The following is a 72,089-nucleotide window of genomic DNA, read 5'->3' as shown; positions in this document are numbered from 1 at the left end:
ATTTATTCCATTAAAAAAATTGAGGATTTCTTCTTCAGTAGAGCCGGTACGTGTTAGCAGCTTTGCATACTATGATAACACTGTCCGACCACACTCAGATGCTCAAAGGCAGTCGTAGGGCTACGTTTGGACATGTGCTACAGGGAAAGGAAGATAATTAAAGTGTTTATTGACGGCGGCTTCCACGGTCGGGTTTTTTGCACGTACGTACACACACATAAAAGTTTAAAACCTTCTAAGTTGTTATATATCTAATTTTATCCCAGAAAAATACATACCGAATCTTCAAGAGAATTTAACCCTATGCATCTATTCAATCGTAGATTTTATAAGTATCCTGATTCAAAATGATGTAAAACTCTTACGTGCGTGTACGTACGGGCAAACAGTAGCGTAGCCAGCCTGATGATTTGTCCCACTATGCTAATATTTCAGTGTTCACTGACTGTGAAAACAATAAATTTCAGTAAAGAAATGAATTATTATAATAACTCGAAATTTACATAGCGGGACAAAATAGTCAGGCTGCCAGTATACGCCACTGCGAGCAAAAGACCCGATAGTGGAAAACAGCCTTATATTGCCTCATACGGAATTTCCAGCCTAGATATCTCTTAGATTCCAGCCCAATACCATTCCAGCACGCACTTGTATGGTATCCGACGAATCTGGAATCGCGGTATGAACATCAACCGTTTTTCCTTTCGTACACACGAGCACCTGACGGATGCGCAAGAGACCCCCTAGTTAATAGGATACGGTGTGAACCGCAATTTATGATACCCATAGTTAACAGGACGGATTCAGTGTAAACACTCAAATAAGGGACCAGAATTTAGGTGATCCTCGTGTTCATATTTCAGATATATACCTTTTCTCTATACGAAACAAGTCGTATTTTTTTTATTATGTTTAGTTATAAGAACCATAGCTCCGACATAAATTTGAATCTGAAATAAAGTATATTTCAAGAGATATTTTAATTGTTTCAACCGAGAAACGGATTTTGTCAGTTGACAAATAGTCCTGGTCTTTTCCCGCCATTTCAGATCACATGCATGACTGCATGAGCTGGCAGAAAATACAAATCTTCGCCGATGGTGGATCCCCCCCGGCCTCTTGTTAACCGTTTCTCGTGAAACTAAACTTTTACTGAGTAATGAACTTCGATCAATCAACAAACTTTTCAAAATTATTCGCTTCGCCTTAGTTTCATCTATTTTAAGCTTTGGGTCATTAGGTTATATACCTCTATCTAGCATGCAAATGCAAAATTACTGTAAATTCCACATTTTATTTCACAGATAGTTTTGCTATAGGATAAAACGAAAATAAGGTACCTACGGTAATTTCAAATGTTTTTTCAAAATCTGGGTCAAATATTCATTCTGGTAAATTCAGTAAATTTGCATAATATGGCAGATTGTACAAATACGCGGCGATTGCCACTTTGGCAATGGTTGAAAATTAGGCGATTGTCAGATTTCTCCTCAGTTTTGCAAATCAATGCTAAACCTGATTTTTCTTCAAGATCTATATATAGAGTATATGGTAGTCATTCGGTCAGCCAGTGACGATATTTTTGTGATGTTAAATATTTTGTTCGCAGTTCGACGAAAGTGAAAGTGAAAAAATATTGTTTCCATGGGACATTGAAATGAAAGGTGTAAAAGCATTGTTTTAGTTGATCTAGACTTTCACTAACTGATATGATCACTTAGATCTCAGTATAATCTTTGCTGTAACTTAGGCCTACATTAAACGTCGCATTTTGAACGCGTCGAAAGCAATTTAAGCCATAGATAATGAGATCAGATCTCATAATCTATTGTTTAAATAGATAATTCGACGAATCGACGCGAAAAAAACAGGCGACGTATAACAAAGGCCTCAGCTGAAACCTTTTAGATATCTGTACGCAATTTTGCATGCAGGAGACCCTATATCGTTGTTTGTACAGTTGCTTGGTCGCAAAAGACCTTTTTAAAGATCCTTTGTACTCGTATATATTAAATTTTTCAAAGCTTATCTATCTTAAAACTTTATTTGACGTGCAGTTTAATGTTTCGGGAAGTCGGATGTCAACCGGTTTCCTTCTGTGAGTATAAACGCCGTTACCAAGCAACAAGAATGAGCGAAGTGGCTACCAATGAATGATTTGAAACTATAACGACTATCCAAGGGCACTCGGTTACTGTACTTAAAAAACAACAAACGCTGGATTTCATAGCAACATCATACAGTGCTCTTCCTTAATGCTTTAAGCAATCGCTATGGTTACATACGTATTACTTTATTTCTAACTAAACTTGTAAGTTTTGCTTGGTCCTACAATGGTTCTCAAGTTTTCGGACGAATAAAGAGCACTTTAACCCGAGTTCAAATCTCGCTTTTCAGCCGACTGTGAGAGTTGTACTGCTTGACTACTGTTGATGACATAATTTGTATTTTATCACTCCAAACTTCATGTTAACACAGCTATAGTGACGGCTTTAATTCTAAATCTATCGTAGTTTTGAAGTACAGTTGAAAACCACTGAGGAGTCGGTAAACTATATATATATATACTCTATATAAATGTTTTTGAATAGAATTGAGCTTTAGATAAAGTGTATTGCCGATAATAATCTTCTGATTCACCCAGTCTTGACACAAATCATTAATGCTCGATATTATAGCTATATGCTAGCTCAGGCTCAACGCACTGGGTCAGGGTTGAAAGTGAAAATTATTCAACATATTATGTCGTGCAGCGTGTAAAAATCAATTATTGGAATCAATGTTTGCTAAGGGTCAAGGCGTTCCCTTCAAAGTTTCAAGACTCTTCCAAAATAAACGATATATATTTAGCTTGTGGGGTTGTTCCTGTATCAGAGTGTGCAATCTAATCTCATAATGTCGTGCACAACTATTGTGACATTGTCATGGGAGGCATGAATGCCTTCTCGAGTGAATCAAACACATTTGCATTGCCTCGAGGAAAGGGGCGTTTCAGCCACCTCGCCCAATCTTCATTACAATGATATTATGAAGGATTATAGTGCCTCAATTATCCACTTGACAGTGATAGCTTTGGTACCAGGAACTCGAGGACAAAGAAGAAAGATTCCTTTTGTTAATTGCCCAGCGCGATTTCGGTGCAAAGTCTTTCAAGAGCATAATCGATACAAGGGTACGTCTTCTTCCCCTCTGCATGAAGCGCGCTTAAAAACACAGGAAAATTGGTTATTCATTCAAACCGCAGTACGGAAAACTTCATATATCGCTGTTTTCCGTTGACTCTTTTGTTTCGTCTTTATTTAGTCGATTCGTCATTGCGACGCTATGCGCTGTACGTACACGTAGAACTCTGTGAGTTTAACACTTTATTACAAATGGTTTCATTTGTAAGATTGATACACGTCAAAATCAGTCACCATTGAAATAACTCGGTGATGTGAAATATAGCGAGCTCAACTATGGATTAGGTTCACTTTGGTTGTAAGAAGATCACAACGGCCACTGAAGTTTTAATAATCGCTGCATACAGATGTTTACATTTCTCTTTGAATGTATATATTTCGGTGACACCCTGGCTTAAGTTAACTAACTTTATTGTTTTAAGGATTCGTATAAATATTTCTGCGGATGAATTGCCAAAATGTTGGGATATACATTATGGATCGATTATTGATAGATTGTTTGAATGCCATTTACGTGTCTTTAAGCTGTCGGGCTAGTGAAGTATAGGCATAGATAGCGGCCATGTTGAAGTATAAACTTGAATTTCGTATATACAGGGGAAATATTGACACTTTTATGGTCGGTTTATCTCAGAGTAAGTGATTTATATATAATAAAGAAGAGCGGAAAGTGTTTACGGGGTCAACATATAAAACTGCGATAATCTTGTTACTTGTACATGTTCTAGTCGGAGCTACCAGCCTGTGCGCAGTCCTATATCAACAATGTAAGGCACTGAATGTTCCTATGAGACTATAGTGCTGCACTGATAAAAATATAGCACAATTAAATGAAGTATGATGCATAGTCAGTATTGCAAGTTTGCAGCTTTCATAGAAATTTGCCTTATTTGGTCTAGGACACGATATGAAGCTGTGAATCCGTAAAATTTCCCCGTACTTGTTTCAATGACTGCATACCACATGAACTTAGGTGACCTTATAAGTATTACGGCCAAATTATCTCACGGTATTCAGACATATGCCAAGGATCTCGTTTCCTTACATACTGAAATTCACAACCTAAGCAGTATTTAAAGTGAAATTTTCTTCCTAATATGAATAAAAGCATAAAATTTGGCAGCGTTTATCACTTCATGCGGTTAAAATACCCGGTGTAGTTTTGTAATAAGATTCCTGTGAACCTGTCTGTGAGGTTTCTTATTAGGAGCGGAAGGTATTGTTAAGCGACAAAGATTGAACAGGAACAGGTCATGAAAATCCCACCGCTAAGATTAGTCCCTACTGAGTTTACTGTTACCAAAATGTGAAGTACAGTAGCTATATGTTTGTATATTGATGCACGAACAACTTTTGAAGAGGCTTGCTTATGTCTCTTTGTATATAATACCGCACCTGCATCCGGCATCACTTAGAACTGATACTTAATGTCCACAGGGGGTTTCCATTATCAATTGAGGGTGAGGTTTGAAAGCTTATCTATTCCGCGCGAAATTTAATTGTGCACCTTGCAAAAAAAAGCCCATACGATGCTTTTGAAGATAAGACACAATACGGCAGTTAAAATTTCCGCACAGCACCAGGAAGGTTGAACAAGGCCAAGGGCAGCATGTGTCCCTTGTTAAAAAAGTCTTATTTCCTCTTTCGAATGTAGATGATTAGTTTATATTTGAAAGAAAAAATCAAGGCTGTATACAGTATTTTTCCTGTTTTAAACATTTTTCACACTCTCCAGACCTCAAAGACTCAAATCATGGCATAAAATGTAAAATATTTTTTTTTTGTGCTGGCTGTGACTATCGCTCATATTCCTTTCACTTTAACCTTTCACACACAGGACGCGATCCGCCAACGCGATGCGCCGATTTTTACGAATTTTTCAGTTTTCAAAAGCACCTAAATTTTTTATCATGTTGTAATATTCTTGATAAATACTCAAAGGATAGGACATTTTGACATCTCTAGCACCCATAGCTCTCAAAATTTCTTTCCAGAATTTAATTTATTGGCTTTAAAAAATTGAACTGAATTCGCGTCGCGTTGGCCATTCGCGTCCAGTGTGTCTGGGCCTTATTAAAGACAAGTTAAGATTCGCTGACTGCATTTTTATGCCAGCTCAGATCAAAACGCGTTGTAGTTGAGGGTCTTACAAGGTTTTTCATGTCTTTGCTTAGAAATTAAAGGTAATAAGAGCAATTCAAGGCAATAAAATATTCATTAACGTTACCGGCATGATATAAGCATTTTAGAGTATTCCAACACAAAAATATGTATTCAGTTTTAATTTTATATAAGTCTGTAATCAAAGAGGGACGAGTCTGGATCAAGATCAGGAATATCGTATCATCAGCTTCATGGTTATTTTTAACTTTGACTGGGTTCTAAGTCCAAGTATTCATGAGAGTTAGTTGGCGTATTGCGGTTTCATATTCGACCGAGGACGATTTTGTATGTTGCGAAATTCTTACGCAATTCAAATGTGAAGCCATAATTGGTACATTTTGTGGGGAAAAATGCATTTCTGAGATCCCAAGGACAATTTGCAATGATTATAAGACGTTCAATTATAGTTACATGCATATGAATTAAATTTTTGGAGTCGGGAAATGCGGACATTTTTGCGGCGATGCCGGATCATATTGTACAATTTGGCCAAGCCACAGCTCTCTCGGATGTGATAAAGGCTCTTTAACTTCATCACAAAAACATAGTACGAAAAACAACATGTTCTGAACCCAAAAATTTAATATTTACAACAAGACTACAAGTTTACGATGTTCATAATATTTCGACTGTGTTTTAAAGTGTCCTCAAAGAGGCGTACGTTGATGGTCAAGCGATGAAGCACCGCAAAGACTTATATTTAGAACACACGTCAAACACCGCTTTCATTTCTGTTGTCTGTGATAGAGTCAAGCATTTTATCGTGGTAGAAACCCCTTTTAATGGCACGTCGTTTTGCAAGTGTTCACTTTCCGTATTGCTAACCGCACCCGGGATCGTCATGGCGACACGGAAAAAAACAATTCACGATTGGCCGCTTCGAAAATGATTATAGAACTGATTATATGTTGCAACATGATGAAATACACACAAGCCACTCAGATGCTTCCGCTATCGAGAGTTGCACTTTCAATTTGGATAATTTACGCGGATAGCGCGTTGTAACCTATAAGACTAAAGAAAATGAAATCTCCGTAAAATTATATATTGAAGTTAAAACTAATTATTCAAGTTAGCAAATATTTAAGCTGTCAGGAAAAGTGATTCGTAATTTTGTGTCGGTGAACTGAGTGTTGTACAGAGTAACTGGCTTTAATTAAAAATTTAAAATTTAAAATCTTGGCGCGTGTCTGTCGGTCATGCATTTCGTCACATTCCACGCCATTGCCATTCTAAGCATTCTTTCGTAGTGGTTGTCATATTTTCGAATTAGACATTCGTCATGATATTTTTTCCGCACCGTTTCCATGTCATTCCAGAGGTTCCCGAAGCTCTCCCAAGAAATATTGCAATTTAGACAAGCAGGAAACCTGAGCATGGATAGATCTGACGTTCACTTGAACTTCGTTAGACTAGCGAATTCGATTGTTCCTCGATTGTTTAAAAAATTCTTCAAAACAGATTGAAAATCATTGTATCTTGCAAAATTAAACATACAATTCTCATATAGTATCTATATTCTTGGCTTTATACCATTTGTAAAGCCGAATTAGGGCTGTATTATCCCTTGTCTAATGTCTCGTGATAGTGTCTGAAGTATAATTATATTCTTGTTGTGACTGGAATATTCATTCTGACGTCAAACGCACGTTTTAATAATTCAGTAAATATTTCCTTCTCAAGAACTGCATATTCTGGTGCATTTAAACCACGCGATGGCAATGCGTGGTTCACGGTATTTTATCGAGCTTCGGCGGTAAATAATAGTGCAATTTAATGCAAGTACAACAAACATGGCGTAGTTTCAAAAATAACACGTTAGCATAGTTCAAAGCATGAATGTTGTAATATATGCAGATATGATATATTGGCCATCATAATCTGCCAAGTAAAACAGGCTTTGTCTGGTTTTACGAAGAAACAAGATACCTTAGTCTTTGCTTAATACAAAGTACCTGTCTGTTAAGGGCTCTTTAGACAAATAAATTAATACATGGGGTTGGGTTGGGTTGGGTGAGCTATTTGAAATGAAAATACCTGTAAAATTTACTGTCAACAGTCACTTATAACTGCTAGTGTTAAATTAAAGCCTATTTTTTGAAATCGGGCAAAGCGGATTACGACTGTAGTGCAGGAAACACAACATTATAAACAAGCCTAATTTCTTGGACCTTAAGGTCAAATAAACTTTAAAAACAGCTGGTAAAGGTTCGCATACATTTTAAGGCTAACTTGATGCACGATGTACGAATATAATATGATATGTTCCACATGTTTTAAATTTACAACATATATTTGGGCTGTTCAAATGTGTTGCAGTCGGAAGATGTGAAGAAAACAGATAAAACACTCATTGATAAATTGATGAAGAATTTATTTACAACTTATTTACAAACGACTGTTATAGCCAACTTTATCTCGTATATTACATAAATATATTGTCATTGATTTAATGTTCTTGATATTAATTTTAATGCACAAACAAAACTGGGTGTTCAAATTTTGAGCGTATTCTCGCGAACATACTGTTCGACTTGTGTTTTGAGTCACTTTTGTTCTTAGACAGTTTATCTGCTTGTACAGTTAACGAGTCTCTGTGCTCAAAACTACAAGAACTAGCAAAGAGTTGTCTTTTAATGTCATCAATTGTCCTCGAGCTGGGATGATGCAGGACATCATTGATATCTGGTTCGGATTTGCGTTTCCTCGAGCGGTTCGTGGGAGCGTTTTCACCCTCGGGTCGAATTGGGTTTGTGGATGGAATCGCGCTTGAGATGTCGTATGCCAACACCGCAGTCTTTGTAACATGATTGAAAGCAAGCGAATCTAATGATTTTGATCTTCGAATGCTTCCTCTGTCTCCTTTTCTACGCTTACGTCGCAAAGTTTGTCCATAACTCTCGTTGCTCACCGTTCGCCCGAGCTTTTCCTTCGTCACGAAGTCGTTGTCGGCGCTTGCTTTGTCTTCTTCGATCGTACTTGTTGTTTTACAGAAGACAGGCTTCTCGAGAAGCGACTCTGAGAAAGATTTCATCATAATCATCATCCAATCGTCCCTGTCTTCCTTACGGCTGAAACCCAGCGTGAAACTCGGAGTTGTTTTGCTCGTCAGTTGTAAACAACTGAGTTTGCAATTGTCCAATTCGATGTGGTCGAGTTTAATCGAAGACAACTGCTCGTAGGGTAGAAAGCATAAAGGATTTGTGTCGCACCGAGGTTTGCTTTCAAACGAAATCAAACCGTTCGCTGTCAGGACAAAATATTGCATCTTTGGTGCTTTTAGGAGCCCACGATGAAAGTTGATCAAATAGCCTTGCTTCAAGGCGTATTGTTTCCACGAGAATTCATCATCTTCGAAATCAACTTCATCAATTAGAATGATTTCAAACGATTTCTCAATATGAGCCATAGAATGTATTTTGTTGCTCAAAAACTTTGGTATCTTCCTTGCTTATTTGCGATGTTCACTGTCTCGATTCGAGTGTCAATGTTAATGAAATATGGTTTAAACGCGCTCTTATATATCATAATATGTGGAATGTGTGGGTGGGGAAAAATGCTTTCGAGAATGGCCGTGAAGTGGTCGCTGAACTTTCGCACGCTCCTCGGAGTATTAGCGTTGAGTAGGAATACAATATCAAGGAACTAATCAATGCGGATATTGCTTTGACGATTTCAGGTTGAAAATTGTTCCAAAAACATTCAGTGGACTTCCCTTACTTTTAGAAATTTCACAATTTTGCATTTTAGAATGGAAGCAACAATGTACTTAGATTGCAAGAGTGTTTTAACTATAGTCATTTATAGATATTCATAAAGAAATAACACAGTAAAATCGTATAGTTTCACACCAAAGAGAAAATATAAAACACTAGCTGTCTCGAGGAATGAATTATTAAGCTCGCAATATGCTCATCAGAGAATTTTGCACCTTGCGTAATCTTACCACCTGAAGAAGAAAGTTCAAGAGACGGAAAATTCGTTGAAATAAATACATAAACAAATAATTAAGTTCGGCGAACAATGAGCATGCCATATTATACATAAATAAACTCATACGTCAGTCTAGTGACTTCCATTTAAAAGGAAATATTCAGACATTTGATGTTTCATACAGTAGCGTAGCCACGGCCTGATAATTTAGTGATGCTATGCTAATATTTTGGTGTTCATTGATTGTGAAAACAATTCGGAATTTCTAAAGAATTTAGTAATTATAATGATTTAAATTTTTATAGCAGGACTAAAGGCAAGTTGCGCTGGGCCACGGTAAATTAAAAAGCATCCATGAAAGCATTAGCCAGGTTTTGCAATCTCAATAGCTTCTTTCTCTTTTCTAACTAGCTGCATAAATCTCAACTGTGTCATGCTGATCTGTTGCTGGCCAAATATGGTAGGGAAGGTAACAAGTTCTATTTTAAAACTGACTGAAAATCCTTTAAGAAAATTTTACTAAATTTAAAGCTCTTACCCAACTCCCCCAACAAAGAATGCCCGCGCAAATCTATGCCAAACTATGCGTTACATCGTAACCAGATCATAACAGTGATTCTGCCAGGAATTGGTTGCAAGAACCTGGTTGTTTTCAGCATTTTTCACTATTACAACTACGGAACAGTCCTTAACAGTATGCTTAAAATATCCGTTCCCACAAACCCACTAAAGATCTTAAGATTTACCACTTATAAACAGTATCGTATGGACCCGATTTGCTTTGTAAAGAACAACATTCTGGCGGGGATTTAGGACACACATGAAACAATTTCGCGATAAATGCATTCGGAGCTTGGGTGTCACTTCATCCAAGTGAAGATGATAGACTCACTTTAAGGAACATGAAAGATTTTCGTGACATGTTCACAAGTAGCATTTAAGTTTCCTTGGAAACCCATAGACTTTCACGCATGTTCAAGTGGTAGAGGCTGGAGTACCTCGTTTGTAAGAAAGAAGGGTAGGCCTAGTTCCAAAATCGTTGCATGGGTAGGGAATGCCTGAAGGCTGAGGAGTATATAGTTTTCTACTTCAAGTTTAGTTTTTAAAGGGCCAAATTATAGGCATTTAGGCCTAATGAGTTTGCAATATAATCGTTGCATCATAGAAGAAACTGATTGAAATATTTTAGGTCAATGAAAATTGCAATGGTAGTGTGTAAATCATTTCACTTTACTCACTGCTAAATATTGAAGGCGTCAATCGTATTTTTAGGTTGAAACCTCCATATTTTAAAAGATTTAAAGTCGCGTATTCGTCTGTACGAACTCATTTGTCACTTTGTACAAGCAAGCATATTTGAAATTCTCTCTTCTCACAACACAAAGTCAGTTGGCGTGCATTCAAATTATCGCAATTTCCTATTTCTGGTCAAACCAAGCGGTGAACTCGCTTATAAAATCAAATTGCATTCCAATATCACACTTATCACAATTATCTCCCTTAGTCCTAAAATTAGACCAATCGAGAAACGTTTCGAAAAAGAAGTATTTTAACTGCCGTGACGTAGCCAGTCTGACAATTTAGTCATGTATTAGACATTATGGTGTTCATTGACTGTGATAACAATGAATTTCTAAAGAATTTCATAATTCCAATGACTTGAAATTTGCATAGCATGACCAAATCGCCAGACTGGCTATATGCCGCTGATTTTAAGAAGCAAAGTGTGCCGTCACGAAATCTCGATGCCCGAGCACTATGCCACAATCCGGCAGGGGCATAAGCCGAGTTTCTTGTGTCGAACAAGGCTCTTTATTGATTGATTTATCCTGTCAAAGAATATAATAGACTTTCGGGGAAGATTTTTTTACATTTTCAAATGAAGCATCCAAGCTGCCTTGGAAACTCGTCAATTTCCAGTTGCGTAGCCCGACAATTTAGTCATGCTAGGCTAATATTTTGGTGTTCATTGGATGTGAAAACAATGGATTTCTAAAGAAATGAATAATGATAATAACATAAAATTTGCATAGCATGACTAAATCGTTTCGAAATTATGATATATTCCACGTGTTTTAAAACATATATTTGGGCTTTCAAATGTGTTGCAGTCGGAGATGTGCATGATTGTGAAGAGTGGAAAAAACACTCATTGATAAATTGATGAAGAGTTTATTTACGAACGACTACAATGATTATCGCCAACTATTTCTCGTATATTACATAATAAATACATTGATTCAATGTTCTTAATATTGATACACAAACAAAACTGGGCGCTCCAGCTTCGAGCAAATTCTCGCGAACATACTGTCTTAAGTCTTTTCTGTGCTTAGACAGTTTATCTCGGTTTGTACGGTTAACGAGTCTCTGTACTCAAAACTACAAGAAGAGAAATTCTCTCTTTTCACAAACAAGTCAATTTGCGTACTTGCATTCAAATCAGTATCGCAATTGCCTATTTCTGGACAAAACAACTTGCTGTGAACTTATACTTGCCAAATCAAATATCCCAATATTAATCACACTTAAGCTTAAAATTTTAGATTCGAGAAAAGTATTTTAAGAAGCAAAGTTTGCCATCTCGAAAACTCGATGCCTGGCGACACTCCTATGCCACAATACCGTTTTAACCTAACATATATGAATACGTTACAAATGTGCATTACGGTTGAAAAAATGAGTTTAACATGCACAAGATATTTCGTAAAATTCTATCGCCTTGAAGCTGGATGCTTTTAAGTGAATGTTCTGAAGATGCATGAATCTGAAAAAAAAATGTATATTCGCCCCCGATGCATTCCCTACGAAGGCAATAGAACTTTCAGAACTTTCCAGTCAGTTTCTGGTGTGTAAGGTGATCATTTAGAGTAAAACTCGCTGAAGGCAAAGTCGTTATTGAATTTTGCATTGGACGTGAAGTTATCCCCGAGATCGGTCTTTTCGTTAAAAAGAAACAAAAAGAGAGGCTCGCTTTTTGAAAACAGTCTTTGATGATGTGCTTGAAATATACGTTCCCATGCACAGCCCTATCTTAGTATCTTAAGATAGATTGTCTTAGTGTCATAACAGCCAGTATCATAGGGTGAGTTGCATGCTTGTGTCGAAGAAGGCCGTCTTTATTGATTAATTCTATATTCATCTTATCAAAGAATATATAATAGAGTTTTGGGGAAGACTTTTTTGCATTTTCAAACGAAGCATCTAAGCTTCCTTAGGGACTGAAACATCTCGTCTGAAAGGAAAAACGTTCCCCATATATAAATTCTTTATCATGATAACTTTACGCAAACATATATTTCAAATTCCCTCTTTTGAAAATTATGTGAGGCAGTTGGCGTACACTCAAATTGCTACAATTGTTTATTTTTAGACAAATTGTGAAATCACTAATTATGTAGTCAAATTATCTCAGTCAGTCACGTTCAAGCTTCAAAATTAGACCACAAGACTAAAGTATAGCTTCATTAAAAAAAAGCCTTTGGAAAGTGACCCATCTCATTTACTTAATGTTTTGATGATAAGCACTATGCCTCAATCCATGGCCACGGGTAATATAAACGCCAATATTTGATTGAATTTTATGCATGAGAAGTTGTGTAGAAGCTTCGATTCCAGAGCGTTTAAAACCTCGTGACTGAATTAACAAATACAAACACCTTTGTTAACAAACACCTTTGTTGTTGTTATTCGAGAAAACAACAGCAATCTGCCGCTCTTTAGCTTTCCTCCCGTCAAATATATCGCATGGTTTTCCGTCTTGGAATGAAGTATTTTGCCACACGCGTGTCTCGCAGTACCACACGCGTGTTTGGAGGTAGCTACAACACGCGTGTTTAACTACCCACTTAACAATGGCTTTCGTATTTAGTCGCAAGCTTCGCAATATCAAAAGATTTTACAACCAAATAATAACGGATGATAAAAATATGTAGTCGACGTCTCTTCTCCTGCGTAAAGGTCATCTTCTAAAAACCGACAATCTGAGTGGATATACATAATACATCCGCTTGGATGCTGTTTGTTTAGGGCGATTTTATCTTTACAAAATTTCTGGCACTTTTTGACACAAATTTCAATGCGAGCGTATACAGCTATTCCTGTGAAGATTTTCAATGTTCAGTGCTAGACATGCAAGTGTCGTGGGCAGGGATGATTTTAAGGAAATTTTATCAGTGCACAAAATCTGCAGTTCTGCACAAACTCAGTTATAGCATTGGCCCGATTTATACTAGAGACGGATCATCCGTCTGACGTATCATCCGTCTAAGTATAAACAAGCTTAAGAAACGAACTATCTAGACGAACTATGTCATATTGGATATTTTTGGTGAAATCCGCTGAATGTGAGTAACGAAGTACCGGTTTTTCCGTAGTTCGTTCACATGCCGTATTTATATTCACAGACGGATGATCCGTCCAGACAAACTACGCTTGCAAGTTCGTCTAAATAGACGAACTACGCAGATAATTCGTCTTGACGGATGATCCGTCTGTTTGCCCGCGTTTATACACATGCAGACGAACTAGAAGTCGAACTATCTGTTGCTTGCCCAAGTTCTTCCAGACGGATGATCCGTCTCTTGTATAAATCGGGCCAATGCATTTAAGAAGCATCCCTGTTTGTTAGCTCGTGGCAGTATGTTTAGCAAAACTGGCGATGCAATTGAGGTTATGGAAATAATTTACACTTGCATGCTATTTATTAAATGGCACAAAAATATTCCCACGAGGCTGCTGATATGCTAAACTTATTCAAAACTATGGCCATTCTGACACCGCGGAAATTGGTATGGTCGTTCCGACACCGCAATTCTCAGTACTTATGCTTTAAACGTAGTGAGAAAAAAATATTTATATTTATATTTTTCCTTGCCGTCTGAATTCATATTTTAGCATTTTCTGCAATCTGATTGGCTACGCGAGCGGTCCGTATAGGGCCGTACGGACCGCGCGAGATTTAAAAGCACAGAGCCAACGCTAGGATATGAATTCGGACCGCAAGAAAAAAATAAATCTATTATTTACCAGTTTAGTCGGTCCGTATAGGGAAATATTTTCCTCGGTGTCAAAGACGTCTGTTTTTGAGATCTTCAGAAATAGTTAATTCCCTATACGGACCTCCGATCTGGCAAATAACCTATATATATACTGTACTTGACAAAATATGTCTTGCTCAGAAGATTTAAACCTCTTTTATACTTTAATTCTCAAAAGGGTCATTTTAAACATGTCAGATGTGTATGATGAACTGTGAAAAGATTGCAGAATGCGTATTTGGAAAATATTGCACTTTTTAAAGTTATTCAATAGTCTTCTCTTTGATAGCGATGCAGAATTGCACAATTGTGAACCAGTGATTAGCTTTTCGGATTGAAACTTCATGAACACCGATTTTTGCGGTGTTTCTCGCTCCCATCATTTACAGCCCTGAAAACTCTTCATACCGTGGAGCTCGCATACCTAACTCTATACCAATAGATATCCAGTTACCTGCTGAACTCTTGTGGTTCAATATATTGTGTTTTTTTCTTATTTTGGTACTTAAACGCGTTTCAGCCCTTCTTAGCCTTGTTGACTCTAAAAATAAACTGTTCCTATTCTTGGGTATTCACTTGGGATTGCATACGCAACTCCGGCAAGTCACACCTCCTAATGTCGAGTTTCTAAACAAACATTTGTTTTTTGGACTGAATTTCAAAAGGGAAATAACACAATATACGTACTTAAGATATCGACTTTTAATTAAAATTTGCACATTTTGTTTATAGTAATTTGATACATGGATTTGATATATGGATTTCAAAAGGACCTCACTAAAGACAAATAAATATCGTTTTTTACCGGCCAAAACTGGTAAACACCGTTCTAAAGCTCATATGGGCATTTACTGAGCAAATTGTTCACATCAACCAGCTAGACTGATTGATTGATGATGTCAAAAGGAAATAAATTAAGTGTTTGCATAAATTATTTCAGGGGACTTAGGTTTGAGTTTCCCAAAGCAATAATATCACAATGGTCATATATATCACAATTTCAAATATCATATTTCAAGTATCACAATTTTTCACAAAGTCTTCCCAAGGTCTAGGTCATCAACTTATTGTGCATTGAAGTTGGTTTGATAACTGTCCTTGATGTTTTCGGCTTCCAAATTATGTATTATCTCTTGCTTATAGTGTGCATTCGAACTTAATATTGTGGTAAACGTGTTAGAATGCTGGCAATCAACGCGACACCTCTCAGTATGATGACTTCAAAATATTTTGACCTTTTTCTATGTTTTATTTCGTAAATAACTCAATCGCCCTTAATCGTTTTTCCGGTGCGTTTTTTTGAATCATAAACAATGATTTCACTAGCTCATGCACAACACAGCTAAAATAATATTTGTAATGCTTGGTGAAAATAAATAGAAAACCAATATTTTGTACGTTTCTCGACTTATAAATTTCCTTGTTAGAGCTGCAGTACTAGTTTAGCATACCGAACTCTTCTTGGACGCAAAAAAATGTTGTGGGTGTAAAATTTTCCCACAACCCTGCTCTCAGACCTGTTCAACACAAAATGTTTCCAAAAGAAAGATTAGCTTGTGTAAAATGCTTTTATGTGCGTCAAACGTCAATTTGTATAGAATTTCATTTAGTTGAAGACTCTTCGTATATCGCTGAAGTGGTTTGAATATTGGAGGACGTCGTGTCAAAGAGAGAAACCCAGCCCCTATTCAAAAGAATAGTGAGTCTTTCTCCGTATATGCATGAGGTCAAGCTTATTGCGATCGCAATTACACTTGAACACTTCACAAACATGACTATAGTTGGACGCACGAAGATAAGATTCAAAGTAAGGGCTCTCAACGCTCGATCCAACATTGCTATTGGATTGAGAATTCGTGACAGGCTGCACGCTACAGTTGTGAAGGAAATTATGCTATTACATGCTTTAAAATCGGTAATACTGTAGTCCCGTTTACATGCACCTCTCTCAATTTATTAGCACGGCTAAAATGGGTATCCGTGCCCAATTGCACTAGTGTTCAGGCTATACCAAAACAAAGGCCCAGCACGGATGAAATGGGCACGGGTACCCATTTTAGCCGTGCCGTGCCAATAAATCGTGTGTAGTGTAAACGGGGCTTGTGAGGCGCATAATAGTGTTACTTCGCAGGTCAAACGATGTTACAAATCGATCAACCTATACGATTCTTTGCAGGCATCATATCACATAGTCGCGATACTTATCCCTAAAAAGGCTAAAACGCATGTGAAACTTCGAGAGATAGGAGCAGGTACCGGGATATTGTTTTATTGAAAAGAAATATTCTTCAATATAATTTCCGATTGCAATGCACTGTGGTAAATCGATATTCGCCATATTTTTTCCTTATGACTAACATGCAGCCAAGGTTACGTATATTGCCTATACTATAGTGTTTGCATAGTGGTTCATTACTATATTGTACTTCTCTGCGTAAAACTCAAGATTTCAAAACAAACTTATTCTCTTTCACATCAAGTGCAAGTAAACTCTCAAAGAGTAAGTACACGTGCCAGTATTGTTTGAAAGATAAGCCCAATTTCATGCATGATGCAGAAGGGAATTATAATTTTACACTACTGTTGAAATATCTGTTACGGTTAAGAATTTTATAAAAACACACAAAACAAAGGCTGGTTAATTGATAACGAATTTATTTACAAAAATTAATAACGACAATAATTATCGCAAATTATATATATTCTACTAAATGACGTCCAATTCTCTCAATATTAATGCACAAACAAAACTGGGTGTTCAAATTTTGAGCGAATTTTCGCCACGATACTGTTCGACTTGTGTTTCGATTCACTTTTGCTCTTCAGCAGTTTCTCGGCTTGCACGGTTAAGGAGTCTCTGTGTTCAAAACTACAAGGGCTAGTGAAGGGTTTTTCTTTGATGTTATCCGTTGTCCACGCGCTTGGAAAGTGCGAGATAACAACGACATCTGGTTCCGATTTGCGTTTCCTCGACTGATTCATGGGAGCGCTTTCGTCCTCGGGTCGAAGCGGGTCTGCGGATTGGCTCTTGGTTAAGATCTCGAATGGCAGCACTGCAGTTTTTGTCACATTGTTAAAAGCGAACGATTCTAGTGATTTTGATCTTCGAATGCTTCCTCGATTTCCTTTCCTACGCTTACGTCGCAAAGTCTGTCCATAACTTTCGTTGCTGACCGTTCGACCGAGCTTTTCCCTTGGTGCGAAATCGTCTTTGCCGCTTGCTTTGTCTTCTTCGATCATGCTTGTTGATTTACAGAAGACAGGCTTCTCAAGAAGAGATTCTGTGAAAGATTTCATCATAATCATCATCCAATCGTCTCTTTCTTCCTTACGGCTGAAACCTAGCGTAAAACTCGAAGTTGCTTTGCTCGTCAGCTGTAAACAGCTGATTTTGCAACTGTCCAACTCGACGTGGTCGATTTTGATCGAAGACAACTGCTTGTAAGGCAGAACACATAAAGGCTTCGTGTCATCTCGAGGTTTACTTTCAAACGAGATCAAACCGTTCGCTGTCAGGACAAAATATTGCATCTTTGGTGCTTTCAAAAGCCCGCGATGAAAGTTGATCAAATAGCCTTGCTTCAAGGCGAATTGCTCCCACGAGAATTCTTCATCTTCAATTTCTTCACCGATAATTTCAAATATCTTCTTAAAATGATCCATAGAATATATTTTACTGCTCAAAAAATCTTTGTATTTTCCTTGTTTATTTGCGACGTTCACTGTCTCGATTCGAGTGTTGAATGTTAATGAAATTTGGCCCAAGCGAGTTCTTATATATGATGAATGTTAATGTGTAGACGGAAGGCAATGCTTTCGAGATTGCCCGTGACGCAGTCGTTGGATATTCGCCCGCTCCTCGGAATAGAGCGTGCACGACAGAGCAAGCAATATCGGGGAACTAATCGATGCGGATATTGAAATTGTTCTAGAAATATCTATGTCAAATTTTCCTGTTTTATTTTCGCTTTTGTTAAAGCACATTTATTTTAAAATTTCACAATCCCATATTTAGAATGAGAGCAAAATGAACTTAATTTGCAATATTGCAGTCCAGAATGTTCAAATGTAGAATTTTTCATATATGGAGTTTTTCAGGCGTAATCATTCAGTTAATATCGTACTATTGCTGGCTCATATTACAAAAATTAGGAGAAAATTCGTTGCGTCAATTGGAAATGTGAACTGGCTTTTTGCGAGTTTGTGAGTTTTTTTTCCATCTATGGACCTCAACTTGCGTGGTTACGGTGCAAATTATCCCAAATTAGATCCTTCCTGAACACGAAAATTATCCTTCAAACATGCGTCTGCTTTTGCGGTCAAGAAGACTTCATTACCATAAAGACTTGTCATAAGACAAAACCTTATTGTTTTAAATGCGATAGGCGAAGGCTATCGGCCAGATGTTTTAATCAATCTGGTTTATTCTAGTAAGTTCAGCTGATGGAAGCGTAAATTTTAAGACAATTCAGACGTTTCAAGTTTATTTCAAAAGGGAATTTACAGCCAGAATATGACTACCATGCAATAAATTTTCGGTTCACCAACATTTTCACATCTTCAAAAAATGCTGTAATGTAAGAAAGACTTAAAGACGCAATCCACGTATTGTATTGTGCACAATGTTTTCAATGTTTTATAGCCAGTATATCGCCTTCGTCGCTTTAGTATTTTCTGCTTTCTGTCTCGTTTTTGTATGTGCAAGGCTAATCTGAGGCTAACGATATAATTCAAAACACATCAAATGGGATATGTGGTGAGTTTCATTAAGTTTCAAAGCTAAAAATCTTTCCATTAGAGCATGCAGTAAAAATGCACTATAGCCCACATTCTTAATGTGCTTAAAATATAGGTTCCCAAAGACCTGCCTCAAAACCTCATGAGTTGACAGTTGCAACATAATCACATGATGCGAGCTATTTTAATATATAAATATCAAAAACACTCTTCAAGGATTGAATTCATTCATCAAAATATTTTGCAATGTATATAAGTCGCTTAGCCTGGGTGTAAATTCATCCTTAAGATGAGGAAACGTACTTTGTGGAACATAGACGGTTTTCGTGACTTTTTACAAGTAGCAACTAAGTTGCCTTGGGAACTTATCAATTGCACCGGCGCATGTTCGAGTGTTAGTGACTGAAGCCCCTCGTCGTCTGAGAAGGAAACTAAAGCTCACCAGCGTATAATTTTGAAATACGTTAGAAAGGGATTGCAGGGTTTTTTTTAAGAAGTCTTTGGGATTTCATGATTTTTCATTCAAGGGTTTGGAATAGAAGGAAAAGAATTATTTTTAAAAAGCGTTTTTACATGAATTGACTTATATTACTCTTCGGTCGAGAAAATTTGCATTTATACATTTTATATTCATGTAATTTGCAGTCACTACGATACGTTTTTCGCTACGTGAAGGCACCATACCTCCGTCACTATCTCACCACAAGCATATTTCAAATTCACTCCTTTGAAAATGATACGGCTGTTATGCATTCTTTTCATATTTTTAGCCACTTAAACACACAAGGTTTTTACACGCCTCTGTATAATTAAATTATCTCGATTACGCATATCAATAAACTATCATTAAAGACAGACGTTCTTTGGAAAGTAACCTTTGCCATCTTATTTACTAATACAGCTATATATCTAAATGCCTGAGCACTGTGCCTGAATTCACAGGTGATATATTGGATTGAATTCTATGCATCAGGAGTTGGGTAGAAGCTTCTAGGACGGATAAAATTTAATGTTTAACAAACAACAAACACCTTTGTCATTACCATTCGAGAAAACATCAACAATCCGCCACGTATATCATGTGACCGCAGTATTAATTTCCATTTACTATATTTTGCATCACATTCGAGCTCAGAGTTGGTCCAGACATACTTATAGCGTCCTGTGGACAGCGGCTGTCGTAGCGATTCAATGTGGCAAGTGAAGATATTCAAACTTACAAGACTATTTTAAGACATGCTTTACTAGAACGGCTTCCATTTTAAAAACTACAAGATTAAACCCCCCGAACACTGTTTTGGATTTTTTACAGAGATTTAATGGTATATACCGATCTAGCAAGGATCGTCTACATGAGCATTAACTAACATTCCTGGGCGAGTTGTTCAAAAGCCGGTTAGCTTTACCATGCAAGAACAGTTTATATGCCCTAGTTAAAAGACCAGCGGCCATGTTGTATTAAATATACAACTTGTAAAATGGTTAGTAATAAATAATATTTGAATAGATATGCAAATCAGTTACAAACACTAGTGGTTGTTTGTGGTTGTTTTTTCCCGATACAACCACCAGTGTTTGTGACTGATTTGCATAACGTCTATTCAAACTAATTTGTATGGGGTATACATGCAGGACGTGCATGTGACCTAACCCACGAAATTTGGTTGAGTATAAGCCTCAAGTTAAGATGAACAAATTGAGTTGAAAAGGTTGTTTCAGAAATGGTTCCGTCTACTAGAGATTAGCAAAAGGCAAAAACCGAACTGCTATTCCTAAATACTTAAAGAGAAACAACAGATAGAAATTTTAACTCAGAGCTAGCGCTAAACATTCTTTGAACAACCGGCCCTGGTTGACTTAAAAACACACTGTATTTATACGCTTTTCTGACTCTCTTTGAAGTTTGAAGCATGACTCACTTAAGGCCTTGTTACACGGTGCCATTTTTCTTGCAACTTGCAATGCAATTTTACTTCTAAAAGTTTAAATTAGTGAAGAGTATTGTAGAAGAAAAAGGCATGAAGTGTGATTTTCTTGCATTGCAAGTTGCAAGAAAAATTGCACCGTGTAACGGGGACTTTACTTATCTTGGCCATCATACACATTTCAAAACAGAATCTCACAACCAATCCGCGTATGTATAATTTGAATGAAATGATGAGATACTCTGAATGCGGGCCAAAGTTATTCCTCATGGTAAACGTACAAAAAGCTAATCGATATTTCATGTTTTATAAAACGTATATATAAAGTGCCCAGAGTCATAGTCCATGTCTGTATACGATTTTAAACTATCTTGCATATGGTTGCAATTGTGCTAAACTAGTGTGACACCAGCAAGTGTCGTCCACTTCAATTACCCATCTACAATCATGCACCAATTCATTGTGACAACGACGAACCGGATGATCAGAAGGGGGAGGGGGGAGGAATATGTTTTGATAGACACTCTAGTCCTTCCCCGTCCAATGTTTTGCATTGTGGCACGATGGTGGGCTTTGGTTTCATTCTCAACGTCAGGTCGGTGGGAAGAGGGGAGGGGGGATATAATTGAGGATATGTTTGGGTTCACCGTGCTTCTGTGAAGCTATGTCACAATTAGTGTGGAGCTATGTTGCAATTATTCGAGGGTTTATGTGTAGTTGCATTGCATCACGATGTTTCCTATCGCTCCATATTAGTGTATTTTGACTATCATTAACTGTCCAGTCACCCGCTGAACTCTAGTAGCTTTTATATCTATATTTTCTCTTGATCTTTTTTTAAACATTTTCAACGGTCTTGCCAGATTGACTCTAAAAATAAACTGTTCCTATCCTTCTTTCTAATTTTGAAATACCAGTAGGCCACACCTTCTGTGGAACATGTAAACAGAACCTTGTTTGTGCACCCAAATATGAAAAGGAAATAACACAATATAATATACGTATAACGTATACTTAAAAAGGTACCGGCTATTTTTCATTTTTTGACATTTTGTTTAGAATCATTGAATATCATTCAAAAAATTTCGCTAAAGATAAAGATTATGTAGTTTCATATATAGATTAAAACGATTTATCACTGTTCAAACCTCGTGAATTTCTGTATTCTACACATACCATGATAGGTTGGTTATTGCATGATGTCAACAAGAAATGTATTGAGTGTTTGTATAAATTATTTTAGTCGAAGAACGAGGTTCAAAAGGATACACATATATGCTTCAAGGATACAGTGGTGTATGTCACTAATGTTTTTATTCGGGTTTTTTTAACCTTAGTCATCACCTTACCATGCACATTAGGGGACCTTACTATAGTCCTCACAAGATTTCGGCACTGTCATTAGAGTTGCCTTCAAATTGCTTACAACTACGTACGTGTATCCGACGTCAATAATTTAGTAAACGTGCTGGAATGTTGGCAACATTAGCGCATAAATAGTATGCGTTCTGGTGGTCCCTAAGTGCTGTGACATATTATGAAATATAAAATAAGTGCCTACTTTTTTTCTACTTTATTGCGTAAACAACTCGTCGTAAATTGCATCTCACATAATTATGCCGTTTCTGGATAACATGAACTCTGCTTGATTTGCCTTGTGCAATTCGGGACAAAATTCTCTGCAATTTAAGAAGAAATCGCTCATTTTCTGGACCGGGCATTTTAATTTTCTTGTTGAAGTCATCATCTAGTTTTCTAAACTAGATGATGACTGCAGTTCGTCATTATACGCAATCCGAAATGCAAAAGCCGAGGTACAAAAATAACTGCTCAATACTCTACGTGATTTCTTGCCCAGTGCGGTGATTATCTGACGCAAATTTTAGCACAATATATATACTGTCAAAGACTCTTGGCCTTCTTTCTATTGGGAAATTTCTTCGAGGTAAATCTGCTCCAAAATTAGCATTACCATCTCATGTATAAAGACATTTTCCGTAAAAAGCCTCTTGCAACTTATTTCCTGTTCACACGGGCTCTTCAAATAAATATATTTTCAAACGAAAATAGTATACGTCGAACTTCTATTAATTTAAACTTTTCCTTTATTAATTGAAGAGTTATTTTCATTGAAATAATTGAAATATTTAGGGCAAGTTTTTTTGAACAAAAAAAACCCAACCTTATATTTTCAAACCGGAATGATCGCGATGCACGAATCTTTCTACGTCAAACCTCGCATTTAAACACCGGTAAAGTATGACAAGTTGATCTCGCATAGACAAAGTTGAACGCAAAAACTCTCTACTTTAAATCCAACAATGATTTGTGAAAAAGCTATACGACATAGTTTTGAAGAAAGTCAAGCGCACTTCAGAGTTAATAAGTCAGTAATCTCCCGCACAATAATGAAGAATTAATGTCGGGATGTCAATCAAACCCACAATCCATTGCGACCGCAGACGAGGGCGAAACAGCTCGTATGTAGCTGAATAGATAACCGCAAATTTTTTCATACCTGCGATTTGAACCATTATTCTCCTTGATTGAAACAGCGATAAACGCTCGAATGACCTACTAGGACCTTCAGCTGAGCTGCAAACAACTGTTTGCATCTTATTCGTGCAACCGCAATGCATTGCTGCCGCATTTTTTTTACTAAAGTACTAGTATTGCACACCCCATGCAATACGTCAGTACTCCTATATAACTATCTACTTACTAATTTATCAATTCATGCAACTAACAGTATACCAACTATATATATTTACCTCATATTTATTAATCGGACCAATTTTATTTTGGTTATAATAACTGAAAATTTGGTTAAAAAACCGATTTTTATTGTTTTTACCAAATAGAATTGATCAACTTTTGAGACAGCCAATTAGTTGCTCTAACAATTCGTTTTTACAGAAAAGTAATAAACATTGTAAACTTGGAATGAATATCTCGATACGTTAAATGCTAACTTTAACAGGCTTAAGCGGCATAACAGGGAAATAATTTTGCGATTAGCGACGTCTCATTTACGCAATAAAAAACGAAAAGATTACGTTTCAAGGAGATAATTGGCGTATTGCGTATGTCATAGCATTCATTAGATTATACCAGGAATACCAGGAGTTATAATGCATATTATTTATGCGTTGTTGTTGCCAACATTTCATTCAACACGTGCACAGATTTTCAGCGGATAATCGAGTATATACATGCACGTAGTTTGAATGATCATTAGAAATATTGAACTGAAAACTCTTCAAATGCGGTTGAGAACACTTGGGAAACCTTTTATAATCCAAAGTGAGTTGACGACCGTAGTTTAGGTGAACTTACTAAGACACCTTTGTTTCTACTTGAAACTTAAGTCAGCCATTCTCGTAAGTGTTTATCTCCGCCCCCTTCAGATCTTTTGTGATTAAATATATAAGAACGTGTTGGAGCCCTTTTTCATTAACATTATACACACTCCAAACACGGTGAACGTCCCCAAGAAATAAGAAGAGAGTTTTAGCATCCAAATACGTGTGATATGGACTGTGTTAGGAGAATATTTGAAATCGTTAGTGTGGAAATTGAAGATGAAAGATTATCGTGGAAGCAATTCGCCTTGAAGCAAGACTATCTGATCAGCTTTAATCGGGGGCTTTCGAAAGCACCAAAGATGCAGCACTTTATCCTGACAGCAAACGGTCTGATCTCGTTTGAAAGCAAACCTCGCCATGACACAAAGCCACTTTATTTTCTACCCTACGAACAGATATCTTCCATTAAGCTTGACCAGGTCGAATTGAACCATTGCGAGATCAGTTGTTTACAGTTGGCGAGTAAAACGACTCCTGGTTTTACCCTGGGCTTCAACCGTAGAGAAGACAGGGACGATTGGATGGTTTTCATGATGAAAGCTTTCTCAGAGTCGCTTCTTCAAAAGCCTGTCTACTGTAGAACAAGCAGAAAGATCGAGGACGGCAAAGCCAGCGTCGGCAAAGACGACGGTTTCACACGAAAGAAAAAGCTTGCGAGAGCAGTCAGCCACGAAAGTCTCGGGCAAACTATGCGACGAAAACGCAGGAAAGAAAACAAAGTAAGCATTCGAAGATCAATAATTCAACTCGCGAGCTTTTAACCGTATCACATAGTCCAGGCATTATGGCATATACAACAACTCAAGCAAGAGTTCCGATCCATGCCACTCCATAGGACCCGAGGACCCGAGGACCCAAGCGCTCACCTATAGACGATCGAGTCAAGAGGTCCTAAGCTAGTTCAAAACAGATATCGATTTCATCTCCCATTTTCCTAGACGTGGACAGCTGATGACACCACTCTTTGCTAATTCTCACACAGAGACTCAATAGTTCACCACGAAAGCTCAGAACTGACTGACGGGAACAAAATCAGTAACTCAAAAATGCAAAACTCGAGTAATCTGTTCGAAAATAAATTTGTGTGTTAAATTAGCAGTTTAATTTGTGTTAAATTACGCATTTTAATATACACAGTATGCAAGATATAATTATTTTCATTATTAATAAATAAATTTTTAGAAAATGAATTATCAACCGGTGTTATGTGTTTTATCAGCGTCAATTTTAACGTGGCAGAGAACATATTTGACCAATAATCATGTAGTCGATAAGTCGAATGAAATTTCGATTAAAGTTTCCTAAACTTGGCTTGAATTTCGTTATATTATTTTTATTATTATTATTCATTTAAAAATATTTTAGAACGGTAGCTCTTCAGGGCCCTTACGCACCTGATTTTCTAGAGGCCGTTCGTTTACAGGTTAGAAACACACTATACTATACAAATACATACAAATAAGTTACCAACCTCTTAAGTAAGTACAATAGACATCGAAAATTTTTATCATTCTAGAGAATAGTGATCGAGAATTGATCTAAACTTCTTGCTACTCAAGCCTGGGTCTTTAGCCTCTGGGGGTAAATTATTCCAGGCCGAAGCAGCTGCATAGCTTATGCTTTTTTTCATGAAATTTGTATTAGGTTTGTCAAGGCTGAAATCTCGGTTGTTGCTACGGAGGTTATACCTTGAGTTTGTTTTAATATCAAACATATTCGTTGTGGTACTTGGCATTTTGTCATTCCTAATCTTGTGCGTAAAAATTAATTTCTTTCGTTTAAAGCGTTCTTTCAGGAGTTGCCAGTGAAGTTCTTTTAAAACATCTCGTGATCTCGTTTCTTATATCTAAGCCGGTTCACGGGTTGTTACAAAGCTTATATATGTGAAACTGATGTGGTGTAAAGTGAGCTTGCTTTTTAATTTGGGATCTCCCACAAGTAGATTATAATTGCTGCCGCAGCTAGCGAACCAAACAAGCGAGCAAGACAGCAGATAATAATTCGCAATTGGAGGGAAAAATAAAAATTTTGTCTTTAACGCATTGCATGACGATACCAGTGGCAGTGACGATTGAACCTATTTTTTTAGACGGGGGTCTAATTGCATGAGAACATCGTTTTGTCTGACCGCCATTAATTTGCCCTTGAACTTTCTTTGGCGCATTGTATTGAGGTGCCAGTAGATTTTAAACATAAACAAAACATAATACTTTTCATCACAACTGAAAGCTAGAAATCGGGTGAAACCGGCTGGTGATATGGTGTCAGTGTGATTATTTAAATTCGTAAGTTTTGAGCTCGAGAACGTTTTTTAAATCCTTGTTCAAACATTTTCTGTGTTAAAACTATTTTGATTGATTCCATAAGTAAAGCTAAATTTTATGACTGGGTTAATTATGTGCTTTTCTGAATATTTTCGCTGAAAGTCTGTCACTGTAGTGGCCAAATCAGTGAATCACATCAAACAAAGAAAATGTTTGCCTTAAGTACATAACATTTTCTATGGTTATTAAATAGCCTTATCAAAAATGCTGATCTAAATTAGGATTCCATCCAAAGTATCCGAATTTTTTTTATCCGCAAATATTTTGTTGCGGTTACGCTTAGCGTTCACACGTATTTTGCGAAAATTATAGCGAATTTGCAAACTTTTGAAACTTTTATTTTGAGAGTTCATTGATTGAATTTCAGCGCTCAGTCGACTTGTTTATAATGATTCAAATTTTGTTTGCCTTACAAGATTATAATCTGCTTCCAAATGGAAGGTTATCTGTTAGGACAAGCCACAAATGCAGAGTGCATGCAGAGTATTTCTTCGAGTTATGAATGGGAAATGTTTGAAGGTGTTTGAGTGGACAATTCCTTCCATATTTTATGGGAAGAGTTGAAAAAGTGTCGTATAAACATGCAAAATATTTTAAAGTATTTATTCATAAGTAAAGAATTCAACTCATAGCAATTTTGGAATTGTCGGCACTGGTTAAACCCATGCACTCAGTATACAGTTTTCTAAAATAGTTGGCAAGTAAATTACTGTGGCTGCAGGTATTCAATAGTTGGACAACTTAGTTTTAGTAAAATATACTGCATGTCAGCCGACATCCTAAAGAATTCAGCATATTTTCTAAGCTATGACAGACGTTTTGCACTTAGCAATAAAATGTAGTCGCTTTTATTTCGTCTGCAAACAGCAGTTCAAACGAAATTGACTTGGTAAATTTTGGCGGAATCACTTGCTATAGTTTATTTGATGAGAGTGTCTAAAATCGCCTAAATTGACTTGGGAATGTCACGATGGAATTCACAATATCAATTCAAATGAAACATTTTTTCCGAGCGAATATTCTTTGTGTAATTTCTGGCGTGGGATTGAAAGCATAAAAGCTACTGGTTGGTTTTGATATCAGCCAGTTTGAGCTGTAGGACTTCAGGGATACACACCATTTACGCGACAAGCAAGATTGAGCTGAACGTTTAGAAATTGAAGGTGAGTTTCTCAGGATTCTAAACTGAACTGTTAAGACCAGTTTTCCACATGCGGTTTTTATACTGGATGCATGCAGTTTCACAAACATATTTTCCCCATGTTAGTAATAAGCGTTGTAAAATAATTTTTCCCCCTTTTTTACCCTTTTCTTCTTTGCATTAAAGCTTGCAACTCAAGCACAAGATGAGAGTTTTCGTTGGTGTATTTTTGGTGATCATCTTAGCGTTATACGCAGGTATTCTGTAGCTGTCATTTTTTGCATGTAGACTTGCTCTCAACGCAAAAACATAGGGATGAAGAATTGGGTCGCAGTCTTAAACGTGGCGTTATTTGAATTTAAATTTGATTTAAAAAGTTCGCCAATGTCCATGGTCCCAATTGACATCCTACACCTATAAGATATATAACATCGATAGCGCTTGCTTTACATGGGATCAGACAAAGTAGAATTCCATAGGATTGGGCTTAGGATTGGAAACATAAGTTGCTGGAGTTGTCAGTCCGACTGCTATTCTTTTAGACACAATATTGAGTTCGCCATGCATTGAGTTCGGAAATGCGTTCATCTTTCTTACGACCACTCTTTCCTGACGGGTTGCACAGAACAGGGTATTGTCCACAGTGGTGTAGTGGAAAGGAGCTAATTAAGGCCTCAGGTCCGAGCCACATATACTTTTTTAATGCCGATCAGTTTGCAGATAGTTGAAATAGAAACCCACAGTGGCTTGAAATAATTAGTAATTGTCATGGTTTTTGAGCAAGCTCCAGAAACAAGAAGAAAATTTTTTTTCGCTGTAATGGTGCATTCAATACACCCACCACCCAGAATTGAAATGACCCACACCTAAATTGACCGATGTTTCCAAAAACACCCTTTACTCCACGCATCCTGGCCTCTTTGTTAATATTTTAAGACAACATCACTGATTTTGTATTATTTTAAAGCCCATTGCAGTAGTCCTTCTCTTTCCAATGGGCCGAACGAGTTAAAATTTTCTTTGAATAAACCCTTTTCTGCTTGGAATCAAAGTCTGCCGAGGTCAAGATTAATAGTAGAAGGGGTGGTTTAGTAGGCAATTAATTTACATATGTAAATGGATTATATATATTCAAATCTCATGTAATTTTATATCACTTGTCTGAAGATGTCTTAGGTTAAAGACGAAACGTTACAAATATATTTACTTTTAAACTTTAAATTGTTTTGATGGCTTTCTTAAATGTTAAATGTTGGGCTCTCATATTTATAATAAGAATATTTGAGGATTTATATTTCAGTCTTAAGATAATCAATCTATGCGAACAAAGTATATAGCTAACGCTTTTTGTTGTTGTTTTTACTCTTTAGTGCCGGTCTTCGCTAATAACAACGTGTGCTGGAACAATGGTCGAGTAATTTCAGGAACGTACAGAAAATGCAGATGTGCCTCGGGGTACAAAGGATATAACTGCGCACAAAAAAGTAACTAATTGAGTATTTATACCTTGATTTGTTTCTAGAGAATTTGTTCGTGAACCTTTGATATTATAATGCTACGAATAGCACTTCATATTTACTAAATGCAAATAACACTAATTTAAATAGTTTACACTCTCACTCATTGAGTGTGGCATAAAATTTCTCTTATTAATGATCAATGGGATCGTGTTTTTTTTATGAATCAGATTGAAGGTAAAACACTTAAAATCGAGCTTTTATTAGACTGAAAGTGCCATCATGGAATCGTTACGACATGACTAAGTTTCCCCAATCAATGAGTTTGATTATTAGTGACATTTTAGAGTACAGCCTACCAGGTTATTGTTAGTTATCGGTCTTTTGCCTACTACTTTTCAAGTTACAATACATAAATACGTCAACTTTCATATGATTTTTCCTGAATTAGAAATGTGTATAAAGTGTCTGATCTTTAGATAGCAAATTAAATTTAAAATAGCACCACTCAGAATGACCTCTATTTATTCTCCAATTATTCATAGCGGATGCGTATTCCAGTTGGTATATATCAGTCGTTAATAATAAATTTTAATGAATTATGTTCTCTCTTCCCCAGTAACCCCTTGCGAAGTGAGGCCATGTAGAAATGGTGGCAAATGCTTTTTAGCATCCGGAGGAACTTTCACTTGTAGATGTCTTAAAAATTATCGAGGAATCTTGTGTGAGCAAAAAGGTATGGAAAAGGTCGAGTTTTTTCCTCGTAAACACGAGATTTTCCTTTGTTTATTTCTTTCACAACTCAACTATCACATTTTTGTTCCCAGTCTTACCGTGTGACCGCCATCCGTGCAAAAATGGCGGGACGTGTAGGAATGATGGGGAAACATGTTTCAAATGCACATGTCGGGCAGGATTCAAGGGCTCCGATTGTTCAAAGAAGGGTGAGTAGTACCAAGAAATATTTTGAGGAATTTTCAATACTGCACACATTAAACTGGAAGTCATGTCCATTCTGCGCATCGTTTCTGCTCCTAACAATGGTGGGCCCTTTCTATAAAAATTTGCCCAAATTTCGCATGTGTACAATATACGTTCATTTAGAAGCAAAACGAACCTAAGTACATTATTAGATATTAACACAGACATTGTATTTTAAAGTATAGAAGTTCAAAATCTAAAATAACCGTTTGTGTACTTCCAATTTAAAGTATCAAAGTTCTATGATTGAAACATTGAGATTTAGACTCGTGGTGTTTATCTTCACAGGAAATGACTTTCATTTTCAGAAATATGTCCTTTACTAAAATAGCCGAAACAAATACACGTTTTATCTTTTGAGATAAAATTTGGCAAGATGGAGATCGTGTAGTTCCCTCCCTGCCGCGTTGCTAAATATTTTTTATTTAAAACCAAAAAATATCATCTTGACTTCTACTGTATGTTCCAAAAAAATGACACTATAGAAATTATCCTGTTGTTATAATTTTTTAAACCCCAAAATTTCCATGTTTTAGTGTTGCCATGCGAGGCCAATCCTTGCCAAAACAACGGCGTGTGTACAAATGTGAACGGAGGGGGATTCAAGTGTACTTGTAAGGATGGTTTTGGTGGTTTGATCTGTGATAAGAAAGGTGAGATGTGGATATGTTTATTGATTATCTCAAGTACGTTCGAGAGATGAAATAAGTATATGTGTAAGGGGGGGGGGCAATCGGGGATGTATGTGTAATTCAGTAAGCAGGGGGGGGGACCTCGCAGGCGTCATGTGGATTTTATTTATTCATAATAATTTAAGATTTTTATACTTAAAAGTACAGACGCAGAATACGCAATACCTCATTCTTTCAGATGCGCTGCACGCTTCATTGATACTGGACAATCATCCTAACTGGGTCACACTCTTGAAACAATGGCTTCCAGCTAAACATGGCCTTCAGCTGTGTTATCGTGCATCGAAACATGGTTTTGCATCCTCCACCTTCCACTCCCTCTGCGACCACCGTGGTCCCACCGTAACCCTCGTGAGAACTGGATTCTACGTCTTTGGAGGATTCACCGATCAATCATGGGGAGGTAGGTCTGAGCCCGTAACCAGCTCCGGCAAAACTTTTGTCGGGAGAGGGTGACTGGTTGGCAGCGGGGGTGACTGGTCAGCAGGAGAGGGGAGGTCTTTGCAGGCAAAAGGCACGTACACGAGCATTTTTAGCCGCCTCAGGCTAAATTCAGGTCACTGACTAACTTGGGAAAATATTCAAAAATGCGTTTCCGGCAATTTGAGTTATTAGTTCGTGCAAAGCTATCAGTAAGGAGGCCAGAAACTGGTCAAATGAAGACTGTTTTAACAGCAACGAAACAGGTACAATAATGAATGATACGAGATAACTAGGATCACATAGCTACAACATGGAATAACGCACAGCCATAAGTGTACAAGGCAGAGTGGAGAAATCATGAACAAAATAGAATATACAGTGTAGACGACGCGAGGAAGGCGCTCCATTTACATGGGTTTTATTCATTTTAGGATCGGCTCGTTACATACGCTCTACCAACTCCTTCCTTTTCTCATTCCGTAACAAATACAACATTAAGCCATTCAAATTGCCGGTCTACCGAAACCACAACAACGCCATCTACACGAACAACGGCTATGGTCCCACCTTCGGCGGTGGACACGACCTTCACATCAGGACTAACGCAAACGCGAACGCAGGCTCCTACACCAACCTTGGTCACACCTACAAACCACCCTCTGGTTACAATTACGGAGCAAGTAATACCAGAGCCCTCTTGGCCGGGCATTACAACAATTTCCGTGTTAACGAGATTGAAGTGTATTACTACCATCAGTAACTTTGGAAAAATAATGTTGTTCGTATTTCCTAATTTGATTTTAATGTGATTTGAACTTTTGATGTATTACTGGCTAAAATTTTTAGAAATAAAGCGTTTCAAGTAAAAATATAGTTGGTTATATTCTGAGCTTACGGCCGCGGATCCTGGGGGAATGGGGACACGACGAATATTATATTTTAAAATCATCTTCATCGTTTCACTTTGTCATTTAGGTATTCAAAGTTTAATCTAATTTAATAAATATTCAAGCTCACAGTAAAACTATATTTCACATGGATTTAAACTATATTCAACATGGATTAATCATGGATTTAGGCATTGGCGTCAATCGAACGTTAATTGAGGGGGCCATATTCATATATTCCCAAATGCCTTAGAAATTAATGATCATATTTAATGAATGAATCAAAATGCCCCCCCCCCCTAACTTTTTTCATCTACTAAAGAAACGTCAGCTTCACACAAGGTTATTCGCTTGTGCTGTCCAAGAAAATGTCCCGTCATTTCGAGTTCGTTTATTTTCACTTCGATGACGTCACCCACGCTGAATGATTGACTAAAATGAAACAAGAAATGAAGTTAATTGCAAACTACTCAATTTTGAATGACCAGTTTTGCAACTACCATATGTAGCTCAAACTTAGAGCGTCTCTTAGGGACCAGTTTACAATTAGATTGGCTGTTCTCGATATATGAGAAGGAAGTTTAGCAACAAACTTACGCTGAGTTTCAGGATTACTATTGGAGTGGACCCTCGGTTAACGCTCATGTATCAAAAAAGTCGAAACTGATACAATATATAAATTATTTGTAATATATATATGTATATATATATAAAAAGTACAATATATTGACTGCAGTCATGTCCCACAAAGAAACAGGAATGTGAAACCACCTTTTAACTTTACTTGGCGGTATTTTAACAACAGCGTGAAATTTCCAGCCAAAATCGACGTACATATCGTCTTTTACAATGTGGGTAATCTTTCCTTCGACAACCTTACCAGCAGGTCGACCTAGTTTGGCAAATGGCGTCTCCTCAAACATTTCCGCAAAGCTTTTATTGTTCACGTCGTCAACTACGGTACTCGAAGAATTGTAGGACGTGCTAGAAAACGATCTTAAAATGGCATTTCTAGGTAAAAATATATGGCGAAAACATGCCCTAAAACTTTTCGCCATGTTGGAAATCGCTCTGCGGTAAACCGTAATGATGCTGCTGGGAATAGCCGCTGCGGTGTTAACACAGGCTCAATAATTGAATCCAGAAATACTCAGAAAGATTTGTTCCTAATTTCTAACAAAATGATCTAATTTTATCACTTTTCTTCATATGAAAAAGGTTATTCAACCTTTTTTTACTACAGGTTTTGAAATCGATATAGTTCTGATGTATTTCGAGTTTATAGATCTGCCCAGTTTTCATCAATAAAGTCACCATTAATTGCCACTTTAATATCAAAATATTGAAGTAGCTTTGTAGCAAGTTCTGGACATGACTGAGTCAAAACAAGATGTATTGCAGTTCATGACAGTTGTTGGCAAACTGAAAGTAAGTTTATGGGGTTGAAGTCTTGTTGAAATTTCAATGGTTTGGCGTCAGACATTGAAGGGTATGCTGGTTGCCCGAAGTTGGGAGAGGGGTATCTGGGTACCCTGCACAATGAGGGTTATAAAATTTTTGTTGATGTTGAGTTATATCACTGTTAATAGAATATATATGGTTTGGAGACTAAATAAAAGTACAATACAACTCATTAACTATGTTATTGTCCACGTTTATGCAAAAAATGGTTCCTTTCTCGTCACATGTTTATTGTATTTTAGCCAAATGTACCAATGGCATTTGTCTTGCTAAGCTCCTCAACCTTGAGTTGAAAAAAATATGTTAATTAAAAGATCGCTATTAGTTTATCTGTGCAAAATACAATAGACATGTGATGAGAAAGGTACAATTTTTTGGCATAAATCTACCTCAACATGTAGTTTTATGTGGTCTCCAAACCATGTATATTCTATTAACTGTGGTTATATAGATTAGTTATTATTGAAAAGACTAGAAAATACACCTATAGCAAGTGGTATGGCCACAGGATGTAATTGGTGGAAATATTGAATTGCTACAAAGAATGGTGATTTTATTGGCACAATATAAAACATACAAAAATGTTTAAAGTCTTATTTAAATCATGAGAATTGTGATGTATTAGGGATTATAAAGTTGTTTTAATGTTGTGAAATACATGTTTTATGTCCAGAAATACCTAGTTTCTTGTTTCAATGGCTTGTGACAGGGCAGAGTATAAACAGTAAGACCGGGGAAGCATTTATATTATATGTACCAACACTATTTTTCAATCTTTAGTCGCTTAAAAGAACTGGTTGGGTAAGGTCAGGTGTGAATAATCCTGAGCATGTTGCTGATCATATGTACATGATGGCTGTCATGACCTTTTTCATCCAAGATGATCACAATCTCAACAAGGCAAGGTATGTAATTTTGGACATTTTGAGTCGGCCTGTTGAAATAAGATGCTGTGTAACTGAAATTAGAGAGTTTAACTGTTAAGGTCTCTTCATACAATCCACGTTTGCCAGGTCCAATTCACTTCTGACGCATGGAATGTGCGTAGTTTGTTATTGATATAGCAACATTGGATTGGGTACTATTTTAGTGCCCATATTCATTGCAAGTCAACAGACTTTAAAGCATTCATCACAATGGTGTTTCACTGCAGTTATACTTTTAACTCGATTTGGCCATTTGTTACAATGGATTTTGATGTATTATTAATGAAAAATTTCTGTTAACATTCAAAGATGCTTGAAACTTGCACTAGTTCATGACATGGCAGAATGCATTGTTGGGGACATCACACCCTATTGTGGTGTGAACAAGGATGAGAAGCATGCAAAAGAAAAGGTAATGATGTTATAGCACACTATTACAAAGTTTGAAATCCAGTATCTATGTATATGATCCTCAAAGAACTAATTGTCTGTGCTTAATTAGGTGTCATTAACAGTTAACAAATGACTAGACACATACCCTCATTAGCTTTGCATTGAGTACAGATGAGCCCATGATGCACCCATCAACATCTGAGTTATGTTGACACTCAGGCTAACAGAAGTGTTGAGCAATTTGAGTTTGAATATTGTGGTATTAGTGTATGTCATTACTTGCATGCCCAAAATTCAGCATGCTAATCACCTTAATTATCCAATAATGTAAGTACATTCATGATTTGCAGCAATGTTAGGATTGCATTTGATAGTCAAAATCTTGTGTGTCTTTGTACAGACTAATGAGACTATAAACATTGAGGTGTATAACTGCAATGACACACATGGTCAGAAACCGACCCCTATCAAAATAATTTTTTCAAGCCAGCAAACAGCTTATTAACAATTGCAAATTTAACCCTAAAATAATTTTGTCCAAGTGGTGTAGGTATTTGTGTATGGTAATTATGAAAATGTTTATAAGAACTTAAAATTTGATCAAATTCCATTTTAGGAAGCGATGAAACAAATATCTCTGCTTGCTGGGAACAAGGTAAGTGGACTATGTATGAACAAATCTAATTATCTGAACAGTTCTTCACAAATAAACAATTTACTGGCAATATTTTATTGTCAGCTGCACCACTTCAATATTGCTTGTTGTAAGTATTGATAGAAATTTGTTTTTTTAGGTTGGTCAAGAGTTATTCAGTTTGTGGGAGGTATGTAAATCAATTACATTGGAATTTTTTCACTTCATTTGGTAAATAAAGTCAGAGCAGTATAGAAAACAAATTAAAATTGAATTTCCAACACTAGTGTGTGTCGTATTTGGTGCATCTTTAGCTCGCTAATTTGATTCAAGCAAGCTAGCGTTCGACAATATGACCATGCAGGGAGAAGCGTGACAGTGTCTTTGAAAATCTTAGCATCAAATGTGGCATAACAAGTAACAATAACTGCCTATAAGAGACAAAAACGCTTCCTTACTTTTCTACCTAATTAAGGGCTTTTGTGAGGAGAGTTGGTATGATAGAGTCCCTATAATACCATAGGTAGCCCAACAGTCAAGCACTGCAGTATGATGTCATACATGACATACTGGTATGACAATTACAGCACCTAACTGTTAGGCTGCTACAGTATGCTAATACTATAGTTTGCAAAGTCAAGAAATGTTTTTGTCTATTTTAGGTAGTTGTTATTATCATATCATAATACATTCGATGCCAAGCATACGATTGTTTCATATGCCCTGGAATACAATAAATGATTTATGAATTACAGTACAATAAATTATTTAAACTATTTTAATAGAATTCCATTTAACAGAAATTGCTTTAAAAAAAAGTGGCCGGTTTCTTCGGAACCGAAGATGCTCGAGCAAGTTGATATTCGGGACAAATTCAGTCATCCGGGCAGTCTCGGGCAGTCTCGGGCAGTCTCGGGCAGTCTCGGGCAGTCCCGGGCAGTGTTTAGTAGGACCGTATAAAGGAGTAGGACCGTATAATAAAGTCTGTTGTTTATTCGTTATTTTTGTTGGTTTTTAGGAGTATGAAGCCCAGGAAACCGCAGAAGCAAAGTTCGTAAAGAATTTGGATCGCTTCGATATGATCCTACAAGCACATCAGTACGAACAAGGTGAGCGATCGATCATACAATATTTGTTTTTTTTAAGTCGAAATGCGGCCGCCATCTTTTCAACTTTATTTTGGCGCGAAATATTATTCTCAAAGCGTTACTAAAGGTGGCTCCATACAGTTATATTCATTTCACTGCTCCATACAGTTTTATCCAAAGGGTTTATCATAAGAAAACTGGTACCCAATCTTACAATGTGTTTCGTTTTGCAAGAATGCAGCAATTCCGTCCAAGCTCAAGCCGTTAACATTTTTCGCGTTTTTCACGTGTCAAACATCACGTTTAAGAAATTGAATCGCCAGCCAGCATGGAAAATATTTTATTTACGTGTTTAGAGTTAGCAGATCTTAAAGAAATTTTGGTATTTGACAACTTTAAATACCTCAGGAAGAGAAGAATTGAAGTGCAAATTGCAAGAAAAGTTGCATAGTGTAACATTGCATTGATATTTCCGTTTCGATAGATTTGTACCCTGAAATTCACGTACGATACATGTTTTTGTACCGTATTTTTACCGTACCTATGAAAACTAAACAGCCGAAAGTCGTTAAACTAGATATTGTGCTTGACACTTGTAACTTGATTTGTGTCATGTAACTGAAGTCCCAAGTAACCCCACACCTTCGGTCAGAACAATTTTCTTCACTGATTCTACAGCTTTGCGATTCTTTTTATATATGAGTGGATCTAAGTTGTGGATGTTCCTATTAGGGCAGAACCTGAACATTCGAGCATTTATAATTATTCGTGTCTTAAGTATATAAATCGGTTTTATTAAATCGAATATTTCATTCCGAAACACCTTTTATGATTCAATTTAAACCCTGTATATTTCCCGTGTAGAATCTGGGCAGAGTGGTCATCTTCAGGAATTTTTCAACTCGACTGAAGGTAAGTTTGAGTAACTCGTCAATGTGTATATACAAATTCCGCCAAACTATGCGAGTTTGTTTGCAGCAACGTTTTTGTACTACATATGTACACGTATAAGGGGGGGGGGACGTTCATTCATAGCTGCTGCTTTAAAACTGTTAGAATGGAATCATCAATAATTTGTTAATTATCTGTTTTAAATCTCAGAATCTGTTTTTAATCGCATAATCTGTTTCTAAACTGTTCGCGGCTGTAGTTACAGTTCGTAGTTTTGTTCAAAGGAATCCCAATGAAAATACTATTTGAAATAATACAACTTATTCCAGTTGCACTCTGACGTCAGTGGGATTCCTATAGTTTTGTTGTCGTACGTGTATTTGCTGCATTTACAACATGAGCGCCGTCTTTGAATACGATTTACAACAACTAGCTGCATACTGAATGCGAGCCATCCTAAGCTTTTATCTGCAAAGTAGATTTAAATATATTATTATGTACTGCAATTTTGGTGATGTTGAAAATTGTTAGTTGAGCTAGCAAAAATGCCGCAAAAGTGTTTTAAACACGTCTAAAATACGAATTACATAATGGGTTGAAATCATCGTCATTTAATTGTGGCAATAAAGCTGTCAAAAATACGATTTTTTGTTCATGGAAGTACCGTAGGCTTTCAAATTCTCAAACATTGAAAACCAACCAATACATAAGCGATCTTAACTTTGTTATTGATTTAGTGGCAATATTTTTTCTTCATAAAATAGTGAATATTAAATACAATAATTATACAATTTTCATGCAAATTTCACGAGACAAAATGATCTCTTTGTGGAGAAAGTCGTGCATATCCTAAGAACAAAGTCCTAAACATTCAATCAATCATTTTTGAGTGCCCTGCATCAGTAACATGTAGATTATGTTCCCCATGCAGCAACGAGGAAGAACGAGGGAAGAACGAAATAAATTATTTGCTATGCTCGTGCACGGGGCAGAAATAATAGCATGTTACGTACACACAGTAGCAACAATAACTATGCAATCGTTGGTATAGTTATACTCGATTGAAATGCGTGTTTGGCATTTGTATAGGAAAGTTTGATAATCCTATGGTGAAGGATTGGGCTGCGCAGTTAACACAGCATCGCAAGAGTTGCGAAGCTACTCAGAGAACTGCGTCTGACAATGAATGCAACAAAACAGGGGATGATCCTTAGCGTATTCGCTGTATACACGTTAATGTGCATCATCTGATTCAAAATGGATTTTTTCCTACCTGCATGGGACACACCGATTCAGCAAAGGCGTGTCTCTAAAAAATCCCTACAAATAATTGAAATCACCCATTGTTAGAATTTGAATTCTTCTAACAGTCGGGGAGTTAAATATTTTTGCGTTTTTTGATACATCTTAGTACACCAAACATCAAAAGACAATGGAAACCATCTTTCCAAAGGATGAACTATAAACAGCAATTAAAAATCCAACCACAAATACATGTCTTCCTATTTGCCTTGTTTTGTAAGCTCTTGGAATAGTTAAGTCATGTAGGCCTTCAATAGACTGTGTAGAAAGTCTACGCAGTTTCATTCTGCATATTTGGGAAACTCACTGAGCTATAGCATTGGCCAAACAGAGCCATGCTTTTTCCTCAAAGACAAAGGTCTATAAAAAACAATTTTCACCGTCACACTTTCATTATATCTAAAGTTAAGACAAACCCTGCTGAATTTTCTCTGCTTTTTTACGCGAAACAAGCTGTTGTAATACTCTCGGGATTTCAGAAGCAGGCAACTGCTCTTAGCCTTTAGAATGTGTATTAAAAATGATAAATCCGTTTTTCCAAGTCCATTTTTAAGCGAAATTGGGCAATTCGACCCAATCAATTCCAGTACTTAATTTTCGCGCTCTTTCTCCCAAACTCTTTGCGGGTCGCGCGCGTGATTCTCGCGGTGCGTCATTAGAAAATTGCCATTATGACGTCATGTTATTTGCATTATGCCCTGGAATGTCGTCGGCTCGGTCCTGTCGGCGTTCTTGATGTGTTTTCATGGTCTTGGGGTCGCCGTCAGCAGGTGAGTGAATATTTAGAAAATAACTGCCGTTTGCATGATCAGGACATGAAAGTTGAGAAAAAACTCATGTAAACTATCGCTTGCTAACTCTTATGAACTCTCATCCTCGTTTGATCAGGACATAATTGTTGAGAAAACACTCATGTTATGATAATTAAGAAAAAACTCATGTAAACTCTCGCTTGCCAACTCTCATGAACTCTCATCCTCGTTTGACCAGGACATAATTGTTGAGAAAACACTCATGTAAACTCTCGCTTGCTATTTCTCTCGTCCTCGTTTGACCAGGATATGATAGTTGAGAAAACACTCATGTAATGATAATTAAGAAAACACTCATGTAAACTTTCGCTTGCTATCCTCTCATCCCCGTTTGACCAGGATATGATAGTTGCATGAGGACATCCGTTGGTGTCTCAATATGAAACTACGTTGTTTTTGAAATCTTTCCAAGGGCCTTCAACTCGGTAAGAGGAAATGGAAATTCTACTCACAACTACGACACGATCTGTAATGACACCGATAGTCTTGTACCGTCCGATTCAGCTGCCGAACTTGAGGATGCAAACCAACGCAAGACAAACCTCGGTTCAACGTCTGGGCGAAAGAAACTAAGTTTATTTAATCGCCAGAAAGAAGACAAAGCTGACTCGAGAAAGCCCGAGAAACCACCGCGCCCCCCTGACCCAAAAAACATCAGGGATATTTTACGTCGGGCAAAACCTGAGTCTCCTAGCAACGTTGATGCCCGAGGACCGACTGAAGGGCCTCGTTTGGAGCTAGGGGTTATCAATTTGCAGCCAACCAAACCTAATCCACCTTCAAAGGTAAGAATGTTGGTTTATTGTAGTAAGTAGGAGATATCCCTGCAGGTTTGTTTACACTTGGTATGCGATTTTGTTCCTTTGATGGATGTGAACGAGTACACTCAATAAGTTACAGATGCTCTGATGTAAAAGGGGTCTTATTTGAACATTAGTATAACTAATTCACTCGTTCACATCTATCAAAAGAAGAAAATTCGCAGCATAAATTGCAAGTGTAAACAGGCCTTTATTGTAGTATATAAGAGTATTTACAGTATATACGGGTATTTCTCGGTTGAAACAACTTAATATCTCTTGAAATATACTTTATTTCGGTTTTAAGTTTCTGTCTGAGCTATAGTTCTTTTAATTTAATATAATCACAAAAATTTCCAGTCGTTTGATAATGAAAAAGAAAGGATATAATCGATTAGATACTGTGAGAATGGATTTCTATTCCGACAACTCTTCTGAGAGATGTATAGAATCTCTTTCACGTGTTTACAAAGCAAGCTAAGTGAAACATGCATCGTCGATATTGGCTTAACTGATTTAAGGGCTGTTTACATGAGCCTGGTTACCCGAGATTCAACGAAGCGTGAGATGACTTTGAGGTATTAAAATAAGTCTTTATGACACTAAACAAGCACATGCTATTGTTATGGTGATTATACGACTGCCAGGATCATGTTATCTGCTCATTTCAATACCTCAAAATCATCTCACGCTTCGTTGAATCTCGGGTAACCGGGCTCATGTAAACAGCCCCTTAGTTACTCAATGCCACTAAGTGAAAACTATAGGCCATTAGTCCGAAAACACAATCACATATACACTATTTCATGTTTAAACGAATTACATTATAGCACTATTTCATTTCATTCTTAGCTAGCTGAAGAACCTCGATCGGACACTAGGCCTGTCGGACGAAAACTAAGCGATACCCGTCGCAAACAGCTAGGGAATATTATTCGGCCGCCGGCAAGACCCGATCTACCTCCTAGCGTGGGAAACCGACAAGCAAACCGACACGCGTTTGGGAACGATGTAAAAGTAGCGAACCAAACCGATCATGGCCCGAATAATCAATCGGGATCGGCCGTAAAACCTCCAGCAACTATCAAACTTCCAAAGCGTAGATCATCGCTGCAGAAGCATACGCAGGGTAAAAGAACCGCGGTAAAATCTCCGGTATGTGAAAGTGCCGGGATCAAATCTCCGCCCAGCCTTCCCGAGGATGCGGAGGGTAACCGTATAGCTGCTTTAAAACAGCGGTTGTTTGAAATGCAAAATATGCAGAAGAAAGAAAGTAGGAAGATTTCCATTCCGATATCGAGATCAGTTGGAAATGTTGCAAGAAAGACGAGGAGTTTTGAAGATAAGGTAAGAGAAGGGTGGGGGAGCGACGTTATGGGTGGGGGGCTACGTTATAGGTGGGAGAGCGACGTTACGGGTGGGGAAGCGACGTTATGGGTGGGAGAGCGACGTTATGGGTGGGGGGCTACGTTATAGGTGGGGAAGCGACGTTATGGGTGGGGAAGCGACGTTACGGGTGGGGGGAGCGACGAGGTGTACCAGTGGCGAATTGTACGAAGGCTGGATAGCGCTATCCACTGGAAGTGCTGGAAATCCATAATGTTTCAGATTTCGAGCTAACATCTAACTTCTATTTGCTTTGGTTACTGGTTAGAAATTTTTAATCGTTTCACGGCCTCGTTCTTGTCACAATCATGCACAATTCTTTATTTTTCAGCTATTTGGTGGCGAGGGCCTGGCGCCAACGCTTTTTCCTTTATTTAACAAGCCGAAGAAGAACCCAGTCACAATTCAAGGAAAACCCAACCTGGAGCGTTCACTCTCAGTCGGGAGTTGTATGTACAGTTCCGTCAAGTTGGAAGAATTCTTTAACAGTAGAAACGATTAGTTTCCGTTTTAACCATTTATCATGAGTAGCATTCCCTCTTGACACGCTTGTGAATTTTATTCAACTTTCAAAAATAGCGAACGTATACAAAACATGTTGTGCGCCTTTTTTTGGTTTTCGAGACTGTCTTCATTCATTCTGGTTTCGTTTTTGACTCATGGATACTCCGTAGAAGTATCAGGGAGTCATTGCTAAGGGTCTCGCATTCTTTAGTGCCATTAACTAGACCAACCTGCTTTGCGCGCTTAGGATTAAAAACTTGTTTGTCTGGTTAGTCTACTAGCCAACAATTGATCGGCTATTCGTGCATCCGTGAGTCGTCTCATGTCCGTGAGACCTTTGATTGAAAGATATAGTTATTACAATGTTTTATCCAGTGTTTTATCAGATCAGTGTGGAATAAAGGTCACAATGGGTCTCACAACATGCCATCTCAACATAACATGTCATCATAACCGTATCACAGCGAAAACTAGTGCATTCGTTTAAAATTCATGTTTGAATTTGCTTTTATGTTTCCTAATATAAACCAGAGTGAAATCTGGTCTAAATAGGACTATCAGCTCAGTAAGTGGCTTGGAATTATTCCACAACGCTCGTGCGATACTAGAAATAATTCCTCGCCTCATTTAAACGATTGCTGCTATTCTATTCTACAAAGTTATTTCAGGCTGTCGCTATTCATTTTATTTATACCAAGGAAATTAGATTTAGCGGTCTGGGGCGGTTGTATAAAAGCCGGATAGCGCTATTCACCGGATTTTCAATCGCTTTAAAATCACCCGTTGTTTGCTATAACTTTCATTAAATCTTAGTATTCCAAAGTCGAGGATCCCTTTTAAAATTATTGGTTCCAAAGATAAAATTTTATCGCTTTTCAAGAATTTTTAGAACGGTTGAAAATGACTATAAAGAGTTCAAGATGCGAGATTTAAGCTTTAGGATAAACTATTTTACATTCCGAGAAACCAAGTTACTTTTTTTACTTGATATAGCTACTATATGACCATCTTTCACAATGATCAGTATAAATAATATGAAATGTTTGCTGAATGCTGACCCGAATAAACTCCACAAATATACACATAACTACATGACACTCGCATAACACTGGGAGTTTTAAATTACATTGAGAATTACAAAACTTTTCCTCCCATAGGATTCAAGTCTTCATTTCCGCGCATCTGTTTGTTATATTTCCGTGGCATCTTTGCCATGTACTTTTTGTAGTGGAATTATCGCTTTGAAAATTTGAGAAGGTAAGTTTTTGTCACGGCGGGCAGAGCTATTATCATCGCTTCAACCGATAGCATATCATCAGAACCGCATCGCAGCGAAAACTAGTGCATTCGTTTAAAATTCATGTTTGAATTTGCTTTTATGTTTCCAATATAAACCAGTGTAAAATCTCGTCTAAATCGTAATTTATGTTGGTAAATGCAAAAACGAACCATGCTTCGAAATCACGAAATGCTCGATCAGCTTCCTGAGCTGGCGTGCGTGTATATACAAGGAAATTCAAACCTTGCGTGAGAATTAAATTATAAAATTTATTACTAGGAGTTACTATCGCAAGGAAATTGCTGCCTTAACATCCCCGGTAAGGCCAAGGATTAAAGGCAGCATGCGGAATTTTCTGAATTGGTTGTTTATATGTTTATACGAGCACAACAATCGACTAGCGAGATCGACATTTTGAAATCTGTTTCGACTAAACTATTATGGCTCATTTTCCTATCATAACGATTTTAGTTTAAGCTTGTCTTGTATTTTCTTACAGTATTACATTTTTAAAAGTTCGTTATTTAATTTGTGGAACTGGATGTTAAATTGATATGCTCTAACACTTCAAAAGCGCTATATATTTTGTATACGCTCAAAAATACAAAAAATAGTCATTTCGACTAACGAGATCGACATTTTGAAATGTATTTTAACTAAACTGTTGTGATCTCATTTCCTGATAATGATTTTAGCTTATTAAGCTTGTCGCAAATGGAGCTAGTTGACAGTTCCCCAATATCAAGTGTTGCGGTGGCGTTTTGCGCGTTGTCGTCGAATATACAGGGTGTCTCAAAAAAACGCAAACAATAATAGGCTTAGAATTCGAATACCCTAGAAAAAGCTCGACGCAATAGCGAGTAAAATTTTGACAGGATACATGCAATTAAAAATAAGTTAAGAAATTCGTATTGAATATTGTGCTATTTTCCATCCATTGGGGACGTGTTAGATTATTGCTAATATGAATTCATTACGTGCAATGATATTTCTTGAACTGAAATGTAATTGCACTGCACGTAACCCGTGAAAATTCAACATGCCACTGCTTGTAGTTTGTCTTGGGTATTCAAATTCTAACAATTGTCAAGGCTATTGTTTGCGTCTTTTGGGACACCCTCACCTGTAGTATTGAATACCCACAGTCCATACTTTATTTGTTCGCCGTAAAAGTCAGATGAGCTGAACAATGATGGACTAACGAGATCAACATTTTGCGTATCCAATATTCAATAACATTTACAATATTCGTTCGCTTGCATATGTTCAATACCCATATACTTATTTGTTTACAATTAATTAAGTCATAAGAACCATATACTGATATAGGCGATAAATTCATAAAAGCACCGCGCTAGATTGACAATAAAAATTCATCGCCTTGATGTATATGTATCTGTCTAAGTGCGGGAAGAAATATATCCTTGTTCTGAAAATGTCTATCTTCCGCTCCGATCCTGCGTTACTGCGTATACAATTACGTGATTAACAATATTCATTCGCTTGGGTATATGAGCTATAATATATTCAATATTTGACATATAAGAACCATATAAGCTATAGCCGATAAACTAATGAAAGCACCGCTCTAGATTGAGATGAGAACATTGCTTGATGTATACGTATCTATATATAAGAGCGGCAAAAATATATCCTTGTTCTGAAAATGTCTATCTTCTGTTCCGATCCTGCGTTACTGCGTATACAATTACGTAAAGGCCGAGACACACCGGACGCGAATCGACAACACGACGCGAATTTTTAGTTTCCAAAAGCTGATAAAACACTCAATGAGAGAAGATTTTAAAAAATATGTCAAGCAAATAATTTAAAATGTTATAGCGCGTCTAAATATATGCAGAATTTGAACCAGGATCAAAGTTATCGGTCAGTGAAAATCGTAAAATCGCGTTGCGTTGTCAAATCGCGTCCGGTGTGTCTGAACATTACAATATCCATTCGCTTAGGTATATAAGCTATAATATATTCAATATTTGTCATATAAGAACCATATAGGCTATAGCCGATAAACTAATGAAAGCACCGCTCTAGATTGAGATGAGGCATTGCCATGAAAACCATGTAGCCGATAAACGAATAAAGGACTCCTCTAAGATTGAACAGTGAACGTTTATGCATCGCCTTCATGTATATGTATCTGTATAAAAGCAGAAAAAAGTATATCCCTACTGCATATCCCATTTATCTAGTACCTACAATATTCGTTCGCTTGCAAATATTCATCCCCATATTGTTTACTATGAATTAAGTACGTCATAAGAACCATAATATACTGATATAGGCGATAAATTCATAAAAGCACCGCGCTAGATTGAAAATAAAAATTCATCGCCTTGATGTATATGTATCTGTCTAAGTGCGGGAAGAAATATATCCTTGTTCTGAAATATATTCTTGTTCCGATCCTGCGTTACAGCGTATACAATTACGTGTTAACAATATCCATTCGCTTGGGTATATAAGCTATAATATATTCAATATTTGACATATAAGAACCATATAAGCTAAAGCCGATAAACTAATGAAAGCACCGCTCTAGATTAAGATGAAAACATTGCTTTGAGAATCATGAACGTTCATGCATCGCCTTCATGTATATGTATATATGTATATGTATCTGTATGAAAGCAGAAAACATATCCCTGCATATCCCATTTGTCCAGTACCGACGGCTCTAATATTTTGTCCACTCCCCCCAATTTTAAAAGTGACTTGATGATCGACTTTTGGCCCGGAAAATGCAGACAAACGGACACGAATCGATATTTCGACGGAAGACTGGGTCGAATGAACTCTGGAGAAATTTCTGCCGTGTCAAGAATAGTGTGCTGCCTCGCTACGCTCGGCAGCAATAAAATATGCCCCAATCCAATTGTAATAGCCTGCAAAAACGCAATCCACCAATTGCGACACCGCTGCGGCAAACACATGACCACTGACGTGTATTAATCTATCGAACGATTGAGCGAGGTTTTTGTTTGTTGGCTTGGCTGCGCATTTGCTGTATGTATATCTCTGTGTGGTTTTGGCCACAGAATTATCGAACTTCTAAGTTTTAAAAGGTACGTTTGTGATTATTAATGATTTCATATCATCAACACTTGCAGAGTAAATATATAGACACGGTCAGTTCTATCACAGGTTGTATGTGCATCTCGACACGGAAGTCGGAACAGCGCTGTGCTTGGCGTCTATCTTTTTATTCCTTTTCGGGGAGACGTATCACTCGTGATTTGAAATTATTATCTTCGTTGATTCTTTGTGCCTTTATTCAACTGGTCACCAATCTTTAAATGAATTCGTTTAAAAAGTATACACGAAATATTTAGGACTATCATCTAAGTGGCTTCGCATTATTCCACAGCGTTATGATCGCGTTGTTATTTCGTGTGATACTGGAAATAAATTCCTCGCCTTATTTAAACGATTGTTACTATTCTATTCTACAATTCTAAGATATTTCAGGTTATCGCTTTTCATTATATTTATACCAAGCAGATTAATAACTGCTGTGAAATACGCACCACATTCAACACGATATTCAAAAACACCATATAACTCATTTCCATCATTCAAACGTTTGAAATTCAAATATTGTTTAAACCCTTTCCAAATATTTATTAAAAGGATTAATGCACTAAATCGAGCAATTGGAGTTTAAACTTTATACGTTGTAACAAAACAGACAGAATCAACCTAAAATGTGCCCAAAAATAGAGATTTTGTACCAAAATTTTTATCGCTAATTTTGTAATTCGAGCTGCAAAGAACAATTTCCTAATTTTCTCAACCCCGATTACACAGAAATCATTTGAACTTTTGTATTTAAAAGAGAGTAATGCGCACTTTCAAACGGTATGTAACATGAAAGTGGATTGGCCGTAGAAATATATAAAATTCCGTCTTGAAATCAAACATATTTGCACGCGCGTCTCTTATAAACTAATTAATAATACCTATTAGCGCGCAGCAAAGCCGGGCGACAGTAATTCCTAAAGAATCACAATTTTCTCAGCTGCTATTTTATAGAATTTCTTTAAACCTCTGTATTTAGTTGGAAATAATATGCTCTTTCAAACAGACTGAAACAGTGTGTAACATGAAAGTGGGTTGGGCAAAAAACAATGAAATTCCGTCTTGAAATCAAACGTGTCGAATGTCGTGCGTACTTCACACTTTGGTGCGGTTTGAGTTTGAGACAGAATTTCATACATTTCGAAAGAGGAATCACTTGATTGTTTAACGAGTACTTTGTACGCGTTTCTTAATTTATTAATAATGCGCAGGCATGTCTTAATATATCGCAATTTCTCGGGTAAGGATAAAATGCGGATACGGATTGCGAATGGCGGATGCGGATGCGGGGGTAAAATGCGGATGAGGGGTAAAATGCGGATGAGGGGGTAAAATGCGGATCAGGGGATAAAATGCGGATGAGAGGTAAAATGCGGATGAGGGGATAAAATGCGGATGAGGGGTAAAGTGCGGATGAGGGGGTGATAAGGCTGTGTCCAACTTGCGAATTTCTCTTACGATCGAACAAGTATTCAGGTTTTTTGGCACTATTGAAGTTATTATTCGGTTAATAATTTAATATTAAAAGCAATATTCGCTGACGCATCCAAAGCCGTTCGCTGGCGAAAATAATAAAACTGTCAGGTAGGCTATTTATAGATAAAATGTGCGTAAACAAAACAATTTTATGTTTATTCTCAATTTTGGTTTACGTTTTTCTGCATGGCTATTTGTGTCCATTGTTCCATTGACCCACAAGAGATTATGAAAAACCATATTCAATTTTATTAATCTTCTTAAACAAGGTGAAAAAAGGTACGCGTGTTGATTGACGGTTTTATTTAAACAACCGAACCTACACACCCCAGTTATTACAGAGCTCAGTGAACAGAAAAAGGCGGGAAAATGAGAATTTGCATCCCATGCATTGAGCTATACTTTCAGTAATTTCGCATATCATACACAATCTACAGTTTATTTAGCATTTTACGTCAGGAAATATGTGTCTCCCGCGGGCAATCATCGAAATCGTATATCGCCCCACTTTCACAAGGTCCCCGTCAAGACGAAGAAGAAAAGAATCGTACAGGCGAGAGTGCACACAAAGAACGTAAAATAGGTGTAAATAGTAGGGAAAATATATGCAATGTCTATGATATTTCGCACAAGCACAAACGTTTCTGTTCAGTAGAGTCTAATGGTTATGATTTAGCAGGAGAGCATTTAAAAACATTAGAATTCCCCGTGATTAATGATACATACACTATATTAAAACCTGGATGGCTGAACGATAAGGTTGTTAATGCTTATTTCAGTATATCTTTTGGTAAATGCGGCTTCAAACAACGGTCGTCTCGTGCACGCTTTTAACACCTACTTCTATTCACGATTGCGGCAATTTGTTCTAATAGATGGATCAGAATCTAGATTGCATGATATGGCGATGAAATCTCAAAAAATAGTCGATTATGAATCATTTGACTATCTGTTGATGCCCATGAACACAAGCAATGCCCATTGGTCAGCAGTGTTGGTGGACATTTGGAGCACTCGTATTTATTATTACGATCCTCTAGGTAAAGCATGTCAAAAATGAGACTGCAGTAAAATTATGCAAATTGTTTTTTGCAGCGCGAAATACAAAATTTGCGATAAAAATGTTGGTACAACATCTCTTTTTTGGGCACATTTTAGGTTGATACCGTCTGTTTTGTTACAACGTTTAAAGTTTAAACTCCAATTTATCGATTTAGTGCATTAATCCTTTTAATAAATGTTTGGAAAGGGTTTTAAACAATATTTGAATTTCGAACGTTTGAATGATGGAAATGAGTCATATGGTGTTTTTGAATATCGTGTTCAGTGTCCTGTTGAATGTGCAATTAAAGAGTTCAAGATGCGAGATTTAAGCTTTGGGATGAACTATTCTACATTCCAAGAAATCAACTTACTTTTTTTACTTTATATAGCTACTATATGACCATTTTTCACAATGAAATAATTAATATGAAATGTTTGCTGGCGAAAATAAACTCCACAAATATACAAATTCCATAACCACATGACACTCGCATAACATTGGGAATTTTAAATTTCATTGATAATTACAAAAATTTTCCTCCTAGGATTGAAGTCCTCATTTCCGCACATCTGTTTGTTATATTTCCGGGGAATCTTTGCCATGTAGTGGAATTGTTGCTTTCAAGATTTGAGAAGGTAAGTTTTTGTCACGGCGTTGGTCATATTCTTTCCTTCTTTAAGAATATCCGTGTTTAGTATTTTTCGACAAGTGATCATGAATATAACGTATTATGAATATAACGTTATTATGAATATAACGTATTATGAGTATAACGTTATTATGAACATAACGTATACCTTCAGGTGAATATAACAAAACTGAAATTGCAAAAAGGCGGCTAGCCGTTTTGTCGACGTTTCTTACAAAGAGATAAGCAAACAAATACAGTTCTTGTGTCAATTCACTTGTGCAAAAAACCAAACAATTATTCCGAAACCACACTAAATCATTTAATCTTTTAGTAATTCCTTAAAATTTTAATATACAGTCAATATTTTGAATAATAAGAAGCTGAAATTTTCGGCCTTGAGGCAAACGAAAAATTCAATATATTAACGATGTTCCTATTTGTGAAACAATGTGAACGACTGCTGCATGTCATAAGAAAAATATACATTTGCGTGTTGACAACCTTTATCTCTCAATCAAACTAAAGTGCGTTTACAAGATTGAAGATTGTTGAAGTTGAAAAAGCTATTATTCATCAGCAATCTAATGCCAAATATTTCAAAGAAGCAAAATGGAATATTGTGCTGGTTAGAGGCAATGGCGCTACTAGAAAGAACTGTTAACAGTAAGATAAGGAAAGAGTGCGTAATGCATGGTTATAGTGCATGGTAGGCATTCAGACAATTCAGACTCATCCTTTCTATTGCTCAATTACATTTGGTGTAGTAGTGAAGCTAAGCTGTGTTAACTATACATAGTATTCAGTACAGCGGTAATACTCCACAGAATTATTGTCTATAAAGATATCGTCAAATTATGTGTTGAACTGAAATAAAGCCTTTGGTCCTCTAATTATATGTATTCTAATTTCTAGCGCGATTGAAGAAATCATGCACTAACCGTTGCATAGCGCTATCCAGCTTTCATGGGCTTGAAATTGACCGTTGTTCGGTATGACTTTGATTAAACTTTAGTATACACAAATATGGAATCCTCTATAATAATATTTAGCCCCAAAGCTGTACTTTTAATGCTTTTTCAGCATTTTTAGAACGGTTGAAAAAATCACTATTCGGTGGATAGCGCTATCCAGCTTTCGTGCATGCGATGGTGACTTTCGTCGATCCACTTGCATTTCAATCATCGAAGTTAAATTCCTAAACATTATAATCGTATTGCTGTGATGGTATTGAACCTGAACCTGAGCCTAGTTCATTTTCATCCTTGAAAACTTTACCAAATACTTATTACGAGTAGTTCCTATTCCTTATTCAAATTATAGAATCAAAATGCCCAGGGTATAGGGGAATGAAGTTCTGCGATTTTAACTAAGGAGAAAAATAATATACACTTAATGTATGCTCCCGAGGGAAATAGCGAGTTTTGTTTTCCCAAGAATCTGAATGTTTCTCGAGACGAAGTCGAGGAAAACATTGAGACTCGAGGGAAAACAAAACTCACTATTTCCCGAGGTGTAGCGAACATTAAGTGTTTTGTTATACAGGGTGTATAAAAAAAAATGTCCCAAATGTAAAATTTTCGTTTTTCAGGATATTTTGCAGAATTTGGCAAATTTTTGTGTTCCTAGAGATAGTTAAAGTGCTCCTGGCAGAAAAATGAATTTTACATTTTTAGAATCGTTGTTAGCAGTGTATACTCTATTCGAAAACCGAATTGCAATTGCGACTTTAGTTTAGAAGTTATTGCCACTTAAACATAGCATTTGGAAAAAAAACCGCACAAAAGGGATTGGTACAAAATCATTGATGTGACGTCACAATAGGAACCGGTTTGACTCATTCATATTACAAAAATCATTAGCGTGTATTATTCAGATGTTGTTGTAAGAAAGGTGGCGGCGCAAAAAAATCACGCAAATAAAAATATGCCGAATAGATGTATTGTCGGGGGTTGCTCTAATACTTCTAATGCGGAGAAAGGAATTTCCCTTCATTTCATACCGTTTTCTGGCGACGAAAGGCCAGAAGCCAAAAAGAGACGAAAGCAGTGGATTGATTTCGTGCGGTCAAAGCGGGCAAAATGGGATCCGACTCCCAATTCGAGTATTTGCTCAGCGCATTTTGACAGGAAAGATTTTACACAAATGTTTTCTGGTTTCTCTGGCAAAGTACCGCGGTTAGCCTCTGATGAAATTGGCATAGTAGCAGTCCCTAAGTACCACGCAGTAACTGCAGAGACAGTGGTCAAACCCTCGTCTGCGAGAGCTAGGAGAATGGTAAGTTCGTACGTATTGTTAATTGTTAATTGTAAAGAATCATTTTTATGTTTGCTGTTTCTTAAACACAGTGCAATTTTCTTTTGTCGGCTATTTGAATACATACATACGATTATATGCCGCGTTGTATGCAAATATTTATCACATTGTAAAGGTTGTAAAAGAAGCGTTGTCTGGAAGTGTGACCGCCCAAGGCAAAGCGCCGGATGAACCTTGCCACGAAACAGACCCAGCTGAACACGCAATGGAAAATGTTGGAGAAGAACTGCCAGAAAACGCTTCTCCGAACAAAGTACGTATAAAGGTTTAACAAACAAATATTTCGGTGTAACATTTGCGGGCACCAAACACCGATTGACAGTGACCGCATTGATTGAGTCTACATTTTTGTGTTTGGCTTCTTGCTTTAGACAAACAGCGTTTCAACTGGAACAGACGGTTGTGTTGGTTGTGCGTACTTGCTAAAAGAAAAGCGTAAGACTTGGAACAAGTATATTGCGCTTAAAAGCAAGTACGATGCACTGGTGAAAGTAAAACATTCCAAAGGTAGCGTGTTTTTATCTTTGGTACTGTACATATGTGCTGCAGGGAAAACCCATATGTTTCATACTGTGCGAAATACCCCTTTGTAAATAAGGATATAGGTTTTCCCTGCGCACTATAAGTTTTAATGATCTATTCATCAAGTGCAAACGTTCCAATTTATGTAGGTGTTCAGTGTAATATACTAAATGTGGAAGAACCAAGCCGTGCTGAAATGCCCCTAACACTTCCAGAACCCGAACCGGGAAGTGAAGAGACAGGAGATGATATGGACACCAGCGACGAGGATTTCCAATGCGGAGATGAAAGCGAGTCTGACAAATCGGAGACGAAGACACAAGGTATATTTTAATTATTTTTAATACTCAATAGAGTTCACAGACTGAATATTTGGCTTGTAGGTCAGCTTAGTACAAAGTTGGAATATCCTGTGATTTTGCAATGGTCGTATATTGATATACCTATAAATCTTCTCACGTTTAGTAATCCCACTGAGAACCTACGCCAGCAACCTAAATACATCATATTCCTGTCACAGTTGCTGTTGCTATTTAAGTTTTGCCATTATTGCAAAGCAGATGGCCCTCTCGTTGAAACTACGACGGATGGAACCCTGCTAATTGTGAGGACAACTTGTGCCAATCCCGTTTGTAGTCGAAAAAACAACATATGGAGAAGTCAACCACTGATGCCTACGACAAAACTGAACGCTTGCGATTTCCTGCTAAGTTTCGCTATTCTTGTATCTGGAGGATCACCCACTAAAGTGCTCAACATGTTTCGACACATGGGACTTGTTGGAATGTGCAATGAATCTTACTATAGACACCAAGGGGTATGTATATATATAACTGACTCAGGTCTTAGACCCCAGAGCAAATTGAGGTGTAACTTCTACTATACCAGTTGTGATTTTTCTTTTAAGAAAATGTTGTTTCCAACAATCTTTCTTCACTGGGAAGATTACCGAAGAAAGATTCTGGATCGGTTACAAGCATTGGAATCTTTGGTTATTTCTGGTGATGGACGGCACGATAGCATGGGGCATAGTGCAAAATATGGTGCTTACACAATATTTTGTTGTACCTCAGCTGAAATAATTGATTTTAGTTTGATCCAGGTAATATCAATGAAAAGAACTCAAGTGCTCTTTTTTGCTCATATAATTGATTCGAGTTTTTTATAGAGAAATGAAGTTGGAAGCAGCCCTGCAATGGAATTTGAAGGGTTCCAAAGATGTTTGAACTTTCTCCTAGCTGAAGGCCTGGACATTTCCACCTTTGTCTCAGACAGACATCAAACAATAGCAAAACACATGAGGGAGAAACTACCAAAGATAAAACATTATTTCGACATATGGCACTTGAAAAAGAGTAAGTATCTATTTAATTGCAGCAGTTTTGTTTATAAATACACATCATAATAAGTACACTGCACAATTGTTTTACTCAACCTATGTATTTTTCACTTCAATTAGAGCTGCATAAGGTCTTGACTAAGCTGGCTAAAGAGGCAGATTGTGAAGAACTGGCAGAGTGGATACAACCCTGTATAAACCACCTTTACTGGAGTGCCACATCTACTTACTCAGGAAATGGCAGGATTATACTGGCTAAGTTCAAGTCTTTCCTTGGTCATATTGTTGACAAACATGATGGGTTTGATGACCCATTGTATGATAAATGTGTTCATGGTGAACTGACTCCAAGAAAGTGGATTCTACCTGGTATGCTTTGTAAAAATGGCTCTTCGCTCATACTGCCCAGATGTTATTAATGTGATACAATTTTTTTTCACAATAAACTATAGATTCTCCAGCCTACACAAAACTAAGTGGTGCTATGCTAAAGAAGTCCTTTGTTAAGGGCATTAAACAAGCTTCACCGTTGGACCAAACTAGTTGTTTGGAAGGTTTCCACTCTGTCATCAATCAGTTCTCCCCAAAAATGAATGCTTATTCATTTTCTGGTATATACTGCAGGTTGGTTTTACTCTATTAGTAATAAACTAACAGCAACTGATTTGGTTAGCTAGCTTATTATTTTGATTAAAATTTCTACATAATTTAGACACATCTTGGCAGCAATCCATTTTAATGCTAACTTATGTCGTAAGGCAAAACTCCATGAAGATGGTACACCACAGGTCAAGGTGTCTTATCCAAAGTTTAAAGGTGGCGATGCCACTGTTAGGGAAAGCAAAGTAAAACAAAACTTTGGTAAGGAAGTTAAAAGAATGAATGGTGCAATGAGCATTAATGAAGTATGACTGATGTGTGTTATAGTATTGATAAATAAATCTTTGTCATTAGAATATGTGGAAGAGATATATCAGACTTTCCTAAAAGCATCTGGAAATGGCACCCTCAAGAAAGCTTCTGAAAAATTAAAAGAGATGACACCTGCCCCCATGAACACCATGTTTGAAAACAAGGAATTGAAAGAAATTGCCATCAAAAAGCAGAAGGCTAGAAAAAATCTTGTTGTGGAAGATGTTCCTCCAACAACACCAAGTATGTACAGTATAATATTTTTGGCCACAATCATAACTCATTAGTTAAGTTAAAATAGTAATAAATAACTTTTCTCAGTTTCAGTTGTTCTTGCTCAGGAAAAGGCAGCAAAGGCTGCTAAAGCAGCCTCTGGCAGAGCAGCTCCAAGGTGTTCCTTGTGCAAGAATTTGATGAAGGGACACAAAGAAGTGAAGGATTGTCCCAAAAATCAAAAGCAAACACAGCAGTAAAACCAAACCAGTTGTAAATAAATGTACATAGTTATCTGAAACCAATAAATGTACATATATAGTTATCTGAAATAATATATAATGTGGAGTATTATAACATATAACATTAATAATATAATTATATACACAAGAGCTATCCTCTTCCTCTACAAATCCTACAAAGTCTTCATTGTCTGTAGGTGGAAAATGACGTCTTATTCGTTCATATGCACATGCTGGTAAGGGATACCTTCTAGATGCCCAAAAACCAACCACAGTAGGCTGTGCTTCGATAGAATCTACAAATCATAGAGCATGTTTAAACATGTCAGTGTGTGATTGTGCATTTAAATTTCATGTGTATAATGTACTTACTTATCTTCTGTGCTTGTTTGACGGTATTGTTCTTTCTTCCTTGTGCGTAATTTGGTTGCCGTTAAACGAAGCGACCACTTGTCTAAGCACACACTGTTAAATCCAGGATGGTCGACAATGCAAGATGGAGGGTTTTCCCTTTCCAGCTCCTGCATGACCAGGGTGAATTTCTCGAATTTTCCGCGCCGAATATTTTCAAAATTCATGTAAAGCTGCGCCAAAACAAAACGGTGCAACAAAAACTAGCAAAACCCGGCCAAAATGCAACAGAGTGAAAAAACGTGTTAATTTAAAGCAGTTAGTGTTGTGTACAGAAATACAGAAGTGTACAATTAACAATTTAAAGCTACAATATCAATTATCAACTCAACTTATTACTTATACACCTCTTACAGCCTAAAGGCTGTCCGCTGTCGTATGCTCAGTTTGCAGGGAATGGTGGGATACCGCATACGCTGATATTTTGTAGTTGAGTTGTAGTGAGTATTTTGATTCTTTGCTGTAGTACTAAAACTATGAGGACAACAATAATTGTTAAAATCTACTTCAAGAACGTCTACATGCAGTTCATAAATTTTAAGTTAGAAAGGAAATCTTCGCCTCTTCCTTTCCTAACCTATCCAGGGTCTGACTATAATGTGTTCTTTTTATCCCACTAAGCACAGGCTTCTTATGCTTCTCCAAGAATGCTTTGGTAATTTCCTTTACAGCTCTTTCGTTTCGCATGGCATTAGGCATACACCAAGCAATCTTTGACCTAGTTGACAAAGAATCTGTTGACTGGCCCCCTTTCATTTTCTGTGAATCCATACACGAGTAGTATGATTCCACGATTGCTTCTGGACAGCCTTTAGCTTGAGCTATGTCAAAAGCAATCATGTATTGTCGCCCAATTGCTTCATACAGGTTGCTTTCCGTGTACATGGACTTAACAATGGCCTCTTCGTTGATTCTAACCAAAAGTTCATCTTTGCAAGATGAAATGCGAAGTAAAAAGAGTGTGTGGAGTCTACATGTTGAAGCATCGCTCGTATTAGGTAAAAGCTTTAGGCTTTCTATCCTGAATCTTTGATATCGCGTTGACAACAGATCGTATTTTTCAAACTTTTCAACTTCTTTCTTGGCCATTTTCTGTGTTTTTTTAATCAAAAACCACTTGCCAATGGAACCAACGATTCCATCCCCTTGGCTTGTACTCCAGATATAGTTCTTCATCGCTTGTTTGAACTGACGGTGATATACATGGCTTAGTTCGTCGTAAAATTCTAGCTCTTCTTCTTGAATGGCTTTGCGAATGTGCGGCAACGCAGCACAATACTTGCAAAACTTCGCAAACATTTCTCTGCCCCACTTCTCTAATTTCTTTTCATCCAAAATCGCTCTACCAGAATCGTTTCTTTGACCAACGAGGCAAGCAAATAGCTCTTCAAGGTCAAATGCATCGTGGAGATCTTCAAGATAGCTTGGTACGTTACCGTAGCGCTGCTTCATCGACTCATGTAGATCACGCGCAAGTGCCTTTACGTCGTTAACACAATCATGTTGCTCTCTGTGTTCCCAATTAACAATTGGGACATCACCAGATTCGACACCAACGATTAGCCAACCTTCAACCAGTTTTTGCCCTTGAAAAACCATGTGATTTATGTCTTGAATGTTATCTGCTAGTGTCGGACAACCGTGACATGTTTCCAGTTTAAAGTTCTCTGCAACACCTGCATGCAGATACAAAAAAGATTATGAATATTTGTTCATCTAAAACTTGGAAAAACGAGTTTATTCAAAAACATTAATGACACAAAAATCATACTTAGAAACAGTAATTACAATTTTACCTTGATTATTTATACCATTATGTATAATTGTTAGTTGTCTTACCTGCAAGATACTCTTCAACTTTTTTCCACCATGAAACAACCTTCCAGCATGGGTACTGCAGTGACTGTAGTAATATCATCATTTTCACAAATGGCTTCATTACGTCAGTAAGACTGCACAGGTCAATGATATAGTCATCACCTGAAACCATGTAGTCCTTGATCTGGTCGAATTGATGATTACGAAACGCCTCCAAATACGACGAATAGTTTTCTATAATGTTGCCAAATAGTGAGTAAGAGCTGCTTGTGAATCGTGTCATGCTGTACGATTTGACTAAATGGGCTCTCACACCCAATGACTGGGCAACCATTTGCAACTCTGCCAAATGTTTCCCGGAATTGAAGGCGGCTCCAAAAACATTCGACCTCTTGATTATCCTTGAGATGAACTCTTTCGAATCTCCGACTTTGCCCTCTCGAACATCGGTGAAGGCTAAGTCAGAAAAATGCCCGGGATCCCATAGAACGGTGAAGAAGGTGTCTAGAACGGGGTCAGCATCAAAATCAAATGGTAACAAACTCTTTAATTCGTCTCTGAATCCAGCACTTTGATATTGTCCATCAGCAACAATGCCTTGACAATATGAAAGTTCATCTGTTTCAAGTTCGTACTTTTTCTTGACCAGCATAATAGAACTTGAAGCTAATTCGTTCGCATATCCACCCGTTACTGCGGTGTTATCATTATTTGTCTGGTAAACCGCTGGTGAACCAACTGGCACTGCAATACGTTTACCATCATCATTAAAAACAATCATTGTTGCTTGGTTGGTTTCTCGCCCTGGAGTTCCTTTGTCCATAGTGAGAGAAAAATGGGGGTTTAAACCAGTGCATTTCAGTGGTGCTTTAAGCTGTTTGGATACCTCGCCATCAATCCATGATTCGGCAACACTAATAATATTTTTGAATTCTTCCTTACTATGACCAAAGTCTCCGCAGTCAACACCGCACATTGCCTTGTCGGCAACAAACTCAGGGTAGTTTTGAGCTGCAGCTCGATTCTTCACAACTGAAAGAGCTGATCGTACTAAGACATTCATTGCTGATGTCGCTCGCGTTTCGGTTCTATGCATGTCTTTCTTCCATTTTATAGCCTCATAGTGCATCCTTGCACCATCACCTGTGCATGAGACGTGATTCATAATCCTATGTTTGGTTGTGTAGAAGTAACTATTTCCACCATTCAGTAAGTCCAGTGCATGTTCATTATCAAGAACAAGGCCTGTAGCGAGACTCCCGCTGTATTTTGAGGCCTTTTGTGAACCTGGTTTAGACTTTAAATAACTATGACAAGTATTACATCGAAGTATAGCTTTTCGTGGTTGCTCATTTCCATCACCTATATTAATATTATAATGTATATGATTATAATTGAAATATAAGTATATATAAGTTTATGTTAATTAATGAATAATTACAACGCTTACCTGCCGGAATGAAAACGATATCTTCGACATTAGCAGCGATTTCTGATATATCTGAATAACTTTTAAAATTGTATTTTCTAAAATCAGGATCTGACTGGACAAGAACAGGAACACTGTCTGTTTTCTTGCTGGCATCCACGGATATCAGTATCCTTTGTAACATACTCATCATGTTTTCCATGTTAGGTTCAATGTTTGGGATTTTCGTATTTGGCTCCTGCTGAAATGGTATGCAGCTTTGTTGCTTAGGCCTTTCATCATTCACAGGCATTGCGTCTGGTTTAGAACTGTTAGTTTTCTTCATCTTTGAAGGTGGTTCGCCTTTCGTACTTTTTGACTCCTCAAAACTGGTTGCCAAAGTCTGATATTTCTTCACATATTTTTGTGCAACTGTGCTGTCACCTCCTACAATCCAGCTTTTAGAACCGTCAGTATGATGTCTTTGATTGTGTCTTGTAATAGTAGATGCATTGTTTCTTGTCATCTTACTCTGTATAAAAGGCTTGTTATTTTCAAGACATGTAACACACACAAAATACATTTCCTTATTCTCCCCCAATTGGTTTTCTAATGTTTTTGTTTTACTGTTTGTTTTTTTTTGTTTCAAACAGGGCTGCCCATTGTGCATCCATCTTTGCCGACACTTTTGTACCTATAAAGTCACAAAACTAGTTGAAAGTTCAATACCATAGGCGAATGGCATAAATAATCATTAATAATTATGAAGATGCACTTGATATTTAATAATTAACCCACCATGGCCAACAGGAGCCAATGAGCTAGTTGGACGCTGTTGCTTTTCCTTGCATTTGAAACAAATTACAGGCTGACCAAAGCCTTCATCGGAATTTGGAACAGGGTCTCCACAGAGAAATAAATGGACAGCTTGCTTACAGTCTTGACACACATGTGCACCATCAATTTCATTTTCACAGATTGGACATATGCTGTTCATTTTATTTAGGAACTGACAATTTATATATGATATCAGTTATATACACATCTGAAGATCTATTTCAGCTCCAATGGACTAATTTTATGCATAATGCATAACTTGTGGACCTCACCTGGAATAGGAATATTTTAATTAACATAAACAAAGCTACTGAGGCTAAAAAAGCAATATAGTTCATAAAGCATCATGATATTAGAGTGACAAAATTTAAAGTTACAAACTTATAAAAATGAGTTGTATGCGGTTGAGATTTCACACTAAGGTTGCTCTCAGGAAAGATCAGGATGAGTCACAACATTGTCCTGGCCAGAAATTAATTTCAGCCTGATCATAAAAAACTCATAATTAGAATTAATTACATAATATATTATCAAAACTTTTGTATTGAAATTAATGTATCACAGTTTTAATGTTTTTGTTTAATATCATTATTCATTTGTTTAGAAATTCATTGTTTTTACAGTCAATGAACACCAAAATATTAGCATAGCATGAATTATGAATAAATTGTCGGGCTGGCCGCTGGCTACGACACTGAGCGTTAACTCAACTTTCGAATTTCGATTAAATTCTTCATGTTTTAAAGAAAAAGAAAAACGTACCTTGAAGGCTTGAACTCTTGAGTCTTCACAAAAATAATGAAAAATTCACGAAAAAGGAACTAACACTTTTCAAAAAGGGCGTCCTTAGTTTTTACCGGAAATCTTAATCGGGAAAAAATTTGCGGGTTTCGGGAAACTCCGATAATTTTATCGAATTTTCCGAAATTTCAAATTTGGCCGCACTGTTTGTGTTTGGTGACTGTTTGGTCCACACTCACTGTGCCGAATTGAATTTTTATTCGGTTCCACCAGGCAGATATGCCAGATATGGCCATCTTCCTGCGCCAAATGAATCTTTGAGATCAATCTACGCCAAATTGCTGCGCCAAGTCAATGTTGGGAACAAATTTGCGCCAAAAACGAACGCCAAATTTTACACGAGTTGCTGTTCTGCGCCGAAGATCTTTCGAAAGCGTACCCTCAAATTCACCCTGGCTGCATGACAAGCTCGCTATTCAGCGCTTCTTCACACTCTTCGATTTCTACGCAACACTGACATTCTTTAGCATTGTGAAGGAGTTCAATCCGACAGTTGCCACACTTACACCTGAAATAAAATCTGTAGTTATCGTACCCTGTGCGAAGTCACGCAAACTAAGTCACGCAAAGCAAAGACACGCAAATATAAAAGCGGGGAAATATACCATTTATCTAATTCTTCGATACCATCAAGTCTCCGTTGAAATTCTTTTAAACGCTCGTCGTAAGTTTGCTTTTTTTCACGGTAGTTAGCGAGCCACTCTTCGTCAGCCGCCGGTTCATTGGCATACGGACCAAGTTCTGATGTTTCGTCTGTAGTTTGGTCGTCTATATTCGCAGCCGCTTCGCTCTGTTTCTTTATTATATATGGACCGGGAATATAATTCCAATCTGAGTCGTCGCTTTGATAGCTATTACTTTCCGCATCTGAGCTTGATGAGGACATTTTCAGAAGTATTGTACGAGAGTTTTGTACAAGTTCAATCGCAAATATCTCGTTCTATACTATATCTGTCTATACTATCTATATGTTTATGTATAAGCCGAATGCCCAAACCGGATCCTACTGTGACGTATTAGTTACCAGTTTTCCGGCTTCGCGGTTTTAAAAAACTTTTGCCGTTAAAATTCAAAAATTTTGAATTTCATTGCTCTATAACTCAGCGAAAAAAAACCTCAAATTCAATTATGATTTCTATTTTCATTATCTACGTTTCACGAAGATTTCAAAAATATAAAATTCATTTTTCTGCCAGGAGCACTTTAAGACTTATCTAGGCCAAGTTTGGTTTTGCATTAACAAAATTATGTTATCGGGGGGGTGGTTACTTTCCAATGATATTGAGAGGGCTTGCGCGCGAAAATGTGAAGCTGAAATTGAGATATTATTTAGCTGTCTAAAAGTAGGAAAGCTTTTTAATAAACTGTCAAAGTTTCAGGGAAAATAATGCATACTGGGAGCAACGCGCGACCCCTAAAGGTGACAAATATTTCACTGCGCGCAGTGAATTAAATGCATCGTTGATTTTAGCGTGACCGATCTCATGCAAGGTTGGGAAAATGAATAGATTAAAGCGAGAAACTGAACACAAAAACAAAGTCTTTTTTCTATGACCGAACCGAAAGTATAGTTAGTTTTTATATAACCACAGTTAAACTAGTTATTAAAATGTTTGCTATAAATTATAGATACATTCCTAATGATACCTACTTTTTATTTTTTTGCGAAAATCGTGTGTATTTCAGCTTTCGGGCTGCGAAGTGATTTGTTTTAGTGAACAGTAATAATAATATTAATTCAATAAAACAAAATTGAGGGTTTGTATACGATCTGAAATATAAATATGGTCTCCCGCTTCGTGGTCGTGCGATTTTTGTAATGACGCATGAGCACTTCACTCAGTGCAATTACTATCATAAATACCTATCCCACGTGATACTCACGTGACATTCTAGCCGCTGATTGGGCGGGTTAAAGTTACAATCATAATTTGTTCTTTCTAGGTTTTAAATCTACATTTCAGTACATCTGTCTGTTATCCTCCCTGAGAATTTACCATGTAGTGGAATCATCGCTTTGAAGATTTGAGAAGGTACGTTTGTGTCAGTGTTGGTTACGTTCTTCGAATATTAACAATATGAGTGTCTATTGTATTCTATTGAGTGGCATAGTACAGAGCTGTGACGTCATTACGTTCTTCGAATATTAACAGTATGAGTGTCTATTGTATTCTATTGAGTGGCATAGTACAGAGCTGTGACGTCATTACGTTCTTCGAATATTAACAGTATGAGTGTCTATTGTATTCTATTGAGTGGCATAGTACAGAGCTTTGACGTCATTACGTTCTTCGAATATTAACAGTATGAGTGTCTATTGTATTCTATTGAGTGGCATAGTACAGAGCTGTGACGTTATTACATTCTTCGAATATTAACAGTATGAGTGTCTATTGTATTCTATTGAGTGGCATAGTACAGAGCTGTGACGTCATTACGTTCTTCGAATATTAACAGTATGAGTGTCTATTGTATTCTATTGAGTGGCATAGTACAGAGCTGTGACGTCATTACGTTGTTCGAATATTAACAGTATGAGTGTCTATTGTATTCTATTAAGTGGTATAGTACAGAGCTGTGACGTCATGTTAAATGAACCGGTAACCAATATAGAAATAATTCATAACACGATTGCGAGGCTCAGGGGCTAAAACCTGACAATATTCAAACACTAAACAGCAAATAAGGCAGATTAGTTGTTCTGAGACTAAGGATCGATCAATACACTTTTATTTTAACAGACTCGATCCCTGAGTGCCTAAAAGTACTGCATAGACTTACGAAAATATAATAATCCAGCTTAAGTGGTTACATGTTTAGGAGGCACAGCCAGTAGTCTCAGAAGGGAAATGTTTTATGAAGTGTTATTTGTAAAAATAAATGATCGAGAGTCGGCTGAAACAGCTTTTCAAAATCTTCACTTGAACTAAATGGAATTTATAAAAAGACTTCAACGACAGTTTACAATCGGAAATGAGGAAATCGAGTAGCAATAGATCTTAAATACACGAGATATTTTCAAAAATTATTTGGCATCAAATACATTCAGCTTATACCATGTCTATAAATGAGAACAGGCTTTCAAAATTTATAATATCAAGAGAAATCCCATTTCCCCACACAAATAAGACAGACAGAATGTTTATGAAAATTCTAAAATTAAGTTCATGTGAGTTTGTCATATGGGTAGTAGCAAGTCAGAAACGTTACTCCTGAAACATATATCTCTTCACAAAATTATTTTCACAAGAAATCCCTTCGTTTAACAAGATCCTTGCGACTTTCTTTTATGAAAATCTACTCCATCCCATTCTTTTTCTCAGTGTAGCCTATATAATTATAGTACAATCATTTTGTTACAGTAATTAACCCTGTCTAATGCCATGGCTTCTGACGAACTGCAAGAAAAAGCAAATTTTACAAGACTCAGTAGACTTTTAGTTGACAAAGGAACTGAGGCTTTGAGAAATACATTTGATACCATCCATCCACCTGTTAATCTACCCGGAGTATTGGCTGCAAACAAGACATCTCTTCAAAAGTTAAAACCTCGAGTTATTAATAATTCTCAGTGGGATTTACTGTTTCCTCCGTCTGGCAACCCACCAGATTCCAAAACCTTTGATGTCACATTACTTACAGTTCTATTCCGGAACATTTGTGGTTTTCCATCAACAGGATGGGGTGTAATGCCTCCGGATACTGATAGATCAACGCAGGCGAATATCGCAAGAATCAAGTGTTACAGAAATGAAGTTATTGCACATGTACCAACAACTCGAGTTGACAATTCAAAATTTGAATTTTTATGGAAGAAAATTGCCCAGGCAATAGTAGAATTGGGCGTTTCACAGAGTGATGTCGACGATTTAGAAAAATGTCCTCTAGGGCCTGAAGAAGAAATGTATGTGCAAAAGCTTAAAGATTGGGAACTGCGAGAAGACGAGTGCAATAAAAAACTTGCAGCAATTGAATGTTCTGTAAATAATGTAACACAAATCGCTGAAGAAAACCGTGACGAAATAAATAAAATCCGCCAGTCTCACACCAATCCTGAAAAAAAATCCCGCACCGAAAGTGATGAAGATTTATTGCGAAAACTTGCTAAGCATAATTTCAAAAATAAAATTCAAAGAAAAGTGAATTTTTTCTTTCCTGGAACAAGAGAGTGGTTGTTAAAGGAAGTTGACGAGTGGTTTTGTAGCAGTGAGAGTGATTCAAGAATAAAGTTAATAACAGCTGGTCCAGGATTTGGTAAAAGCGTGTTTGCCGCTAAAATCTGTGGAGATTTTGAGAAGAATGGAAAGCTGGCTGCTTGTCACTTTTGTGATTTCAGTAATTCAAATCTAAGAGATCCTATGGTGATGCTGCAGTCTCTCGCAAGTCAGATGTGTGAGAATGTCCCTGGTTTTAAAGAGAAGCTTCTTGATCAGTTAAAGCGACCTCATCAAGTCCAAAACCTCAAAGATGCCTTCCAAATATATTTGCAAAATCCCTTAGATGAATTGCAAATAAAACAGCCACGTTTAGTCGTGATCGATGGCTTGGATGAAAGTGCTGCTGATGATAAGAATGAAATTACGCATTTGATTGCTGAATATTTTCCTGATCTTCCCGAGCACATCAAAATCTTGGTGACGAGCAGGCCAGAGATTTCCGTTGCTGATCTAAGACTAAGAAACGAGCAAAAGATAGACATTTCCAATGTTGATGACAACAATAACTCAGATCTTGAACTTTATTTTAAAGAATGTTTTCCAAGTTTAGTCGGCAGGGAAGTGGATGGAAGTGAGATGAGCGATGATTTCTATGAGGATCATCCATATCTTTGCCGATTGTGGCGAATTAAATTACTTTCCATTTTTGTTGCCAAATGCCAGGGCTCATTTCTCTATGCATATCACTTTCAATCTGGGCTAAGGGCTCGCTATGATCTTGAGAAGATAACAAATAATGACTTTATGGAGTTTCTCCCAGAAGGACTGCATTCTGTTTACGAACGATATTTTAAACGCCTTGAAGACGAACTTAGCGACATAAAACATGAAAAGTTTGATGTGTTGAAAGTTTTGGAAATGCTGGCTGCTTCCGAAGGACCTCTTCCCCTCACTTTCGTTGCTCAGGCTTTTGGTTTAGCTCCAGATTGTCGCGAAACGAAAGACATTATCAACAAAATTAATGAAACCGTATCGTGCTTGTTGTACGTTTCAGATGACATGTTAACCGTTTTTCACAAATCCTTTATTGATTGGCTTCTAGCAAAGGGCTACAAAGATCACCAGTATACTGTCAAGGTCGATGATGGACATAGATCGCTTTGGCATTTATGCGAAAAGATTTTTAAAGAAATCAAAGATAAAGGTGTTCGCTTAGGACTTAAGGTGAAGTTCACTAATGACGTGGAATACGCTCTGAAACATGGTTTAAAACATCTAGAAAAGTGTGAAATGGAGGAAGGTGTGTTTTGGTCAGTTGATGTTGTTATCGTATGTTATATGTTAACTGTAAACGATTCAGGCGATTTGGCAAGTTTTTGGCTCACATTACTGCAATGCTCCTGGATTAAAAACAAAGATTTACGCGCCCGCATTTCGTACCATGCCATTGAATTTGACCGTATGGAACATGCCGTGAGACGCTTAATGGTCTATTACAAACATTCAAAACAAGTTTATTCGACAATATTTTCACAATGGTATTTCCAAGCGGTTCTTACCCGTTCTCCAGAAGGTTGTTTCAGCGATGATGAGAAGAAAATCGCGGAGACGCTACTACCAAACCTTTCACCTTTTGTCGAGTGGAAATCTTACGAAGTTTCGGTTATCCCGCGAGCAGTCTGGAAACACTGTGACTTTGATCATATTACAGCTGTTGCTTTATCCAACGATGAGAAAAGTGTCGCAGTTGTAGTAAAGAATCTTATCTATGTGCTATCTCTACCAACTTTAGTTGAAATTATGAATTATTCAACAAAATTGGAAAAAAATCCATGCTGCACATTTTCTCCAGACGATTCGCTCATATTATTTGGTAAACTTGAAACGGCGTTTCACATTGCTGGAAGAAAGGAAGTTCCATTTTTCCCTGGAAATGAAGAGACGTTCGAGACCTGTGCATTTTCCCCAAACGGCAAAAGACTGGTAACTAGCGATGCTTCAAACACCATTAAACTATGGGACGTTGCTAAGCAAAAATTGCTGTCGTCGCTTCGTGCTGGATTTCGTGTTCGTTTGTGTTCTTTTAGCGTCACAGGGTTATTTATTATTGGAAATTCAGAATATCCATCTTATCCGGGTTATTTGTTTTGTGTTTGGAACGCCATCACATCGCAAAGAAGTGATAAGCGAAAATTATCTCACGGGGAAAGAGAGAAACCAGATGTGTTAAAGAGAAGGAAATGTGAACGATGTTTTCAGCGGGGATTTGAGGAACCAAATTCTAAACAGTTAGATGTATGGTCATATGACGTAACTCGGATAGATTCGAGGAATTCTGATGACATAATCAGAACACATGTAAGAAAATGTATAATGTCGTGTCCGTGGATCTGCAAAGGTGTGGAGTGTATTTTTTCTCCGGAAGAATTTTGTTATTCGAGTTTCACAGAAAGTATTCCTTTGACTGCGATTGTTGCTTGGAACTATCTTGTTGCTGCTCCTGACGCTTCTTTCCGTGCAATCAAAATACCAACTTTAGAAGATAATCTGTCTCTCTATTCAGATAATGGAAAACTAATTGTTTTTAAGACATTAGCTCCTAAACAAGAGCAATCCTGTCTGTCACAGCCAACGAAAGTTTATTCGAGTTCGTTTTCTCCTGACGGCTCTCGACTTGCATCCTGCAACTCAGATGGATATATCAACGTATGGAATGTCTATACCAGCCAAGTTGAACAACGTTTCAAAAGCAGTCAATGTGGTTCAATCTTTTTATGCTGGTGGTCGGACGATTTCTTGTTTGTTATTAGTCAATTTATTGACGGGATTCCCAAATTAACGCGATACCCGGTAGATGACAATCTAGAGATCGTGTTTACTGACAGTCAGGACGTGGCGCTAGAGGACTTGTATGAAGACTTGTCTGAATTCAGGCTAGAGGACTGGTTTGATTTACCAGATTCAAAGGTTGGTTTTTCTGAAGGCTTTGTCAGCTCGGCTCTCGAAAGGAATGAACCCGTGAAAGTTCTCGATGTCAGAGATGTTGATGGTCCGGTAATGATCAATTTGCCCGGAATTGGACCTGAGATGGAAGTGGAAATCTCGCCTGGTGGTGCCTTTATCTCTGGTTGTAATGAGGATAAATGTTATATTTGGAAAAGAAATACCGAAAAACCAACTTCGTATGAAGTCTTTTATCACCGTGATGGTTTAAGATTTTACAGTGACTCAGACAGAATTGTCATTATGTATCCCGAAGTCGCAGTAATTTTCAGTAATGACTCCAAAGTTGCAGTAGTCGTTAACAGAGTGAGAGAGAAAGAGAGTGAGATAATTGATCTGGAATTTGGTTATTCTCAAAATATAGCGTCAAGATTCAATTCCGCTCGTTGGTTAACCAGGTCATTTTTTATTTACAAGAAAGGAATTGTATTAACTTTACGTGATCACCTGATAACAATTCATGACATGTTCTCTGGCGCGATTCTCGACCATTGCTTTCAACCATACTTGAAGGTTCATGAGTCAGGACAAACAATTAAACTTTCCCCAAAACAGACCATGCTGGCTTTTCCTGACTACAAAGGCGATATGGTGTTTCTTCGACTGTCTATTCCACAAAATCCATTGTTGAACGATTTTAAGCAACTAGCAGTTGCTTGGTTGGACGATATTAGACAACGAGAACTTCCTTTGTTTGACGATATTAATAAACTACTGTAACTTCCTTTAATGGACGATATTTAGCAAGATGCAGTACTCAATCCTTTCTTTAACCGGAAGAAAGTCGTCTCGCGGAAAAAGTTTTTGGAAAATTTACACAAAGCTGTATATTTTCTTAAATGTTTGTTTCCCTGCAGGTTGTTTATACCCATTAAATGAGAATGTCTTTATTATAAAACTAACTGAAATGAACCCGTTCACAAGAGGACAAAAACCAATAGGAGAAGACCTAGTTGATAGAGACTTTGCTACGAACGACAGATGTTTTGGAGCTGATTTTCAGTTGGGATATTTTATAACGGATTTAGCGAACAATAACATGAACAACTATCATCAAGAACATTGTTTTCGGGCAGCGGCTAGACTTTGCTTGGAGCTGGTCTAGAATGGAGAAGTAAGACACCTCCTTCCCTCCGTTTGTCTGGGAGTTCACCTTGGGCAAGTGATAGCACTCCCTTGCCTCCCTAACTGGGGTTACAGTTTGTTAAACAAAACAAAGATGATATCTTGAATACATCTGCAAGAAAAAAGTTTTAAAAAACTGTGACCAATGCCAGTCGTATGATGGTGTTGTTCAAAATGTCAATTATGGTAGTTACCGTCGTGTTGGTGGTGATAATTCTCATCTATGATGGTGGTGATGGTGCTGGTCTTTACGATGGTGCTGATATACTTGTGCTGGTGATGAAAATAATGGTAAAAATTGCAGTAACTATATTTTCTGTATTTTGTTCCTGAAGTTTGATGCTGATGAAAAAGAAAGACAACGGAACTCAGTGACGTCAAGCACTAGAACGAAAATTTGGGGGGGGGAGGTGGTGTTGAATATTCATATATTCAGTTCTGCCTGACAGATTTCCTTTGTAAGTGCAGTAGCTTAGACAGCGTTTCCACAATTGAAGGAAATTTCCTTCAAAATGTCAACCATGAGGGAGGGAGGGTTAGTCTTAATAGGATATATTATGCATTCTTTTCAAACGTATTTTGTTTCTCTCTTTTTCATTACCATCTCCCCATGAGGACAGCCTTATGCAAATAAGTTGTGGAAACGCTGAGCTTAGATCCGTCGAGTAGAACTGAATATATGAATAAACACCACCTCAATTATCGTTCTAAATTACGCCCTTAATGGAACTGCAAGAACTATGTACATTACAAGGACCGTATAGTTTTTAGCTGGAGAGGAAGATATTTACAGTCTGAAGCGGAGCTGGGAAATGGTAAAGATTTGTCTGAAATGTGAGCAATATTATGTTCAGGACATCTGCATGATAATCACGAAAAAGATCACGAAACAACACAACAATTTATATCTTAGGCGTGTTTCAAACGTGGTGTTTTTATCTTTAATGCGTTCGACATTGCGAATTTAGAAACCCTACAGATGGTCGGTATCATAATTTAATATACTCAAGCTTAGATTTTTATTTAACACTATAAGTAGCTTATTTGTAAGCAAACTAACATCAAGTGGTAAAATAGGATTTTATGACTTCGAACGTGCCTGGCCCACACAAGTACACATGACAAGAATATTGCTGAATATTTAAATATTAGCTGAATACCAGCATATATTGTAAATTTGTACTTTGTAGAAAAAATTTTTGGCAAACCATTTCGTGCTTTCACTTTGTTGTTGAAATTTCTTATTTCGGTGTTTGGTAACATCCCCTAAGTTGTTTTTAAGATGTCTGCAACAGTGGCTCCGATAGATTTGAATTTTTCTATTGTGGTAATTTCTCCCATGCAGGAATTGCAGCAATGTCGAAACAATGTGGTTCGCTTTCAATCACTTTTTTATTGCCTGGCTTCTTAAGGCTGTCTTCCACTTAAGCTGCGTCACACGGTACCGGATCCACTCATCACGACATCTTCGTTTGCCGTTATAAAGCAACGATTATTAGTAAATGCTTATTAATTTCATAGATTTGGTATATTTATTCAGGGCTCAGACATTAAAAAATATCGCGGTCTTTCATTAGCTTCAAAATTTGACCTGATGGCAATCCAGTACCGTGTGAACGGGGCTTTAAGCGTTCTTTATATGCACGTAAACCCACGTAAAAATGCCTTTTTTATTATTTGTTAAAATTTGCAGAAAACTCTTTCAATTTATTTATATTTTCAGAGATAACATGTATAATGATTTAGACTTCCATGTGTAACGTGCGTATGAAAAAAAACGCGTACCTGGAAAGCAGTGTTTAGAATAGTAAAAAAGGTAAATTAAATCTTTTCACATTCGGACTTAAATTTAAAACTGTAGGTTTAAAAAAGTGTGATTTTTTAAATTATTCCCCAAGGCCTCGATCTTATTAACTGAATTTCTCGATGCTCTCACCAATATTTTTAAAGACGGTATTTTTTGAACGGCTACCCGCAATTATCAGCAATTTAAAAAATATTCAAATTATTCAATAATAGGACATAAAAATGATAGAGATATCGTTCCAGTTTTGTAACTTCAGTTCGCAGAGCCATATAGCTCAGTGGCCACACCCAAAACCTCACCCAGTACCATTATGAGCAATTTAAAAAATATACAAATAATTCAATAATAGGATATTTAACAATTATTCGCCTTTGGCTCGTTGACTATCCGGGAATAATTGTTTTAGTATTTTTTCACAAGTGAATTGACGCAAGAACTGCATTTGTTCGCTTATCTCTGAATATAACAGCCTAATACGTCAAATTCGACCAATCCATATGCAACTTCGTTCCAAGGGTGATCAATATGTAGGATTTGTTGTTATACTCACTTAAATTACTAAAAAAAAGTAATTTGGAGATATCGTTCCAGTTTTGTAACTTCAGTTCGCGACGCGATATAGATCAGTGGCCACACCCAAAACCTCACCCTGTTCCTGTTCTCTTTGAGTCTTTGTATTTCTTCAAAGTCTGTGTTCGTTATTTCTCAAAATGATCGTATTCTCGGACTAAAAGCTCCCAAAGTGATCCTGATTCGTCGTGGGTGATCAACGTATTCATTGAGAAAGCTGAAGTTGTTTTAACAAGGTTTATCGACGCATACAAGTACAAAAACAAAGACATACGGCTTTGGGCTAGTCGTGGCAATACAGACCAGTAACACAAAACCAGATTGTCGAAGGTATGTGCTAGATTCCTGGTGAGATTTCTGTCATATCGCGATATACGAATGCGTCCTTGTCTATTTTGTTTCATATTACAATATTTTGACCGGATGTTTTGGTTTATATTGGTGTTTCACGTAGTATATTGCATATTGTTGCTTATATATATATATTGCTAGTCAACAAAAATATTCACAATCTGATTTAGCTGGGTACGGGAGGAATTTATTTTTCAACGTTTTGTATTTAATATCGTATGCAAAATAATACACCAGTCAGCGCTATAGTTTTGTTTCACGAGTTCTGCTATAAAATGGTCGTATTA

At 37.1% G+C, this 72,089-nt stretch overlaps 6 protein-coding genes and 1 long non-coding RNA gene across 7 annotated transcripts; 6 read left to right on the top strand and 1 right to left on the bottom strand.

Moving 5' to 3' along the window:
- The first annotated feature begins 27,704 nt into the window (after positions 1-27,704).
- Positions 27,705-29,292, top strand: LOC114525053. The gene is made up of 3 exons (XR_003687143.1): positions 27,705-27,831; positions 27,996-28,066; positions 29,180-29,292. It is a non-coding gene; the product is annotated as an uncharacterized LOC114525053 (long non-coding RNA).
- Positions 29,293-30,272: 980 nt separating this feature from the next.
- LOC114525092 (TLD domain-containing protein 1-like) lies at positions 30,273-32,217 on the top strand. Its single transcript, XM_028546301.1, has 4 exons — positions 30,273-30,309; positions 30,784-30,900; positions 31,118-31,342; positions 31,794-32,217. Exons 1-4 carry the CDS (start codon positions 30,273-30,275, stop codon positions 32,120-32,122), a joined length of 708 nt encoding a protein of 235 aa, XP_028402102.1. The 3' UTR covers positions 32,123-32,217.
- A 326-nt stretch (positions 32,218-32,543) lies between these two features.
- Positions 32,544-33,319, bottom strand: LOC114525202 (28S ribosomal protein S28, mitochondrial-like). Its single transcript, XM_028546422.1, has 2 exons — positions 33,021-33,319; positions 32,544-32,681 (listed from the first exon to the last, which is right to left on the bottom strand). Exons 1-2 carry the CDS (start codon positions 33,305-33,307, stop codon positions 32,549-32,551), a joined length of 420 nt encoding a protein of 139 aa, XP_028402223.1. The 5' UTR covers positions 33,308-33,319; the 3' UTR covers positions 32,544-32,548.
- A 91-nt stretch (positions 33,320-33,410) lies between these two features.
- Positions 33,411-38,913, top strand: LOC114525158 (HD domain-containing protein 2-like). The gene is made up of 8 exons (XM_028546380.1): positions 33,411-33,677; positions 34,491-34,615; positions 34,946-35,048; positions 35,646-35,684; positions 35,824-35,853; positions 36,682-36,772; positions 37,616-37,663; positions 38,732-38,913. The coding sequence occupies exons 1-8, from the start codon at positions 33,621-33,623 to the stop codon at positions 38,854-38,856; spliced, it is 618 nt and encodes a 205-aa protein (XP_028402181.1). The 5' UTR covers positions 33,411-33,620; the 3' UTR covers positions 38,857-38,913.
- Positions 38,914-43,688: 4,775 nt separating this feature from the next.
- On the top strand, positions 43,689-70,232 carry LOC114525061. The gene is made up of 4 exons (XM_028546268.1): positions 43,689-43,703; positions 49,887-49,977; positions 62,734-62,822; positions 64,152-70,232. The coding sequence occupies exon 4, from the start codon at positions 64,173-64,175 to the stop codon at positions 68,667-68,669; it is 4,497 nt and encodes a 1,498-aa protein (XP_028402069.1). The 5' UTR covers positions 43,689-43,703; positions 49,887-49,977; positions 62,734-62,822; positions 64,152-64,172; the 3' UTR covers positions 68,670-70,232.
- Positions 51,897-54,826, top strand: LOC114525091. Its single transcript, XM_028546300.1, has 10 exons — positions 51,897-52,247; positions 52,402-52,539; positions 52,658-52,793; positions 52,958-53,038; positions 53,119-53,131; positions 53,274-53,625; positions 53,716-53,910; positions 53,977-54,163; positions 54,268-54,516; positions 54,600-54,826. Exons 1-10 carry the CDS (start codon positions 51,897-51,899, stop codon positions 54,788-54,790), a joined length of 1,893 nt encoding a protein of 630 aa, XP_028402101.1. The 3' UTR covers positions 54,791-54,826.
- LOC114525090 lies at positions 54,867-55,561 on the top strand (the record flags this gene model as incomplete). Its single annotated transcript, XM_028546299.1, has 3 exons — positions 54,867-55,008; positions 55,102-55,302; positions 55,381-55,561. Coding segments are annotated over 3 exons (495 nt in total), but the record flags the coding sequence as incomplete, so codon positions are not given.
- Positions 70,233-72,089: the final 1,857 nt, after the last annotated feature.

The sequence above is a fragment of the Dendronephthya gigantea genome, unplaced genomic scaffold, assembly GCF_004324835.1.
Source record: "Dendronephthya gigantea isolate DGI-Jeju-01 unplaced genomic scaffold, DenGig_1.0 000033F, whole genome shotgun sequence".
Lineage (NCBI taxonomy): Eukaryota > Metazoa > Cnidaria > Anthozoa > Malacalcyonacea > Nephtheidae > Dendronephthya > Dendronephthya gigantea.
Note: the sequence above shows the minus strand (reverse complement) of the source record. Positions and strands in the feature narration are given on the sequence as shown.

Excerpts from the sequence above, each read along its gene's own strand:
- LOC114525091 (XM_028546300.1), top strand. The coding sequence starts at position 51,897 with ATGCCGAATAGATGTATTGTCGGGGGTTGCTCTAATACTTCTAATGCG. Across the intron at positions 52,248-52,401 it reads CTGCGAGAGCTAGGAGAATG|GTTGTAAAAGAAGCGTTGTC; the intron begins GTAAGTTCGTAC and ends CACATTGTAAAG. Across the intron at positions 52,794-52,957 it reads GAAAGTAAAACATTCCAAAG|GTGTTCAGTGTAATATACTA; the intron begins GTAGCGTGTTTT and ends CAATTTATGTAG.
- LOC114525061 (XM_028546268.1), top strand. The coding sequence starts at position 64,173 with ATGGCTTCTGACGAACTGCAAGAAAAAGCAAATTTTACAAGACTCAGT.
- LOC114525092 (XM_028546301.1), top strand. The coding sequence starts at position 30,273 with ATGTCCATTCTGCGCATCGTTTCTGCTCCTAACAATG. Across the intron at positions 30,310-30,783 it reads CGTTTCTGCTCCTAACAATG|TGTTGCCATGCGAGGCCAAT; the intron begins GTGGGCCCTTTC and ends TCCATGTTTTAG. Across the intron at positions 30,901-31,117 it reads TTTGATCTGTGATAAGAAAG|ATGCGCTGCACGCTTCATTG; the intron begins GTGAGATGTGGA and ends TCATTCTTTCAG.
- LOC114525202 (XM_028546422.1), bottom strand. The coding sequence starts at position 33,307 with ATGGCGAAAAGTTTTAGGGCATGTTTTCGCCATATATTTTTACCTAGA. Across the intron at positions 32,682-33,020 it reads CCGCCAAGTAAAGTTAAAAG|TCAATCATTCAGCGTGGGTG; the intron begins GTGGTTTCACAT and ends GTTTCATTTTAG.
- LOC114525158 (XM_028546380.1), top strand. The coding sequence starts at position 33,621 with ATGACTGAGTCAAAACAAGATGTATTGCAGTTCATGACAGTTGTTGGC. Across the intron at positions 34,616-34,945 it reads CACAATCTCAACAAGGCAAG|ATGCTTGAAACTTGCACTAG; the intron begins GTATGTAATTTT and ends TAACATTCAAAG. Across the intron at positions 35,854-36,681 it reads AGTTATTCAGTTTGTGGGAG|GAGTATGAAGCCCAGGAAAC; the intron begins GTATGTAAATCA and ends GTTGGTTTTTAG.